The 69023-nt window shown below is 34.2% G+C and overlaps 1 protein-coding gene across 1 annotated transcript; it reads right to left on the minus strand.

Annotated features, from left to right (window-relative positions):
• Nucleotides 1-43137: 43137 nt before the first annotated feature.
• LOC113506458 lies at nt 43138-48076 on the minus strand. The gene is made up of 3 exons (XM_026889306.1): nt 47886-48076; nt 46457-46582; nt 43138-45858 (listed from the first exon to the last, which is right to left on the minus strand). Exons 2-3 carry the CDS (start codon nt 46502-46504, stop codon nt 44872-44874), a joined length of 1035 nt encoding a protein of 344 aa, XP_026745107.1. The 5' UTR covers nt 46505-46582; nt 47886-48076; the 3' UTR covers nt 43138-44871.
• Between the last annotated feature and the right edge of the window lie 20947 nt (nt 48077-69023).

The following is a 69023-nucleotide window of genomic DNA, read 5'->3' on the forward strand; positions in this document are numbered from 1 at the left end:
TAATTGTATTTTTTCATCTTAATCTATTTTACACTTAGTTATTCATACAGTAATATAACAATTTATATAAAATAAAGAAAAAAAATACTAAAACGTATTCACTATAACAATAAAGTAATTTGCAAGTAACACAAAACGAATCAGACTTCGGCTGTGATCGGCCGTCTTCGTCTCGGCGGAAACACCCGAAACGCATTCGGGAATCTTCGTGCGAAGCGCGTCAGACAAAATATATTATGATGGGAACACAATAGATTGAATAGTTTTCGAGTAATTTGCAACCAGACATCAGATATGAGGTCACGGCTAGACCTATTCTAGGAAGATTTTAAAACATTCTTTATTTTTTCCTTTTTAAATTTTGACACAGTTTTGTAGTTATAAATAGTTGCTGGTTTTGTCTGCCTCGTGTCTGTGTGCTAATAGTTTAGGCATATACGACCTTATTGAATGACAATACTGAAGTATGTTGTTGAACTGCGTTATATACTGAACCACGTCTTAATTTTCTCTCTTTTCGTCGGCTGTTACTAAACTAAACGATAAGCTGCTTAATACTTTGAAATAAAGACACTAACGCTCAAATAACTACAATTATTAAAAACTTCAATCAATTATTACTACAATCAATTATAGCAAAAATATGCCTTAAAAAGCTGTTAGGTATTTGAAAAAAGTCTTCAAAGACGTATCAATCTAAATCTAGATTATTTAAGTCTGTAAATCATCCTAAATTAGTAGCCGCGAATCTCAACAACCAACAAGTCGCTAAACAAACTTAAAAACCTTATATATAAAGCTATTATAATTGGAGCTATACGATCTTACATTCCCTATGGTAAGTGAGTTCAAACTAAATTGGCCTTTATAGCGTCGTTAACTTGATCATCTATAAAATAGTGAAGCACAGATTATACAACCAATTTATCCTGATATGTGTTGTCATACAGTAGATTTGAATCCACAGGTCACAGCATATAGGATTCTTAAGTGTCGAGACACTGTGTCATAGGTGGAAAACGGCGGTTGGAACAATGACCATAATACATTGAGATATGCTGTCTTGTTAAGTGTATGCTAAGAGAGATCATTGTAAATTGGTAATATACAACAAGTCTTTCGCTTCCTTTTATAAGTTTGCCTTTTGTTTCATCTTTTCCTTTTTATGTTCTTTACACAGAGGTATAGGTTGGAGAAAAATATACTTTTACTATTTTGTTACTAGACAACAGCATTTATTTAGTTTTTTTTTTTAATTTATTGGATGGTTTAAAACAACCATACTAATTGTTATACAAAAATGAAAACCAAATGTATTAATATATTCATTACGAGCCGGCAATAAGAGGTCAAAAAAGATTAAAACATGACTCTCGTATCTAGAGCGACGCTATTCAGACAAGTCGCGCGACTAATCGCCTGTGAATAGCCAGCCTTAAGGCTTTGTATGGACCTATTGAATGTTAGGACGAGGCCTTTATCCTCTATGGGATGCTTTATAAATTATTTATTTGGAATGTAGCGATTCGTTTGAAGAGCAAACTTGTTAAAGAAATAAGTAACTTCATTTTTCTTAATTAACCTTTTTTTTTAAGTATGAGCTTGGGTTTTAATTACGAATTAAAAAAATATACTTGATATCTTAGTGTTTATTGTATAAAAAAATCTCATGTAAAAAAGTGTCTCTACTATTCTGTCTTACTCCTGAAAAGTAGAGTCGTAATAATACTAATAAATTCTACCATTTATGTGTTTTGTATCTATGAGGTAATTGCTAAAAAGAAACACACCTACCTTAACATATCACATAAAAATAAACTTTATGCTATGAGGAATAGAGTTTCATTTCTAGTTAAGCATCTTTTGGCATGCACCACTGCATTTAAAACTATTATCGCTAGTTGCTAGCTCTAAGCTTTGATTAAATAGTGTAAACATTGGCTAAATGAGACAAACATCCTCTATTTTAACCGACTCAAAATGAAGGAAATTCTCAATTCGTTTGTATAACATTCTTATTTTATTTTAATCGTCTCAGAACTTCGGACTGACAATACCGATTTTGATGATAACCTTAACATAAGACGGAAAATAGCTATTATTTGGTCCTATGAATGTTAATCGAATTTGGCTTTGTAGTTTTTATCAAAGTAGTTATTTAGAATTATTTGTATCATTAGAGATCAGAGAATTTGGATGTACTACCATGCTGTAAATGAATTGTCTTAAGGACTCCTTTCATTTACCAAAAGAACATCGTGTGCAGTAAACCAACCACAATTCAATAGTGATTTTTGTTACCAAATTATATTTGACATAGCACACAAAACAAACAATTAACAAAACTGGTACTTTACGCATATTGTCAAGCAAAAGGTGTTCACGTCGTCTTGACTTTAATCTCATTTAATATTCATTGAAACAACTTTTGAAGATATCGACTTTTTGCCAAAGATGGCGCCACTCCTGATTTCGTATTGCAGCTGCCCATACGCATTGTGTCATACAATAATCACCAATATTTTCACCATGCGGTGATTATAACGATTTTAAATAACCATAACATGAAAATAAAACGTACAAACGCAGTAACACAACAAAGTCTTGCGTCTAGGATTAAATTTAGAATTTGTCTTTGACTTTGTCGATGGCATAGAGCAATAGATTGCGATACGCACACAGACGGACAAACGGACACACACAAGCGCGGCTGTAATGGCAACAGAATAGTTTTAGGCAAGCAAACAACTGAATGTCATTTGAAAATCAAAAGTTAATGACACGGCGCGTGCGCAGCTCTAACATCTTAACTAGTGTGGCCTTCGACCATTTAGTGATGGAGGGACGTAAGGACATAGGGGCAGGACATGAAGTACCCTAGCACTTGGAGTTTCTGAACTAGGTACTTTTACGGCTTATAAAACGTTTTTTTACTGACGATGTGTATCTGGTTACATTGATAGAACAAAAAAATATTAGTTTTAAAGACAGTCTAAACGGTTTTGACTTTTTTATTATATTAGAATAAAAAATAAGGGTTCAGGCAATTAACTAATTGTGTGTTAAAAATATATTAAAATATGTAGATTCTTGTAGTACAAACATACGATTTTATTTTATTATAGAACATAATCTACCAGCGTTGTTGTTAAATCTGTGCGAAAAAAAAGAAAATAGAAAGATGTGTAGAAAAATAAATCTGGATCCCTTTTCAAAAACATTCTATATTTTAAAATGCAAACAATAATATGTTTGTCGTATTCTTACGTTCTCCAGATAGTTGCTAAGTTCCGCGTTGAATAAATTACTGGCCCTTCGACTATATGGAGAGACTATTAAAAACATCATAAAAATAACAAAAAAAAAGTAATGAGTAACCCGTTTGAAATTATCTCCTTATGCTTTGGTTGCAAGACTAATTCATTCCGTTTTATTCAAGGTAAGTTAAATGTGAATATTTTTCTATATTTAATGTGAAAATTAGACTATTTTTTTTTTGTATTTTAAATATTAGAGGAAATTTTAGCGCTATGTGAACTAGGAATATTGTGGCGGTGTAAGGTTAGAAGAGTCCCCAGTTTATCAATGGGTAAAATTATATAAATGCAAAATACACAAAAATATAATATTAAAATTAAACATTTAAAAATGCCGAATTTCAAATCTTACCTGCACTTACATGGATTTATTTACAAATGTATTTTGATCGCATAATTTTGCAGCAAGAAAATAGGCCTAAAACGCACGGAATTGCACAATATTGGCCGTGTACATTCATACATAACATCTACATATTGCCTTAAATTATAAACTGTATTAAAAACTTGTATCTAATCTATTAAAATGGTTAAAATCTGCACACAATATTCGAAATTTGAACATAAAGCAACATGGCGGGCCTGCGCCCGCGCACTTCGTAGGCTTCAAAAAAAGAACACACAATCAAGATGGCGGACTTCTCGGCAGTGCCTAGCATTGCTGACGTCACAACACGACGTGTCCTTGTGACTTTGTCTAGGGATCATTCCCGGGACGTTAGAAAAATATACTATTAAAAAGTTGTATAGTGTTTTTGTAAATTTTAATGATCCAGTTTCGTTGTACGTGGTGACGAATTAAATTCTAATATTTCCTTTGTGCTTTTTTAAATTTAAAAATGTTGTTTAAAAAAGATTTTAATAGAATTATGCACCTGAACAGTATTTTAGATAACTGAAAATACAAAATAAAAAATGAGAATCAAAAACATAAAATGTAAATAAAAAAATAAAAGTGTAAAAAATAAAAAAGGTACTTACCGAAAAACAAAAATATGTGAAACACAAAAGTCCAATGAATATAAAATAAAAATTCTAAAATGTAAAAATAAACACAACACGACACTAGGCACTACAGTCTTTTTCAAATATTTTTAATCTTGATTTTTATTTAAAAATATTAAGCCATTATCGATGATGTCTGTAAAGTAAAATAGTTTATGAACACAGTGCCCGGCAGCCGCAGTATTTTAGTTCAAAACGCTCGCTAAATAACTAACAATAAATCTATTTATCTATTAAAAACGAACTATCAAATTCAAACAAGATTCCAAGTGGAGCGAAGTAACGCGTTTCGAGTTCTTTATTCAAAAAATCGCGACGTACTGGCGCGCTATAAAGTTGCAGGAAGAACTCCTTTTCCTAGTGATGTAGACACAAATATTCTTTTCAAAATTGCCAACGAGCGTTTTGAGCCAAAAAATCTAACCTAACCTAAGCCAGGCGGGCGGGCGACTGGCGGGCGCGTAGGGGCCGCATTGCCAAATATTTTTTTTTGCATCTCGGCCGAATTATGCACTTGTATGCGACTTACGTCGTCCCTTCATTGTAGTGGTGCGACATGTACCGATTGGGCATTTTTATGACGTGTCCGTGTGTGCGTCACACACACAAGCGTAACCGACGAAATTTTTGTCTGTGAGCGTTCCGAGCCCTTCGATGTGGAGTTTATTTTAAAAATTCGGAATGTTATGTAAACACGGGATTTTTTTTAGACACTAAAATACTTAGGTGTTGCCTGAGGGGTCGTTGGCCGCGTTTTTCGGGAACTCTGACTAATTTCGCTAAAAGGATCTCTTTCGTACACACTCCGGTAGCAGAGGCTGTCGAGGCGATCACACGACTTCGTTTTACGAACACCGCTCGTGTTTCATCGTTTCGGCGCGAACCAATTTCAAGCTACGAACGTTTGTTTTCGAAATTCGTTATTAGCGAGATACACAATTTTATTCATTACTCGTGGTGATTGGTGGCGAGTCGCGCCTGCTCTGGGTGTCGATCACCTAACAGTTCCGTTAAGAGCGACCAATCACGGAGCCGAGTCTTATCACCTTAAAACCGATTTACTTTCTTCAGAGAAACTTGTGCTTCTAATTTAAAATGTTGAAAAACTTTCACACTCGTATCATTACATATAAACAAGTAGGTCCCACTGGACGTTTGTGCCTGTACAGACGTTAGATTAGACTGCACCAGACGAGACGATTAGTTCGCTAGACAAAAAGCTGTGCTAAAAATAGCCGATAAATAAAACTCATAGAAATATTTATGAGTATGATATTTTCTTAGAAACTGATTCAGATATTATTATAAAGTATCGTTTGGTTTTAATTCTCTTATGTTCTATCCTTGTTTGTTTTATTTGTGTCCTTGATTGGTAATTGAAAAGGTTATGGTATATTTACTTACAGTTTATCCCTTATCGTGTTGAAAGACGAGCGAGGTGTGCACTTCGATTCCGTGTTACGCAGTGAAAGTAAAATTTCCTATTATGAAATGTTGTAGTATACTCGTACAACATCAGAAAAGTTGCTTATAAGGTCAAAAGTTGTAAACCAGTTATCTTTTAGCTTCTTTTCTTTGTTGTAGTAGTCAATTTAATTGAACAACACTTATTTCTTTTTGTCCCAGTAAAACAATGTTTAATAATTTAGTTTGGATATTTTAAAGAGATGTCGACTTGAAAAAAAAAGCAAAAAATTTAAGAAATCAACTTCAAGGACAAAACATCATTCAAAATATAAATAAAATCTCACACCACATAATAATCGGCCACAACCTACTAATCTAACCTAATAACTCTACCTTACAGCATCAACACCCTTTAAAAATCAATTTCTAATACTAAAAATAATCTACGAACAGAAAAAAGGCGCTCCAAAAAGCCTACATAAACTAAATCGGATATTTAAGGTGCCTACGTATAGTGTATAAAGGGCAGCGGAGCAAAAAAGGACGACAAAGGTCGAATGAACGATACAGGTGCTCAAAAATAGTAAAAATCCCTTTGAAACTATTCAGTGGGCTTGACGGCTTAGATATTTATATAGCCTTTATAATTTAGGCCTTGTTTTATACGTTTTTTAAGGATCTTTTGAAGCTAGGAACTAGTCAGTGTTGATGCTTCGCTGGGTTTTAAGTTGGTGTTATAAAGACTCTATTTTATTGCTCTAGGTTTCTATAGGAGACTTAAAATTAGACTTAAACTTTGTGTGGATTTTCTGTTATTTAAAAAAGAATTATATTATATTATATCTAGTAGATATTTTTTATATTAAAACAATTGATAATCACTGCTTATAAAGTTAGTACTTAGAAAAAATACCAATAATTCAAAAACAACGAAAAGAAAATAGTACAAACCAAAAAACATCTTCAAATTAAATTAACCGACACAAACATTCATATTCCTTTAGTACCCACATTAATATAAACAGCGAATACCACTATCAAAAGCACATAAACATTTAAAAAATATAATGTATAGGACAGCATAGCTTCCTGCAATATCAGCGATAAATGCACGGTGCGCAGGCGCATTAGATCGATAGCCCGGGTTGCCGGCCTGTCGCCCTTGTTAGACAAAGGACGAATCGACTAATACTGATACGGGACCCAGAGTATTACGCAGATATGACATTTTCTGTGTGAATTGGAATTGAGTTTCATGCCTTATGGTTTTGTACCCTCAAGAGACCGTTGTCTACAGTGTCAATCTTTTAAAAGCAAAAATAGGAGAGTACTCTACCATGATTTGAAATGGAAATCACGATGACTTAAAAGCCAACTCTCGTATAGTAAATTTGTTAAGGTTAGTAAATACAAATTTGCACCTAAAAAAGAAAGCTCTTTTCTTGTGAGAAAATTGTCTGATGACAAACGCATTTCAAACTAGAATGCTATTAGACTAACTTTATACATACATCTTTAAATAGCAAGAGCAGCATAAGACCTAAACGTGGTTTAACAATAAAAAAACGTTTCTTTGTTTTGCCATAAGAAAATCAAATTTAGATTTACACGTCGCACGTTTCCTATAAATATTGTTTCAAATTAATAAATATGTTTTTCTTCACGGCTGTTTTAACAGGTCAAGGACTCTCTCTAGCTAAAGATAGCTTGAGGAAAACACTCGAACGTAATCCGCTTAGGAAAGTTCTTATAAACTCCTAATAAAATTATTTCCCTGTGATTTACAAATGAAGTATACAGGATAACTTTTTTATATTATTGCTCTTTCAGTTACAATGTTTACCTAACTATTTACAGTAAAAAAGCCAATATCTAAAGGCTCTATAATTGATGGACTTATGTGAAAATAATACTTTCCTATCATAAGGAATTCGTTCAATAATGTGAACCCCATTGCAAATACCAGTTGTAAGGATTAGACGAAAAAAACACAAAAAAAAAAGTTTTTAACAATATCACTCTATTTTATCATATCTTATGGAGTAATAAGTACCATCTAGTAGGTATCAAAAAAATGTCGCATCTGCGAAAACTCTCAAAAATGTGTTCTCTGTGTGAGTGCCGCACACATACGCGGCTGCGTCTGCGCCGATCGTAGACCGCCTTTTGTTTTTGGAACGCACGGCCCAAAGGATTAAAGGTTTTTGTTACCATAAAATGTAAATTTTCGTCTCAACTTATTTCAAGTAGACATTTTTGTTTGTAATTCGTTTTTTAATGGTATGGTGTTGATATTGACTCATTTAAATAGTTTAAAATGTTTTTCTGATTACGTCCATTAGGTTTGTTTAGTTTGATTTTTAGATTACAAAGGACCCATTAGTGACAGCTTTTAAGGATTCAATTTATTTTTGATAGCATTAATCATGCTTGTTTATCTTCCAGCTATAAACAGATATTCTTAAATTCGTTTTAGATCCTGCGTGATCCCAAATAAGTTGTGCACCAAAATTCGTTTTATAAAGATAGACGTTTCGGGTATTTATGACTATTGAATTAAGAAGAATCGTATAAAAATACATTTTTGCTATGTTTAGCAGTCAAAAATATTCGCCAATATACGCCATCTGAATTCTTGTTTCAAGGACATCAAAACTTTTATTTAATCTTTCTGCAATATATCTTATCCTCTTATACAAGGAAAAAAATATTATTCCATGACACTACCACCACCCATGAAATAGTTTTCTAATAAAGAAAACTTCATATTGACCGACTCAAGGTTATATTTTTCATTATTAAATTGAAAAACTAACTGAAATTCACATAATTTACAGTGCCTATTATCCGCCACTTTTTTAGTTGTTTAACGCCGACATTTCCTGGCTAGGTACCCTAAGAAGAAATATCCAAAGAAGCAATACGAACTCTACATAATTAGCTCTATTAAACCTATCTCAATTCCACTAAGAAGACCTTGACTCTGCCGGCTGACGCCTACGAAATAGTCACGTCCTGACTCTATTGCATGACCTACACCAATGTCTATTAGTCTAGCTGTGACCTAGAAAGGTCTCTGACTCTACAACAAGCTGTGACCTAAAAAGGTCACTGACTCTATCAAACGTTAGGCATTACGTACTGTAACCGTCGTTAGAATTATAATTAATTTTCTGCTGGTCGTTGACTTCATAATTATAGGATTCTTTTTCTTATTTTTTGACAGCTTGTCTTGAAAATCTTGTTCTACAATTACACAAAAGAGTTATACTTGTAAAATCTTGGGAGTTTATACAGGAAAACGTTTTGTTGGTGATTTTTATGAAATCAAAACAAAATATTTTTTTAATTGGATAAACAAAAATTGACAATTATTTTAACAACGTTTCGTAACAAATATAGTCTGTTCAAGCTACACTCTATCACACATATAACAATCTAACCTTGAATTATTAAATGAACCTGGATTGTCCCCTACCTGCGTATTTTTGGTACTAAAAGTTTCATAATTTTGATCCTGATCATTTTCAAGGCTAAATATATTAATCAATCTATAAACTTACTCTATATATGAAATAGTACATTTTCAAGCATGACTTCATCTATTTCTATGACGTCATATAGGTATCTTCAGAAATTATAATAAATTTTCCTGTACGTAATGACCTGCTCCTAAATTGCAAAACATGATGAAAAAGTATCCAAATAATCATAGAATAAATTCTATAAAAAATGTAGAGTCAATAGAACGAATGTATCCGTTTATTTGACCTACACTAACATTGTTTCTATTTCGCTTCTAACCTTGGGCGGCGGTCGCTGACTCTGATGACGTCACAAACTAGTCACGTAGTTATGCATTCGCAGAATTAGCCGACGTATATTGCGGTAGGTAAGGACTCTATATTTAGTGGTTTATTTTTTAGATTTGGCAATGAGTTTTATTGAATATGTGTATTGCTAGAAAGATCTAAGCTATTCAGTTTTATATTTGAACAGCTATTGGTAGTGGTGTTGGTATAGATCAATGACCGGATTTGTATGCACGTGGTTGCAAATTCAATCCGAGAAGCAACGCTTTTTAAATTGTTTACCCGGGTTTTCATCATTCTTGATAGATAAGATGATTTTAATCGTGATTGTCAACTTTCACTTCTGTTTAAGATAGGAAGGGGTCTGTTGTTGCTGTCCTGCTATAATTTATCTTAAATTTACACTCTTACTTATATTACCTCCTATAATAAAGTACTTTTCTGATGTAATAGAGTTATCACTACATCCTTACTGGTGGTTTAGACGCTCCTTATGAGAAATTGTTATGACTGCTTATTATGCTTCTCGAAAAAATACTAAATTTATAATGCAATATTCGTCTCTATAACTTAAATAACCGATGTTTTAATACAAAAAAAAAACTCTCCGACTAGGTAAATAGGTTTTTAAATAAAAACTAGTCACGTTTTAGCTAAGAATCAAGAGTTACATCTTTAACGTTGATGCATTGTCTCTAACAACTAACCTTGATTGGACGATGAACTCTATGTGACCTTCACCGTGTCTCTGACTAATAATAACATGATTAAAATTAAACATGCATTATGTTTCTATAGTTCTGTGGCTAGTACTTGTAATGTGGGGTCATTATAACCACTTGATAAATATTGTTGATGTTGGTGGTATTTCAAAATACATATTAATTAATAGGTTTCGACAACTCTTCTAATTGAAAAAACTGGTTGAAACCTATTATTTATTCGCAATAAGAACGGTACCTAAAATTAAAAACATTTGCTATTTAAAGCATGCAAATCTTTTTAATGATAATATTGAGGGTCCATTTAGTGTACACTGTTAAGTGAATTAGTGTATTCACTATATCGGCAAATAGTAAAATTTTCTTAAATTTTAACAGACCTTTTGTCGCTTCAAAAGTTGTTTAAGGTTGCACCTTGTAGGTAAGACAGAATATCAGTTACACAACAATAAATAATACAGATACTCTTCATAATAAAAATTAGCAGTACATAAAATTAATTTCCCCACAGTACAAATGTCACGGTCATTCATTGTCAAGTAGAGTCGACTCTACTAACATAATGATCCGACACATTGATACAAAACGAATAAATTGGCTCTATGTAGAGCGAACAATAGTTGACCGGGTAGGCGTAGGAGCGACGTGAACGACTCTCTCCAAGGTCAGGGTCTCAGGGTCAAGGTCAGGAAGCCACCAGGTCGGAGCTGATACTATGGTATCTGGAAGGAAAATCCTTGCAATTCTAAAGGAGAGGAGCTCTACACAGTGCTTAGCGGCTTTTCACCAACCCTTTTTTAGAACTATTTCTATTAGAAATGTTTTCAATTGGTTATGAGCTTCGTCTAGAACTGATCAAATCGACGAAAAGTACTCTTCATTTTTACAAATATGGCATCGTTACTCTACTTAATTTATACTACACGTCTACAGTCGCAAATATAGATCATGTTTACGTCTGTAGACCACTCACTAAACAGCGGCAATGGCCGGACCAAGGCTAACATTATGTATGTTAAATTAGTCAACACTCAAACAAACAGACTACTTTATAACACTTTAGGTTACACACACAACAAGCGATGTATATAAACAAAAGTATATAGTAGTTATATGTCTAAGTTTATTGCCCCTATACGAAACAAAACTGATTGGAGTCATTGAAAAAAATGGCTGTCGGTAGAACAACTGCTAAGGAGATTTATCAGTTATTTGTAGCATGCTAGATTTAGTACCATGCTTGACGGCTTCAAGAAAAGTGGTTAGTTATATGGCCCAAGTAGAGTTGAGTACTAAAAGTGCCTATCCTTGCTAATAATGAAAAAAAATATTCAAATTATGATATATAATAGTTTAAAAAGAAAATACAAGATAAATTTATTTATGTAATTTAGATATTTGTATACTAGAGTAGTCTGATATTGGCATATCTCCCATGAATAATAAAAATCTAGGTGTTTAATAAATTTTCAGTTACATCTTTTCCGTACCGGTGGGATAGATTGTATGTTTTATCAAGTTGGCTATAAACATTGTCATATATTTTACCGCCAAAAGGCTAATAATAAAATTGTATCATCATTCTCACCTATGTCAAATCTTGTGTGATGACGTCACGCAAAGCGGATGGTTCGAATGTGGGAGCCCTTTTAAATGGCGCGGATGTGTCAATGGCCGTAATGGCCATGAAGGTTACAGTATTAGGACACTAGATCACTCACATTAGATGATGTTGCTTCTTTAGAATTATAATACGTTTCGATGAATTGAAAACCTCCTTCGTTTGTTGAGGCGGGTGTTTAGGCTACTGTTGTTAATGTTTAAGAAGACTTGCTGTAGTGGTTTAGAAGTAAATGAATTAGCATACAAATGGGAACCAGAACGCTTGCCTCTAATTTGGATTTTTGAAAATTATACGAGGCTCTTTTTATGCACTAGCACACTCTAGTATGGCTAGGAAATAACGGCTATCCTAGCGATTAATATCATCCCTACTTATTGCTACACAAAATTTCTGGGTGGCATTTAAAATTGAAGCAATTTTAAAGACTACCTTTTTTTCATTGCAAGTTGTAATATAGCCATGGTCATTGCAACTACAATATAATAGTAAAATAAAATGCAAATAAAGTGAGGTCTGGCGCGAGATTCATGGCTCGTCCACCCCCGACAGGTGCTCACAATACGAGTTTGGCACACGCCGACACACTTAACAACCTTTAACATAACTCAGGACGGTAAAACCTTGTGAGAATTAACACGATTATATATACACCCCTTTCAATAACTTAAATATGAAGTATTTTATTGTTAAGACGGAAAGATTCCAGAAAGATACCATGATTTGGACTCTCTTTCTCCCTCTTTTTGGAATGAAATGGATGAAGCGTAAAATGAGTAACCCCCAAAACATAAGATCAGAAAATATGCCAACGGAATTTTATTCAAAAATGTCACTACCAAGTGTCGTTTGAAGCTTGCAAGTTCCTTATATTTGAGCTATTCTATTAGCCCCAATGATTATAAATACATGTTATGTGTTGTTATATTACATTATATTTGAGATATCCGTTATTATATAAACCAGAAAGTATGAAATAAATTGAAGAAATGCACGATAGTATTATTTTTTGCTTTTAAAACTTTCGTGAGGCAAATTACTCACGTGTACTTATCGGGATAGCCTGACTAGTGTTGGACCTAACCAGGGTCTTTAATCATGGACTACCGCGCGGCGGGCTACGCGATATATAATTATGATAGTATTCTAGTTGTATTATATTAATGAGTATTAATTTATACACTAATTAATAATTATAACATAAACAACAATTGTAATACTACTTTGTTATCCTCATTGAAATAGTTATTATTTGCATATTAATGTATTAATCAATTCGTTTCGCTATTGATATTATTCTTCAGGCCGGTAGTGAAGTGCGGTGTCATCGTATTAGTATCAAGGTCAGACAATAGGTCGTAGGCCGGACGTTGCGATAGGTCGGGAATAGATCTGACTCATGAATAGACGGCTAGCTAGTGTTAGATACCGTCAGCAAATAAATACATTGTCATGATGCCTGCTCAGTTATTAAGAGTAATACTCGTAGATAAATGTGACGTATGATGTGCTGAAATAAGTCAATAATTTTTGCAAATGTTTTATAGAAACACTTTTTTTTAATCTTCTAAATACTGAGATATATATATATTTTTAAGTCATATTTGTCTGTCGTTGCTTGCCTACCCATCTAGCAGGATCTAGATCATTCCAAATAGTATCCGTCTAATCATTCACTCATAAAATGTGGATGTCGGCTATTGCGACAAATTGATTATAACCTAACCTTCTTTGGGGTTAACGCATTTCCATTCATGTTTATTAAAATGGACGTGAAAGCATAGGCAATTTAATTCAAATTTTTGATTTAATTTTCAATAACTATGAATTAGAATGATTTGAGTATTGAGCCTTTTAATTCATGCTTTTAATACTAATATAATATTCCATAATACCATCTAGTCTTAAACTAAGCTGAGCTTGTATTATGAGTACTAGAAAACTGAAAATACTTGTATATTTGTAAAAACATACATAAATAACAAATATTTCAAGACGCAAACCCATCTGGCATAACATAAACCTTTGTCTCGGATGGGAATCGAACCCTCAACCTCCGGTACATCAACATCATCAAAAACAAACCGTTATTGTCGTTCAAAACAACACGAAATTCATACCAGCCAATGTAGATTATAGTATAGCAATTTATAAACAATTTCCAACAATAGTAGAGTCAGTTCGAACCGCCCAGCGGCCACTGAATCGCCTATATTATCGGAGTGAATGAATTCTAGCTGTCAAGGTTACTACCAGCGGCCATTGTGGTGGAGTTGTGTATATTAGATACTATAGTTTCACGTAGTTATGCATGGGGAACGATTGAGTATAGATAGAGTAGGTAAGATTGTAACCAAAGACTAATGAAGTTTGCGTAAAGCCTTCGCGAAAAAGTGGGATCATTAAGTACATGTTTATTCCTATTAAACCACGCTAGAAAAGTTTGTGTTATTTACCAAGAAAATTGAAATTGTATAAAAAAAATATCGGATTTTTTTATTTGTTTTTGTTATTTATGTATAAGGACCACGTAGTATTTAAAATAGATTAGTACCAATTTAAAACTATAAATATTTCTCCTATGATAAAAGATAAACTACAAACTATTTACAAAAAACTAAAAACTATTTACAAAAACTATGTCCTCTCAATCATTTTACAAACACCAAACAAAAATACTCATTTTCATATCACCGTTTAAACTTTTACCTCAAAAAGCAAAAACACACCATTAAAAAATAAATAAATATATAACTTCTCATATTACTCAAAATAAAAAAAAACATGCCGAAAAGAAAATCGTTAAGAATGACGTCATCGCCAACGTCAACTTGATGGATTTTCCGATGCAACAAAAAGTCGGCAGGCACTAGACCAAAACAGTGCATGATGCAGGCATCTCGAGTAGGTACGAGTAGGTATTCAGACGCAACCTTGGCAGTGCTGTCGAACTCTCGCCTTGGTAATTGTCACTGTGAATATGTAAGACAGAAGGATTAGTGCTAACAAATGTGAAATGGCAAGGGTGTCTGGAAGGGTGAATAGGAGACTGGCGCACCAGGCAAAGCAAGTGGTTAGCTTAAAAATATTTGATTTATAAGAGGCAGCTTAGAAATGATTTTACTGAAATGTTATGTATTTAATATTGAAAGTAAATCATCGGCACAACTAAAAACTTTGAAAGTGTTTGATTATTTATTAAAGTATTTCATAAATTCTCATATTCAGCGACGGAAAACTAGCTATGCACTAAAGACCAAAGTCCAAATTACATCGTAATTTTACGTTGGTATTGTAAGACAACCGCAAGTAGAAATTTACATTTTAAGAAGTGCTAGGGCTGATAAAATATCTCAATTATACTCATTTTTTCAATAAATCAATCGAGCAAATTATCAATTATTTCTTGTATTGCGAAGGGTTTGACAAACACGAAGAAACCCAGACACAAGGCAAGCATTCGTGATCACACATTGTCCTACGCGGGGATTGAAACCGTGATACGGCTATTAGGTATTTTGATCTTTACCACTCGGCTATAAGTTTAGTCACTTGAAATATTTTTTTCGACAAGTCTCAAGACTTTAACGTGACTTAGAAGACAGGAGCCAAGCTCACATTCTAATTTTATTGTGCTATGCTGAAACTTCTGCATATTTACATTTTGCATAGCGCCGCACTAAATTTGCTCATATTAGTTGCAAACGTTGGGTTATTGCTTGTATTTATTTTAGCTTTAATGGTGGGTTGTTTATTTTGGTACGATTTGTAAATCAGGTAGACTTTGAGTGGTGTACAACGGTAGGGAACAGAAACTTTTTGGTTATTTACTTCGGGCTTATAAGAAGATTCTTGGAAAAGTCTATAGTATTTTTCTCTTCCAGACAATTGAAGCTTTAAAGCATGAGAAAAGTGTCAATATGAATACTGTCATTGACCATATCGTGATTTATGAATTTAAAATACTTCAACTCAGATTTAATCATCATATTGCATTAACATATTGAAAACTGAAACTACTTCTAAACCCAAATAAATATTGCCTTAGATATTTGTTCTCCTTTGAACTCTATCTATCCCTTACATACGCTTCGGCTACAATAAGAGGTACATAAATAGACCGCACGACACGGAAAAAGGATACCAAAACCTTCAATCAACTTTTTTAGTTCCCTTCATAATGCATCCAATCTAAAAAGTATACAAAAAATAGGTTTGAACCAAAACGTATCTTTGAATTAAGTAAGTAACGACTAAACGAAAATTAACATAAGTTGTCTCCTTGAACCTTAGACAGTGCATTGCTCCCTGGCTTCGCTTGTTTTGCGACAATATAACACTGCTTTGCAATTCTATTCCTTGTTAGGTTGTAGGTGAAAGATATTGTCAGTATTTTTGTTGGTTTTTCTACCTACAAAGGTTATTGCGCAGTTTCGAAATATCGTCAGAACACGTTTCAAATGAATTATTGTTTGTGTTTTAAAAGATCTTTAAGGCTATTCGAAGTTATGACGACATTTAAAGTCTAAGATGGTCTGTTCACAAAAATAAAAAACAGAAACAGAAGCTGATCCCCTTTTTAAATATAAGATACATTGAAATATGCAAATCTATCATATTGCCAACATAGACTCTTCAAACACACTAATATACTATAAATGAAAAAGTAGGTATCTAAGTGTGTGTATGTTTTTACCTTTTCACACTAAAATGGCTAGACCAATGCTATAAAAATCCTGGCGGCCGCAATCCGAGCAACAGCTAGCATAACATTTTTAAGAATTTTATTTAATACCAACCCTTTAAACACACTTGAGATAGCTTACTAGATACCTATAGATACAATAACATTCCTCATTGGTACAGTGGACATAAACCAAGAATCTTAGAATCCACAAAACCTTCTTGATTTTTTCCTCAAAGCGGTCCTGATACTGCAACTAACCCCATAGTTCCAAACACATAAACAACTGCATACCCAATCCTAAAACGCAACAAGTTTCATGATAAACACCGAGCTATTACAATTTCCACTCCGCCGCCCAGTCAGTCTATATCCCTGTATATAACCCTCGCGTCATACATACACACATACATAAAATTGCTTTAGTTCATTAAACTGCAGTAGATAATAAACACATAGGTACGTTGCTTGAACTCAACTCTACTGGCGTCACAGTTCATATACTAGAGGCCAAAATTATTCACCAAATAAATAAATAATTTTTAAATAGTATTTTTTAATACTATTCTATTTAGAAGGCATGGTTAGGCGAGTGGTTAAGGTGACAATGATAAATCCACGGTGCGCAACGTGTCTTGGGTTCGTTCCCCGCGTAGGTCAAGCGTTTGTGTGATCTACGAATGCTCGTTCTGAGTCTGGGTTTGTTTATGCATGTGATTTAAATACTTGTAAAACCCCCACGATATAAAGATTAAATTGCAAAAAAAGCAAAAAACAACTAAAAAGTCCCGTCGCTTCTTTCTAGAGTCAGATCATCAGGGTGAGTAAATTCAAACATTTTCTTTCTAAATGACATATTTGCCACCAAAAGAAGTTGATTACTTAGACAAAATGGTTAATATACTACATAGGTTTAATAACATTCATCTATTCACAATCAAACTAGGCTACTAAGTATCACGTTTTTAAGCTGAAATGAACGGGCAGCACTCAGATTCACCCACCCTTCACCGCTTCCTGCAGTAATCTTTCTGCAGGAGGGAAAGCAACGCAACGCACTCTTTGAGAACCCTCCTTTTTATATTATTTATCTTACCCTTCATCACAGTATTAACACCACTTAGTTTCAATAAAGAGCTATTAAACACCCATACTTACGAGTAAGACCGCAGTTTAGAACATAGGTTTTAACTAGACTAAGTGGAATTATTTCTAGCCCGCATGCATAGCCCTTGTACTAATTGTTGCCAATTTAAAACAGACAGGAAAGGCGACAATAAATTAATTAAGTATAGTTTTTATCACTATAGACCGAAGTTTAGTTATAAAGAAATTAGAAATAACCGGTCAACAGATAGCAAACAGTTAACTGTAATAAATACGCAATAACCTTTATAATGTGTCCTGCATGAAACCTGCACCTCTTGTTGATACACCATTTTCCAACCGCCTCTGAGGGTAATCGCCAAAATAAGTATATTCTAGTGTAACAGAACAGCCTTAAACGTGGCGTTTTTCAAAAAAACAACAGTGTAACAATTTCAATTTGCAAAAGAAGACATACTTGAAATGGTAAAATTCGTGAGCGGAGGTGCCAATTTTCGTGGCCAACATTGTAATCCTCGCCGCACTGAACATTTGCCAAATATTTTTTTCTAAATATGTAACCGAGAGTTCGTTAACCCCAGCCGCCATTATCGGGCTGGCCGGACGAGTGTTTTAGATCGGCGCAAACGCATCGCTGTGTGCATTTACGACTGCCATTATAAATTTGAATGTGTGCGATTTTTTATGGGCCAGCGAGTATTTTTTAGACTCAGATAGATGACGTCATTAGCGCGAGCTGTAGGACAACGTAGTTTTAGTTTGGAGGTCAGTTGGGAGGTATTCTGTGTTTACTATGAAACTAATAGATTTATTGCCGTTTTCTTGGAAAATTTCGAACTTTTTCATTACTATTTGTGGCGTAGATTTTCAATACGTAATTTTCCGGAAAAACGTAACATCGTCTTTGAAATTGTGTTTTTCATTATGTTGCATAACTTGTTATAATATATTTTTAATAAGTTGGAAACTGTCTTACCTATCTAGAGTAGTAGTCAGTATAATATAAAAATATTTTGCCTGTAATATAAAATTATTTTTTTCGATAAATGTTTTCAAGTATAACAACAAATAACCTACTTGAGTAATAAACAATTTCCGTGTTTTCGATGTTATAGTTATTTGAAGTTCCAAATATAGCGATGACTAACAAAGAAATCAAGCACAGCGGGTTCAGTCACCTATCTTAGTTTAAAAACGAACATTTTCCTACTGCGCCAACAGAATCGTATTTTTAAATGTGATGCAAGATGTATCAAAATATTTGTAGATTAATCTAAACCTTTTTGAACCTTAAATAATGCATAATAGGATATAGGATAATAGAAATCACTGTGCCTATTTTTATCTAAGAGTTGGCAAACGATTTGCTGACTTTTCATGATCACTCACTGATCATAATTTGAGATCGAATGTATTTAGACGTTGTGTTGGAATTTAAGTAAAGAGGTTTTTCTTCAAGAAGGCCTTGAATTACATTTTACAATATGTAACTATTAAAAACTGAATAGTTTCGCGTTTCTTCCTAAGTTACTCTTTTCAAAATAATGAAAAAATACAAAATTTCGTGTATGTTTTTATACTTTTATAGTGAGCAACAACAAAACGTTAGATTAAAGAATAAGAATTACCAAATAGAAGGAAAAACAGTACCATCAAATTATAAAAGACTTTTTTTACCATAATTCACGCTTTTGATATATCTTTGATTATAATATGTATCCACTTTACGAAGATCGAAGATAGAACTCTTTACAAGGCCTGTGCAATTTATTACAAGTAAAATATTTTCATACCAGCAATATTTACATCGTAAACATTTGCCTATTTAACACTCAATGACCAATCATATTCTCCAATACTAGTACATCTATTTAGGACTTAATAAGCATTTGTATTCGCCTGTAAAATTAGTATAACAATGTTACACAAACAATCAACCTTCATAAAACTCCAAACCAGTAACCATCAACAGAAATATTTACAGGGACTTTTAACAGAAATAAACAAATTGCCACCTTACACATCCCTAATAAACATTAAAACATTACCATCCAACCTTTGAACACAAACATCAACCCTCAACTAACAACATAATAACAATATAGTCACATCACTATTTGCAATAACGACGTAACATCACTATTTCCGGGCGCGTCTAGACACGACCCTTGAGGGGTCAAGTGCGGTCAATAGACAAACGGAACTATGGAACCAGTTTGTTTGATATTATTTAACTAGATAAAAGGGTGTTTTGACAACTAGGTTGTTTTGCAGGGTGATAGTAAACTAGTTTTTTAATCGGTTTGAGAATATTAATATTTAAGTTAAAATTAAATTTGTTTAGAAGGCCTTCATTAATGTTATTTAGATTTTTTAAAACTTTTGGACACTTTTTGTTGTATAGTTGTTATGTTTTGTTAATAGATAAATGCCTGAAACTTTTCATTCCTTGTATAAGAAAGTTCATCCAATCTAAGTTTATCTTGATCTACTACGTTTAAGTTATCTTAAAACTATTATTTTTTAACTAAAATTTAGACAACACCATCATAGTGTGAACAGCGCGATGAAACCTGGATTCCGAATGTCGATCAACGCTCAAACTTTCCCTTTACTATAGGAAGATAATTAGCTAATAAGTAGCTAGTAGCCCAGCTGTGGGACCACATCGTTGAAAGATAACGACATAGCAAGTATTCTATCGTTCTTAAAACAGAAAACTGCATATTAGGAATAATACCTAACTTTAATTATTTTATTTTTCACTTTTTAATTCTTACACACAAAATACCAACATTCCAATCTCAAAAACACAATCCAAATCAAATAACACATACCTACTATCAACACCTACACAAACTTTACGAATATCTTTACACAACCTCCCCTATTCCACCCCACGATCGACAAACTACAATCGATTCTCCCACTGACCCTCATAACGGTTCCCATAACGCTCGCCACTGCCCTTACAAGACATCTGACAAGTCACAAGCCCTTGCAACCCACTACCCTTGTCTCGTCTAGACGGCGAGGGTCAATGTACTGATGTACAAGGAAAGATAAGGGATGTTACTATTGTGTTATAACGTTTAATATGAATAGTTTTGGATTATTCAGGTTTTTCTGTATTTTTTTTTATGAAAGTGTAATTGTGGGACGTTTTTCTTAAACTATGATTGAAATTGCATTGTAATTAGAACGCAAAATTTATAGATTTTTGTCATAGTCAATGCTTTTTGTAAATCATTTAACCATATTAATAAAAGTTCCGATTTAAATTCGATTATAGTAACGTAACTTTATAATAAAACATCGATTACAACTCATACAACATGTGATAAGACCTTCACAAAAAAAATCTAAGCACATCAACTTTGTTAAAACCTATGTTGTTTATGACTCAATAAAAAAGCCAGTTAATACATTCACTACCTACATCATACCAACACACAACCTTACATTAACTTACAAATAACTACAACAACTACCTCAACAAGCCTCTTAACACAAACCTCAATACATAACAATGTTGGACACAAACCCACATGAAACTAACCGCGCCATATCCCATACCCTCCCCCTGAACCATTCCTGCACAATAACCCGATCCCGTCTCCAACCTTGAACACATCTTAACTATCAATAGACTCCACGCATGAGCAAGACGGCAACAGTCTCGGTACGCGAGCGAGGGGGACGGAATAATAACATAAGAAAAGCAAGGTCGCCGGGCAGTGGGTCACTTCGTCTAGGCTACGTCTAGCACACACACTAGTGTACTTGTAGCGTTAGTAAAGAAAGTTTAGATGGTTATTTATTTATTTATTATTTATCGATTTTTTGTTGAATAGTTTGTTTAGTTTTTTGTTGCATGGCCTTGCTAGTGTCTCTATCAATAAACACGTCTGAGTACCTTTTTTTTAATATTATGAGAGTGATGTCAATAATGACGAAATCAATAAATGCAATCGATAATTAATGTAAACCGCTCTTTTCCTATCTACAAGTCTAATAATCACAAAAAAAACACAGATTCTTAATTGGTTTCTGAAGTTATCTTCATAATACATAAAAAGTACAATAAAAACTATATTTGTGTGTTTGTAAGTCCGCCGACGCGTCGCCTTGTTAGTATACCTAGCACGTTTCATCTCTGCATCACACAAGGTCGACTGGGAAATGTCTAAAGCTGCACCGTCTTTGTTCTTTAGTATGTATTACAGACAAACGAACAAAAAACATTGTACCTCGTTTAACAGTAATAATGGTTAAACGAAAAAAACTTGATAAATAGACATAGTAGTGAGGTATTTTATTTCTGAATATAGATTATCAGAAACTGAAAGAAGAACCTTTTGATAAAAGCTACTATGCCTCAATCCACTATTATACTCGCTCATAGTATTTCCTCTCCCAGGAATAAGTCCAGCACTGAACTGAGACTTGCTGGAGATGATGATGATACTATTTCCATCGCTCTTCAGTTACATGTAACCTCAAAAAGTTCAAAGACTCTGACTTCCTTTGGAATATCTACATAACGTGTTCTGAAAACATCCAAATAGGTCGTAATAGAGTCGTGGAGTTCCTACAACGAATGCCAAGCGAAATAGTCTAGAAAAAAAACACAAAATCCGTACTAAAATTTCCCGAGGTTGATCTCTTTCATCCCAAAACTCATTCACGTCACTTCTCCATACTTAATGACATAATTGATACCTACAGCTACCCCGTGGTAATGTAGTTTAATCACCAAAACCCAAGAATTAGCAAGTCGCGTGTTCCAATCAGCCGCAACGAGTCGAATTGACCCCGGTCACACGCGGCTTGCATGTTTAGTGGTGTTACTGAACTTGGCTACAAATTGGGGACTTTAAACTTGGATCAAATATGAATTTTAGGTTTATTGTGTGATGATGGTTATGTGTCGTGTGTGCTTGTGAAAATGCGAGCTAGAGCATTGGAAGAAGAGATACATAAAGTGCAGTGAAACAGACAGACAAATAAATACCCGTACCCAGTGAATTCATTCAGACTAAGAAAAGTATTGCAGAAACCGTATCACTGCAAAATTGCGAGATAAGTGTTTATTAGTCAGTTTCTTACAACTAAAATAATGATTCTCTAGAAAGAAACGAATCCCACTGTAAGGAATTTTATCTATAATTTTACAAACAATTCAAGTCTGTAACATCCAATGAAATAACATCATTTGCACTTACATACAAATATACATATTCATTCACTACGAAAATCTTTAAACTTTTACTATTTAATAGTTCAATAAATTATTCTCCATTCTTCCTAAATTTCCTTGCTAACGCTCCTACACACTAGCACGCACACATGCTCAGGATAGTTGGCGCGAGGAAGCGTATTGTTCCCGATAACATATGGTTATAGGATTACACGCAAGATGGAGGGATTGTAGCGCTTGCTTCATTTGTCGCTATCGTGTTGTTTTCGCCGTCATCGTGTTGTGTAAGTGATTCGTATGGTGTATTGATGTATTACATTTTGTTAGTTATGACACAAAGTTACAGGTCACTGTGTAGACCCTAAGTACAATTCAAGTTCAAGTCAAAAAAGTAAAATATTATCATATATGTACGTAACGATATAGCAGCTAGTCGTCGTCTGGTTGTCTTCTCAGGAAAATACTTCCTCCTTTTAAAGGATAACCCGTAAAGCTTCTTAAAGTTGACTGAAACATAAAAAAACATTATTAAATAATGTAACGGTTTACTCACGCGTATTTATCGGGGTAGCCCGACTAGTTTCGGACCCAACCGGAGTCCTTAATGCATGAGCAGATGCGGCTCGATCCGTTACATCATTTAATAATAAATCAGTCTCACGATAGTTATTATAAAAATAAAAAAAAACAGATAAACATGTGTAATATTATAGCTAAATGGATGCTTGAATATATTCAACTTAAAACTATCTACTTCTTTATCTTCTCTATAGATGGGCTATGTAACACTAAAAGATTTTTTCAAATAGAACTAGTAGTTCCTGAGACTAACGTGTTACATCAAACAAAAAAAGAACAAACTCTCCAGCTTTGTAATATAAGTATAGATTACCAATCTACATGTTTACAAAATAATATCTATACTAGTATATAAAGCAAAATAGTTTGTTTGTTTGAACGCGCTAATCTCAGGAACTACTGGTTCGAATTGATTTTTTTTGTGTTGAATAGACCTTTTATCAAGGAAGGCTCTAGGCTACATAACATCACGCTGCGACTAATAGGAGCAAAGATACAATGGAAAATGTGGAAAAAACGGGGAAAATTCTAAGCACGTGGACGAAGTCGCGGGCAACAGGTAGTTATTAAATATATTCCCACGAGATAAAACATATCAAATCTTAAATTCTAATCTAATTACTTTTTGAAACCTTTCACATTAAAACACTAAGAAACAACTCTACATTGACTCTACAATCGTTCGTCTACCAATACATAGCCTGTCAGTTTACAATTTGTAGGGAAAACAAGCTCAATAGCATTCCCTACGGAAACATGTGGATTATAGGAGCTTACATGTATCACATTCATGAGTCAATTGAGGGATGCTGCGGTCGTCGGCGGTTAGAAATGTGTTGCTGTTTGTGATACATTCACTATTATTATACTATTTAGTGTAGTTCTAGTGTAATGCTTATAGATGGAATTTTAGGATGAGCAAGGATTGAGGACTCTTTTTTTTCGGGCTTATTTAAGTTAGAGATGACATGTACATTTGTAATAATGAAGAGCTATGCTGAAACGTGAAAACTATGTTAAAAAATATTCGCCATTGTTTCTAATTAAGTATTTTTTATCAAAATATATTTGTTAATAATAGTTTAAATGGTCTTTTATTTTATAACTTGTTTATCTTTGTGATTCTGTAGTATCTCATAAATTTAGTGCCTGAAAAACGGCCTAATTGAAATAAATCTATTTTTTTAATTTCTTAATTTCACAGAATTTCATATTTGGACATAACACTGGTTGAGTGGTGGTTACCTTTAAAAATACTATTAACAACTGATCTCGTTATACTGAAAAATATTACATTAAACCACTACATTATTCTTCACAAACATAAAACTCAAAGAAAATAAACCATCTTTCTGTTTGCCTACATTTACAATGCCTCAGAGTTCAGACATAACTACGCACTACGTAACAAAACCTTTTTGTTAAGTTCAATACAGTATTGTGATCACAGACTCCTCAGGTCTTAGAGTAAGGACCGCTGAGAGAAGGCCATCAGTTTGATAGATACACGTAGTGTTAGCTAACACTCACTTGTTTACTGCAAATTGAGGCTCAGAGATCGGATTGTTGTTTTCGTTTAAATGTGTGAGGTGGTGTGGATTTAGATAGATTTTTTGTAAGGTAGAGAAAATACGGAAACAGGAATGTTTATACCTTCGTATAAAAACGCAGTGCTGGAAAAGGTTTGATGGTCATTGGAGAGAAGAAAATTCTTCCTCTAAGGAGAGCCAAAAAACGGAAGTTTTCTAAAATATTAATAAATAATTTGTGCTTTTTTATTTTGATGGTATGATGATTATTTATCATTTCCCTTAAAAGCTCGTAATATTGATGTTATAGCTGCTGGGCGTAGACCATTTTCCGGAAAGAAAAAAAGGAAATGAGGTCGTTTAAAAATTGAAATAGAATAGAAAATGCTTATAGTATTTTAACAACTTCATATAACAAGCTGTCTTATTATTCGTAAAGTAATAAGGTACGTACGTAATCTTTGCCGGTGGCTAAATATAAATAAAAATATTACAAAACACACACCACAAAGCAACAAAAAATATATTTTTAGAAAAGAAAAACAAAAACGTATTTACAAAGGTAATATTTATAAACGAAGAGCACGCTTCATTAAATACACGTTCAGACTAAATTCCAGTCTTACTACAAGGTTACGCTGTGAACTATATTCGGTCTAGGCCGAACCCCGACCTAGGACAACGTCTGTCTAGCTCACTAATTCTTATTCCTTGAGCGAGGACGTTGACACGGCTGTCACAAGGGAAATTCTAATAAAACTAGACGGAAAAACTTCGTCAATGAAAAATGTTTTTTAAGTTGTCACGAAAAAAAAATGTTTTTTTAGTGTTAGTAACTTTTATATCTGATAATTAAATGTTATTCGCTGCTAGATTGAATTTGAAAAGAATTTTAATAGTTTAAAAATATCAATTGCTGTTTTTTATTTAATTGGACTGTAGCAGTCTACAAAACAAATTTATAATCAGGAGGTCTCCATTAGCTATCTTAGAGAAATAATAAAATAAAGATCTTGAGAATAAAAAAATATATATTTAATGTAATTGAACGGTATGAAACACGAATAGCAGCGTAAACATAGTCTATTTCACTCTGGGACACAATACTCCATTCGCTAAACTCTATCTAAGCTTTCGAAAGCAATTTCAAAGAAAATTGATCTAAAAATACACTTCTTTCATAGTAAGTTAGACGACCTCTGTTTCCACAACCATCTTACGCAATCGACAATGCCTTAATTTACACAAATCACTATATTACAAGTTATAATACAAAAGCATTCGGAAGAAAATCGTAACAAAACAAAAATAAAAAGCCGACGGATACAGTCGTCTAGGCCCTTTTCAGCCTGAAACTGAAAACTATTGCGCAGTTACAGTAAATCCTTATTTGAGGTTTAATTATACAAAAACAGTTTGAAAGTTAATGAGAATAATGAATTGGTAGATTGTTTTGCAAATAATGTGTGAATACACTTTTTTTTTAATGTGAATTGTAATTTTAAGTCGGCAAAAAAAAAACAGAAACATTGGATTTGGGTTTGAATATGGGTAATGAACATTTACAGCAAATTACAATCAATAAAAAAATTAGAATTCTAAAGCCTTAACACAAAAATAAACTATAATAGACGAAATAATATTTCAACATAACAACTATTTATATTCACCTCAATTCATATGTTTTTCAGTTTAATTATACTTAAGTACTGCCTCTTAACAATTCATAAGTATCAAAGTAATTAATTAAAGAAAAATTTTACATAATTAGTGCAGCTGATCTATAAGATTTGAAATGGCACTTATTTAAAAGCTCTGTTTAGTAACACCGTGCATGGTTTAGATCACAAACCCCGAAACAATTTACAAGCGTCATTAGAATTTAATCACATTTTCTTAACGAACTCTTAAATAATCTGGTCGTTGATGAAATATAGGAGGGAGTAATATTAATTTAGGGTTCCGCACACAAAGCATGAACACGAAACCCTATTAGTAAGGACCCACTGTCTGTCTGTCTGCCACCAGTCTGTACAGATAGTCAGTTGATTTTTTTACATATCATATTCATATACTTGTTTCCCCTATAAGAATAAATACTAGAAGTAAAGATCAAGATAACGGTTGATGAGGACATACATTTGTTGGATTATAAATAAATCCCAACCTACTGAATGTTCTATAACATTTAATTTGTACGGAATCTTCGGCGTAGCGAATCCGACTCGCACATTTGAATGATCTAATATAGTTTGACTTTATTAGTTTCCTGATGTTCCATTTATTTATCTTGAGGATATAACATCGTACCATAACACACAAAGTGGAGTAGCTTTAGTCATTACTACCACTAGAGGAACTAACACTATCTCTTAAGGTAAGACTTGCAAAAGAGAAAGAAAGAGAAAACGACTCTACACGACGGAAAGAAGTATTTTCTTTTACAAAAATAAATGTATTGTTATAAGAAACTGGTAGAAAAGTGACCGCATTGTTATATTATGTGCATTTTTTACTAATATAACAAAAGTATAGTATATTGGTACCAAAGAAACGGGAAAAGAAAAAGAGGTAGACAGTGTCACTGGTGGCAATATGAAGTTAAGCTCATAGGGAAGAAACATGGTCATGGATAGCACAAAACAGGATAGAATGGAGATGGAAGTAAGGAGGCCTTTGCCAATCTTGGGCAAATAGACCAAGTTGATGGTGTGACAGAATTACTAGAGACTTTAGATTAGGTTTGTATATTATGGTAAATATTTGTGTCTGACTAAGGCTTTCCTTATTATAATTAGGCAATTATGCAAGTTTTAATAATTTTTTTTTTTGTTTATTAGAGCGAACAGTAATTGCCTAGTAGACAATTTCAGTTACTTTTCTCTGTAACGCAGACGAATCCTAGAAATGTATTTTATTGGCTAGTTAAAGACACGTCACATGTTGAAGTGGAATCATTCCCATAGATTTGAAGTTTCATTAGATTTGAATATTCTAATGCCATTTGATATTATCTAGACCCCTTGTTATCCTTTAAAATAGTCTCATGACTGTTTTTCTTCCAACATTTTTCGGTGTACTTACTTAAAATTAATTTAGTCTAAAAAAAAATTGCCCAAGTTTTTAAATCATTTACAGGGATGTTAAACAGTGTCTTTTAAGTCTAAAAAAGTCCTGAGAAAAACCCTTTAAGAAATTTTAATGTTGATTTAAATACAAAAAATTGTTTCAGATGAAAACCGCGATACCAAGAAACGACATACAAACTCATCGCAAAGGGAAACGACAAACCATCTCAATCTGTTTTCTCTCTGAAATTCAGAATGATTCCATGATATGTAAACAGTTTTCTCCCGAACGCGGCTATCTTACATCTGGGCTACATTAGCGCCGAGCCGTCATGCGTCCGATACCAGCCAATAAATCACCCTCCTCACAAAAAAATATATCCAATCCACAAATTAAACAAACAATGTAAATTAAAAAGCGTATATATAAAAAGCCGCACATCGTAATTTAAAACGTAATGACGTTCCATTTCGCAGGACGAGTAAACGAAAATTAAACATGCTTTGCAGTGTGCCAGTTAAAATTATTTTTTCACTGCTTACACATCCACTGTGTCCGCTGCCGTACATACGAAAAAAAAACGAAAAAGACACTAATACAAACACGCGAATCCATCATGTGAACAGCAAAATAACACACACTTTTACATTTTTTTATTCAACACAGACACTCTTTAAACAGCACACAAAAGTATAAAGAATGCATTTATACACCCACACTTGTAGGAAGACGCACACTCCGAGAAAATTCGGTGTTCCTATAATCAAAAATTATGCTCATGTGTGAGTAGCGTCATTCCCACGCACGAGTAATGTGTTAACATGCTAGTTCTACAAACAACAGTCGACCATTTCAATTGCAACCTTAATCTCTGAGCGAAAATGTTCAAAATTGGAACGCGCAGTTTAATGATTGGGTTGCATTGCGCTTACATGTGTGCGGAGCGATTCGTTCGTTTTGTTCCTTTTTTAAATTTCACCGTTTAGTTCAATCTATTTATTGGTTGGCGGGCTAGTGTGCGTTGCGGTCACGTGTGTACACGCGGTCAGTGCGATGGTGTGCGTGCGCGAAAGTGCGTAGAAAAATGGTGGGATATAATTATGTATGATTTTTAACTAGCAAATTATTCGGCGCTGTCTGCGTCTGCTCTTTGTTATGAGTGCTGGATGCCTACTCTTTATTATTGATACTTTTGTATTAGCTGTGATGAGATTCTTAATGTTATCACGATGCTAGTAGAGGGCAATTTTCCACAATACATTTTTGAAGCGGGTTTCACTCTCCATGCAAGAAGCATTGTTTGACAGTATTTATCACGAACATAGTGAGTAGGTTTGACTATGTTTGATAACTTTGATTAACGAACTTTTCTTATGAAAATTATTGTCAAGAAGTTTTTTTTCATTGGGTTCGTAATAGGTATTATTTAACAACTTTTTATCGTTCTCCTGTCGTTTTAAAATACTCATTTTCTCTCTAAGTGAGAATGCGAAGGAAATATTAAATGTGTATGAAGAAGACGACGATGTTTGATGATGTGGCGCAATTAATAAACATTTTTTAATAAAGAAATATGTATTACATGTTAATGAATGTTTAGATTTTAAATGTATTTCATTTATATTGAATGCACAATATGTATAAAATACCGCAAAAGTTTGTTATATGTTTCTAACGCTAATAATAGCTCTGTAAATGATTTTTAATACTTGAAAATGTATATGTATTTAAAAAAAAACAAAGTACAGAATAACTACTATTTTTACACATTAAAATTTCATGAATAAACTTATTGTTAAAATACCCATTTTTGTCCACTTTTCTTTTTGCACATCGTCGTTAATTGTGCGTTTGGCTCCTTTTTTACGAATAAAGATAATTGATACGCAAGGGGTTTTTGTGTAGATGAAAAATAAACTTACTTAAAAGGTAACTTTGTAAACATGGTTTACTAAAAGAAAGCACAATTATCTGAAAAAAATAAATGGAATCATATTATTTTATTCACTTCCATGCAGGGTAAGTAGCAATTCTTTGAATATGCGATATTTTAAAGCACAGTTCCTTCAAAAACTCGTTCTTGTGCATTTTCTTGTAGCCTTCATTTTATCCAATACAAACTTTCCTCACATTACTTAAACAAGCTTCTTGAATTATTTTTTCCCGCGCAATTTATAAAACAATAGATAAAAGATACAACAAAATCACTCAGTATAAAAATATTACACAAGACTTTAAAAATAGACTATTTCTTTTACAATAGGGTGTAAAATATAAATAGAGTGTAGATTGTAGATTAATTTATTAAGCACCCACTCATTTCTATTGAAAACAAAAAATCCAAAATAAAAACACGTGTTTATATTGTCTTTAAATAATAATAAAAACAAGTATCCCTTGAGGGGTACAGAACAAAGTTATAATTACGACATTATTCTGACTATACTTACAAATATTACTAGTCTAAGAATCAAATTTCATAGTGCGAATACTAGCACTTTCGGAAATAAATAGTAAATAATTTATGATTAAAAACAATTAAGAGTTCTACAAACGCTCACTAAGATAAATGAAATGCACTTTGTGACTTATTCTTGTTTCACATACTCGTCTGAAAATGCTAAAGACTGCTAAAATGTATAGAGGGACATGAGTTAATGGAAGTGAAAAGAGTCCTTGTCATGTAGAAAAACGCATGTTTGGCTATGTATCGAGTAGGTGGGTACTTGAGATTTATCGTAAACTTAGAACTATACTGTGGAGTTGACTGGTATTCTCGTAAATCAATCGTTGTTTTCCATCTCTACCTACGTTTAACATTTGTCTGTCCTTCTGCACAATACGGTCCCCTTTGTTCATTTCCCTCTAAAAAGGAAGCGCTATACATCCTTGTATGTGGCACTACTACAGTGCGCCCATCTAACATCCAGCTACAGGCTCACCCCCGTTTCATCCCCGTAAATTTGAATCTCAAAGCAAAAGCGGACGTAATTAAAAACTCTCCTAAATTTAGGGTGTCGCCCTAACTAACAAAACTAGTGCGTTCTGCCGCGAGTCGGTTCAAAGCGGCTTCAACCGGTCTATTCCCGAATTCGTTCCTTGCCCCACAGGTGTGCATTAGCGGGGTGCGTGTGTGTGCGTGTCGTGTGCTTGTGTGCGCGCCGGGTGAAATGCAACTCGTTCTTAGGAGTAGAGACCGTCAGTGGGGCTCAAGCTGTGGTTATTTTTGGCGATGTTTTTCGGGTATCGTGTTTACAAAATAATTTATTCGTACGTTTGTAGTTGCATGTTTATTATTCGTGTCTTTGCACATGTGCAATAAAATGTAACCTGTTTCATTAATTATGGAGTCACGTCGGTTTTCTTTGTAGGCAGATGTCGGTTTTCCTTCCAGCGATTTTAAAGTATTTACTTCTGTGGAAGAACTAGTAGGAGGATTTCCTGAAAAAAATAAGAGTACGCATTCCATGCTAATATTCGTGAGTCAACAGAAAATCTCATACAAAAATACACTAATAAATCTAAACTAACAAAAGCATAATTTTCACCTTTATCTATGTAACTTTTTAAAACGGAAATGAAACACTAGAAGCCGCCTTTTCCACCATATTTTTCTCCTGAAAAGGAAATCAGAAAAACATAAAAAGAAACTTATATACCATAGCAAGAATGTTCAGTAGTCACTCTCATTCAATTCTACCACTATTATTATGTATATAGACGGGCTCACATTTAATTTTGATCAAGATTCCAGCAGCTGAAAGCCAACATTCATTCATTATACTAGCACTCACAAGAAGAAGAATCATCATCATAATCATTTCTCCATCACCGACTGCCGGACATATACCATTCTCTTTTGTTCTGCCAATTTTAATCTATAATTATCACAAATTCCTACTTACAAAGCTTTGTTTTTCATTCCCGGGAAAGCACATATCTGCAGTTTATTTTTATCGTTTAACATACTTTCAATTGGCGATCCAAATTATTTGTTACTTTTGAATATGTTCAATCTTTCTTCCTACAGGATAACGGCTACATTTTAAATAACGGCAGATGACGAAGACGACAATGCTGATATGCTGGCTGTATGCTGGGCATAGGGGAGGCCTATGCCAAGCGGTGAGAAGACAAAGGCCTTAGATGATGATGATGATGTAGACGACAATTGTAGGAGAGACACCGGTCTACGTCATGTATTCAGATGTTATTCTATTTGGAAGTACGATGGTAGATCCTAGATCCCCTTTTTTCGGTTGGAAAATCATCAAATATCTCCACCCGATTTGGATTGAGCGGAAGAGATGTCAGACTTTTACTGCCTAAAACCTACCTATGTTCATGATTTTGCTTTTTGTGAACGGCTGCGGAAATCCTTTTGGACAATTCTGGCAGAGAGTAGAGCCACTGAAGTCTCCAATCCCTCTAAACGGTTTACTTGCTGGTTCTTCGCCAGTCTTTTATTCATACAGTATTTCAGTACTACGATCGACTCTCTTCTTTCTTCGCTTTTTCACTTGTACGTACTATTCTTACTTAAATTCCTTTATGTTTCGATTATATCAACGTTTCCCGTTTTAGTTCAGACTCTGAAAACAAAAAGTCAAGGAAGTGTAGCTTACCAGCTTTTCTTGATATAAAAAAGATCTCTTCCGGAAACAAAATTTTGTCTGTCATAATGATCATTACGAAGGCTTCAAATTGCATGCTAACTTACGATTTAAACGTAGGGTATTTACTTTATAAATAATTCACTACTTACCATAATATACGATATGTAATCTTAACATGCTTTTCAATCCTTAATGTGTCAAGAAAACGATACATTAACATGTGAAGTTCTTTAACGTTTTTTGGGAATTCATGAGTTATCAACCCTTACTATCGAGTGTATCTTTAGCTAAAGATGTTTACGACATTACGTTTTCCATGTCTTATAGATGTAGTATCAAAATTTATTCAGGAATGTCAAACGACTGAAAGGTTTTGGAAAAAGGAGAGCAGTCTTTTTACATATAGTAGATCTATAATATAGCCTAAGGTATCTCTCAGGACATAATACACGCGGCACTTTAATCCATCGGTCCTTGTGTACAAAAGAGTGCACGTAAGCCTGTAATAACAGGTAGTCATGTCATAAAATTTCATGAGCCATCCAACCTTCATTTTGAGTCACAGAATTGATATGTTTGGAGGAAATTATATGCCTAGGAAATTATGGTTTTCCAAACTGGAGGATATTCGCTGTCAACAAAAATAAAATTATATACTTACCTGATCTGTTTGTGATAAAGGGAGAAAGTCGTGCCTGGTTACTTTAAAATTAATATTCATATAAGAAAACAATGATTTTCTTCCTATTCACAAACGAATACTGCCCCAACATAGAATTCAACAAATGTAGGCTCTCAAACTTAACTCATAACGCGAAAAAACCATTAACAGTAATAACTATCTAACAAAAAAATATTAGTTAAAGCAGAAACACTCCCAGAACAAACATTATTTGAGGAATATAATTGCAAAAAGTTTGCGGCACCTGGCATAGAGTAATGTTACGCGGTAACAGGTCTGCGCGGCCATGTTGAAACTTTTTTTTAATGCTTTCGAATTTCGGGTGCCTAGGACAATGACCTCCGCCGCCCTGTAGGACCGAACATAGGGTACTTCGTGAGTATATTTAAGTCATTTGAACCTTTTTGGGGCTCGGACATTTGAAGCTAAGCATTGAACCAGTTCTCGAATATTCTGTACTATAATACTAAGTATATTTTACTTGTGTCAGCTCTGGAAATGAATTAGGAACTCTACATTTAGAGGAAATGTGGTTTATTTGATTTCCGACTCGAAGGACCAAAAAGGAATAAAACTAAACTTGCCAAAGTGTTCGACGTTCTTAAGGTATTTAGCGCTTGTAAATTCTAAAGCTGTTAGTAAGAGGAAAAAAGTGGCCAAAAAGTAATGGAGTGCTTCGTAAAAAAAAAGATTTGTAATAGCATTTAAGACTTTGTAGTCTCAAAATTTTATACAGTTTTTCTGTAGAAATATGATGATAAAATAAATAGAAGTGATTTACAATATTGTACTAACATCGAATACATACTCGTATCTTCCATTGTTTGAAAAACAAAAGAAGATTCTTGTACATTATCATGTTGACTTCTAAAGCACTGGTTTTTATATCTAAGCTACTTAACCTACAATAAGTTTATTCTGTGTATACATAAACTAATAATCATATTATCATAAAACTTTGGCATCCTAACTAACACAATGAGATGGCTTTTAAACTAAAATACACTTTATGAACAACAAAAACATTTTAATTAACAAATTATTGTAAACAGAAATATATTAACATCTAAACTCTTAAATAAATACTCGTCTAATAAAACACCGAACTATTCATCTTGTAGCTTCAGTAAAAAGTTCCGAGACTAGAAATATAAAGTACCAAGGTACCGAAAATCTGGGATAGTGGGAAGTTGCTGGAAACTTCTGTAAATTTATGAAATAGCTCAGAATTAAGTAATACGAAGTACGCGAGCCGACGGACTTCAACTAGAACAAGTTATTTGTGGTATTCTTATCTGTAAAGAGGTGAGCAGTTATACAGGTTTTAATAACAAATATTTTTTGTTTTCTTTTTTTTTTGGTGTAAGACAATGTAGTCAAGTTGTATGAAGATGTTTAGACAGATTTCAAAGGATCATGAAGTGTGTTTAGAATTTTTCGTTAGTGACAAATAGCCCTTACTAATGTTTTTTTTAATATTGCCTGTGTGATGGAACGGTATTAAAGGTTTGACCGCAGGGAAGTGGTCGGTACACTATTGAAGCAGTTAATGCTAGCGCTAAAACAAAAAGATCTGAAATAGCTTATATTACCGACAATAGTTTAAACTTGCCTTCATTCAAATGTAAAATGATTTTTTTCAAGTGTCAATAGGAACTGCGACACTAGAGGTAACCCTTGAAAATTTAGGTTATTAGAAAAATATCACCCATCAAATGCGTGGTCAACCAGCCATTGCTTATTTTGATTTTGATGTTGGTACATTAGTTAGAGTTTGATGACAAACGAACGGATAGATGGAAAGATAGTTAAGCTTGAGCAATAAGGTTCCGGTTTTATCTTTTGGGCCCTAAACCAGTCAAAAGCGTAGAAAATTTATTCCAAGTAATATCATTAGAGCTTAAAGTATATAGGGACCATTATAAAACATTATATTCGACCACTCCACTCATTTGCCAACATACATACATACATATATTTAAAAAACTAAGCTAGGGGATACAATTTTAATTTACAGTCACGGGTCGAAAGCATTCCCAACTTAACAAATTTGAAGGGTTTTTTCCGACCCCGGGGTGGGTAGCGGCCGCTGAACAAATATACAAAAGTGGCCCGAGGTCACTAATTCGATTCCCGGGATATGTAGAACTATATATAGGCTGTGTGGCGAAGGGTTCTCGGAGATAACGATCATATTGTCTACAATATTGGAGGGAAATATTTTGTGTTATATGGATGTTTTCTTTTTTAAAAAAAGGTTATGTTGCCAAGCGATTGTGATCACCAGTACTTACAACACAAATATAGTTATTTTTATCTGTAGCAAGAAGAATAACAAAGTTACCTAATCCTTCTTTTTTTCTAAATTCCAAGTATTCCCCTGCTTTCTGCTTACTCGGAGTTTTCATAAAATTCTGTAACACAAAAATGTAACATCTTTTCCTAGAAAACGGGCAACGTTGTCGAAAATGGTTCTGGAGTTGTTAGTTAAACAATATAGAGTTTTTCTTATTAGGAATATCCAATTTCACTTTAAGAATTAGGAGACAGGACAAAAGTATAATACAGAATTTGCATGGTTCATGTTTATTTTAATGTGTTTCTGCTAAAACAACTTCTAAACTACTCCATCGATCTCATATCAAGTACTTTCGATACAAGCCTTAGGTCTATCCAAATATGTGAGGCTTGGTTAATTTTACAAAAAGCAATAGCAATAGCAATAGCTACAATGTCATAATTCAAACAATTTGCAGACCATTTATCATGTTTTTCATTTTGAAATTTAAAGTATAGGCTGGCCGAAAAGTAAGGTTGGAAACGAAATCCAGGCAACAACGCTATCTAAACTTCATAACAACACTTATAAAGGAACATCAGTCACCAAACATCCACAGTGACGCTAGTAAACCTCTCGCATATCATTCGTTCGAACTTATAATTCACTTTTACCGCTCGTTCGTAAAAGAATCGGAACAAAAAATATTTTATTGGCGTTTCAAACGACGCCTCAGGGCGACATCGATCGTGCACAACATGTACCACGTTCTAATGTGTACTGTGGGGTAAGAGAGGGAGCGGTGAGCGGAGCGGGAGCGTTTTTAGATTAATGATTTTTAACACATCAGAGAAGATCTCGCTTTGTTAAGAAAAACCGGCCAAGTGCGAGTCATTGTCGTGGCACTGAGGGTTTCGGACAAATAGGCTAAAAGGAAAATATGCCCAGCTCATCTAAGACTGTAAAGCCAGTGCTTGTAACAACAGATATACATCATCAGCAAACGGCATAGAAAGTGGGTATATTTTGGTAATTTGCTCAGCGATTCAAGAAATTGATGAACCATTATTTTGGAAGAAATCAGAACGTTTCAGAATGTTCTTGTCAGTAACATTGATGTCTTAAATAAACATGATGATCCTTAATCTTTCTCGTGTCTTAGTTTAACTGAATCTGATAATGGTATGGCATATGTATGTAATGGCGCTCAAGCTTAGCTGGGTCAGGTCTAGAAATTATTATAACATTAACTGAATACTACAAAAAAACTCCAATTCAACGGTCTAATTACCTACTTACGTAATTAGGATACATTACACAATTCGCTTTTCACTTTCCACTCAATCCACACCCCAGATATGTGAACAAACCCCTATCTAAAATCGTTTGGAAATAAAACGCGCATAGAGATCTCCTGTAGGAATTACCCGGGGTAAGCAGCGGCCGCAACTAATATATTACAATATAATAAAGGTACGGCCGTTCCCGGTATAAGGGTTTGCATCAAATAGACATATGTTCACAATTGTATGTTTATTGTCTTACGTAGAATTGTTGTACAGAAGTTACTGGCTAATGTTACAGATGTTTCAGGCTATGCGGTTTTGGATTTGGTCTTGAAGGTTTGGTAATTAGCGAGTATTTGGGCTGAATTATCTGAACATGTTACTTAATATCTGCCTGATTTTGTTCCACTGCTATGCTAGCTCATGTTAAAGCTTCGATCACCCTCCTGCTCCTTGTCCTCGCATCAATATCCTCATTACCATGGCTCCTCATTAGCATGGGTAGGAACTCTACTCCTTGGTCTTGTCCATATTTAACTGTGTTATGAAACTCGGACCTTTAAAAAAAGTATTACCAGCCTAACATCCCCAGCCTGGTAGCAATGTCTAGCTGTTGAGCAAGACACATGATTCGCAACCGAAAATTCATAACAATGCCTACGTCGTCGTGACTTTATCGATTGATATTGATTGCTTTCAAAATCAGACTCACGGTGTATACTTACCGTTTCTCATACTAAACTTTATAGTAGCTTTTCTCAGGACGATTCATAGTTACTTGTAAGGTATGTTTTTTGAAATTCTGGTAACATCGATCAAAAATCGTTGCTATTCATTTGAAATGATTGATATTTGGGTAAACTTTTTAAATCATTTGAGTACATGTACAGCAACTTTCTACCAATAAGAAACCCAGTAAGATACAACATCGTTTTCTTTAAACCCTCTCAGGTCAGAATACATAAAACTCCTTACAAAAGAGACATGATGACATAATTTAATCTGAGCCACAAATATTTTGACATCCACATGCCTAACGTAGGGATAACTTTTACAAAATGTGAAATATTTGTGGAGGATTATAATAAACAGATGCCAACCCTGAAACATAGGCGCGTCGCTCTACTGGCACATAACACTGGCATATAATGCTGGCATTATTTTTCTAAATTGATATTTTGTGTAAAATCATCTATTTATGTTACTTTTTGATTTTTCTGCCAGTGTGTATGTCGACGACTGGTCATGTGCGTTGATAAGTGTTTGTGGATCAGGTTACCTGTTTTAGGTTATCTGAGAGCTGAAAACCTATATTGTTATAAGCAGGTTGGAAATGTAGTTGCTACAAATATTGATTTAAATATTTGTTTAATTAAATAATTATGTTAGTGATATTTTATCTTACGATAAACTAGGGCCTAATAAATCTAGAAAGCAAAATATGTAATGAGAAGTTATCGAAAATATTTGATATTTTATTCTCTTTTTCTTTTTAATGTGCAACTTTTCTTATATGAATACTTTTTGAAAAAGTGTTTGTTTGTTGTATTGCAACGAATTTCATTTATTTAAATCCATTTTACTGTTGTTCCGTTACACATTTCAACATGTTGAGTCCGAAAAATGCGAAAAAACCCTTTCAATATCCCCAAATGCATAGAACTCTCCATCACCAACTGTTATCCTACTTTAAAAAGGTTTCCTTTCCCTAAAACAAGCATTAGAAAGAGAAAGGATATAAAATATGCGTAGTTTTAGCTAATCTGTGACGTCACGGCGACATTTTAAATTCGGGAGGGTCGGTACCAACGGCGCAGCGTTTTTAACCGGGGGTGGCTTAACCGTTGTTTAGAATTGAAAATAATTTATCACTGTACACAGCGCTAGGGAACCCGCTGCTAAATATATCAGTTTTAATTAGAAAACTAATATCCTATAGACTGTAAGGCCGTGCTTTGCCTGCGCTGAGAGGGTGATTACTCAATTATGCTATAAAATTCTGATGAATTTACGTTGAGTTTAGCTTGGCGTGCTAAATTAGTATTTAATTAATGTGTTACTCAACAGTTCCTGGAGAAACAAACGGCTCCTTTATAGATAAAAACGTTATGATCTTGATCAATCGAATGTATTTAGAATTTTCTTTTGCATTCTGTTTCCATTAAAAGAAATGTGAGGAAAATTACCCAAATTATTGGTGGTGAAATAATAATTCATATTGCCATTTAATGAATTTCGTTTCGTACCACAGTGTTCCCCTCAAATCAAGAGATTAATCTTAAGAGACATCCTCTTAATGCCGGTTAAATACAAATATTTACACAACTATTGTGGGTAACCAGCTAAAAGTCGGCTTTTCAACGCCACGCAACGGTATTTGAAAACGTCTAGAAGTTATTTGTATGGAAACAATAACTGGATCTTTTCGCTTAAGAAATTATTATTATTATATATATTTGGAAATGAGCTTAGATTTTGCCTGATTAAATAAAACAAAACTAGTCATACGTGTTTAATCGTCGATCAAAATTAAAAGAAGAAGAAAAATAAATGGAATACGTGTATAAAGTTTTCACATTGAAGTATGTCCTTTTAACCCTTCAAATTAAAACGTTTTAAGTCAAATTACTGGCATAATTCACTGCAAATTACAAACAAACAAAATGTTAAGTGTTTAAACAACTAGAAAGTGTCAAAATCATCATCGTAATAGCTAAAACAGAAAAGTTATAATCAACCTAATTCCACGCTCGCTAATTCGCGCAGCGTCCACAAAAATGTAACTCGAAACAAAAATATAGAACGAAAGGGTACGAACAACACACTAATGATTCGTATTTCGCAAACGGTTTTAATGCGTGCCTTCGGACATATTTAAAACACAAAGTTTTCCGTACCCTCGGCCTCCCGGCCCCCACATTTCGGTAGTTAGCAAACAGCCAAAAGAGAAAACAGATCCCTCTCGGGTGGGGTAAAAAATACGTAGTTTTAGCTAATCTACGTCGAGGCCCGCGCGGCATTTTTAAACTCGGGCGGGGTGGTTTTAGGCATTTTAACACTGTACAAAAATGTGGGGGGAGGCGGCCCGCGTGTGTGGAATCGGACTTATGTGGGAATCTATTTATGTGATGTACCCCCCTCGCGTTAATATCGGTTGCTATGGCAACGGGCAGATTACTGCATCGCATCTACTCGATTTTTCGCCGCTTTTTCTGTTGTAATCAAATGAGGTGCGACGCGTGTGTGTGGGGGGATGATGAGGGGGTGTGTGGTGGGGGGGGCTCCCGAGAGGGGGTGACACGCGTGTACTCAATTATCCGCAGTGAATCAATAGCGGCGAGATGAGGGTAGTTGTGATGTTTGTGACGCGACTAATGTCTTTTTATCAGTTTAAATTTTTTCCGTGGCTCAGCGGTGCGGCGGTTGTTTGACCTATTTTCGTTTACTGCGGTCCAGGGGAATAAAAATGTAGGTAGTTAAACGAGGGGTGTTGCCAACATACGCTCGCGTATAAATATAGCGGCATGACGTTTTTAACATTAATTTTGGGAGCTTTTGATTTTCAGTTGAAAATTTTTAAATAGCCGTCATATTTTGTGATACCGTTGTTTAAAAATATAGTTGCATTGAGGTTTTTTAATATCTTGATGCTAAAGAATGTGTTAAAATGAGAAAATATGAAGATGATTCATGATTTAAAAAAAAGTACCGTCAAATATGACAGTCATTTGACTTAAGATTTAGTAGCAGACTGGACATTGTTAGTAGATACCTATGTATATTAAACGATGCAGTGTTCATCAATATTTGATGGGTCGCAGTGGCTCAGCGGTTTTACGTTTAGGTCGCGGTTCTAAACCTAGACTAGTCCTGAAAATACTTTCAGAATAACAAAATTTATTTTTTCAGTTAGTTTGTCTTATAAGATATGTTTTAGAGACACTGAATTTATAATAAAAACCCAGGTATTAAAGACAATGAGAAACAAAGAGCTCTTGAGTATTTAAAACCTCCTTTTCACATAATTATATTTTTGATTCCGTTCTGGTGATATTAAATCAGTAAATACTTTTTGTTTATATACATATGTATATCGAATTAATGTTGAAATAAAAATTACGCTTGTTTTTACATTTTATCAAAAAAATAATTTATTCCTGGTTATTTTATCTCTAGTATTTTTCAGCCACATTAATAGAGCAGAAGCACAGTCATAAATTAAAATAGAAAAAGCAGTAAATAACGATGTAAAATGGCTTATTCATAATCATAGATAAAATACATAATATTGCAAATAAATTTCGCAATGATGTAAAGCTGCCAATACAAAAAAGTGAATAAAAAATTAAAGAAACTCCTTTATTTTATAACGAAATTAGCTTCATTATCGAAACAGTGTAAGAAACAAGTATGACAGTGTTGTTTATACACCAAACTCTCAGCAAGGTTTGTACCTGTATACCTACCTAGCTGGTTAATACCGACTTGATTTTGTAAAACACCGTTACTTAGCTGTATCGTCTTAAACAACAAAAATAGGACACAAACAATCATAAATTTCTATAACAAACATATCACAGAATATTGTAGTCGACAAAAAGTATCGTAACAGTTTAAAATCACGCCATCTTCCTAAATTGCCTGGAACTTTTCTCATTCTGAATTCGTTGGTAGCAACAAATAAAACTAAATTATAACCACTAGGACATGGCTTTACCCTTCTCTCCCTTATTTCATAGTTACTTTACCACCCAATAGATGTCGCTGTCTCAAAGCCCCATCTACTACATAATACACAACTGCAACTACCAACGCCATCTGTTAGCATTTTCATGAACTAACCTTTATGTGGAACGCTTACCGTTGATGGGTTTAGTATTGTTGATTCGTTTTCTTTGTTATTTGCTACCTTTGACATAGTAAAATAAATATTTTCAAACAGAATACAGAAAAGTATTTCAGTCAAATAGATTATGGCGATGACTTATCAAGAATTTACCGAAATAGGTAGCAGTTCTTGTTTTATTTCACATCAATCATGGATTCTTGTTTCTGGTATTTGATTTCGATATGGTATATTTCTATGGTTTTGAAAATCATACTTTTGGCATCACTTTACTTAGTATGGGATGAGTTGAGATAATTCAAATATGAAATTAACAGGGACAAACTACACGACTAAGGATAAGAATAGGACTTTATTCTAGGGCTGACATCAGCCCATGTCTTAAACTAATTACTAATTTATTTCATTTGTCATGAATGTTAATTTCAATAAAGGTGACACAAATAAAACAATACCCCTCCCGCAAATCACTTTAAATTTATTTTATAAAAGTAACTTCAAATAAAATATTAAAATCATTGCAAAACAAACACATACATTATCACTTACATCTATTTATTTATCAAACCATTAATTTTCAAACTAGCCTACTTTAAATTATATTTTTAATATTTTTTTACGTGAATACTCCACATAGTTATAATTTGTTTAAGGATAATTACGCAGTTTTTTTTTCAGTTATATTCGGGTGTTGCAAGCAGTTGCAGTGTTGGCAGTTGTAGAAATAAAAGTTGAATATCGCCCTTTGTTTTGTACGATCTAACTCACAATATATTATTTGAATGAAAGTAAGAAAAATATGGTAATAATATTTAATACTTCTGAAATAAGATGAAGCTCTATTTTCTGATACTGATGTAGGTATAGCGAACAATCGTAGTTGAAGTAATAATCGTTTCTAGTAATTATTCAGTTACTGCATAGCAATCCCTAAAACAAATTACATTAAATCTCTGATCGGCTCATAAAGGATACTATTTGGCACGTAATGTTTTCGTTTGTCGCGCGGACGGCACTAACATTCAAACTAAATACACTTTAAAGCCACCTGTCAACTAAAGCGTTACACTTTGTATAATGTTATCAGTAACGTGTGGAGAAAGAATAAGATACGAGAACGAAGAACACTTCGATTCATTACTCGACAAAGCTTATAAACATTCTCTATAAATAGGTATGTTTTATGTGCTGTCCTCCAGTGACTCTTTCGGAAAACTGTTTCTTTGATTTTATGTCATCTTGTTTGTTCATTCGGCGTGTCACCCTAGTCGACAAGTACCTTAAGAATTATACATTTTTAATATCTATAAATTCTATCACAACTTCAAAAACAATTGAATGCTGAGCAAAATTAACATTACCTATTAGCTAATAAATAATAATATATTCATTGATTTATAAACTATAAGAATAAAATGAAAGAGCATTGAATATTAGATTTCAATTCCTTATTTTATAAATATTTTTTTTAACAATTAGTTTCTTAATCTATTTAGTAGCGAAAATTGGTGTACACGCAGAAACAAAAAGTTAATAGGGTCATCACTTTGAATAATAAAAAATATTTTAATAACAAATTTTTCGTGTCGTCCTTTTGTAAATATTCTGAGAAAAACTGCTTATATAGTAACATGTGAATAAGTGCAAATATCAAAGTGCAAAGTATTCTGTTTTCAAAAAACTGATAAGTGACAACCCTGTCAACATTTTCTCCACTATCCCTTAAACTATACGTAACTCTATATTGGCCACAACGATCAATAACGGAAATGCCATAAAAACAACACCCTATGCATGTTACGGTTAACGCTGAAATCTAGACTCGAGGGCTAAGCGCTAGGGCTCACAATATTATCCCTACGCACATCGAATATTTGTTCAAATTGATGGCTACAAACTTTGATCCAAGATTAGGTACTGTATTTGTTTCACCAAAAACGTCTATAAAGTTATTATTTTAGTTGCTATCGAAACTATTAATAACACAGTTGATTATTTTACAGATTTTTTTTATTAATTCGTTAATATTTAACCGACAGATTTCTTTCATTTTAGAGTTCTTGCATATTTTCTATTCACCGGAATATTTAGATCCCACTTTGACATTTTTAATTAGTAGCATTCTTTTACTTCCTATCATTATTGATCTTTATTCATAATTATCCACATTATCCACCAAAAATCTTATCATAATCCAAAATACTATTTTAATAAACTTCCATTTTACATTCCAATGCGCTTACTATGAACTCCAAACGCAGGACTATTGTCGTTATGGAAGCGAGCCACCGCTACGTCTTATGTAGCGCCATCTCGCTTCCTCACTGGCAGCATTTTGGCTTTAAGAGTTCCTAGTCTAGGCACTTACACAAAGGTAGCCTTCATAATAAATTCCCTTCCTCACAAAACAGTTTTACTTTCTCGAACCTAACCTTATACATAACTTCCAATCCTAATAATACTTTAATTCTTATTTCTAAGATAAAATTTCCTTACTCCATTGCATTTATGCTTCTACAATCTTTAGTTAGCACATGTACCGTATCTTGAAGTAAAGACTTCGGATTAAAAAGTTCTATAATTCACGTTGAAAGCGCATTAAATACACTCACGGTTAAATTGGCATCGACTTTCATCTAAATATCCCGGCAGTTGCTATTTTATACAAATTCAGCTACGGAGCGACACACACGAGGTCAATACATCTAGTTGCTGAAAATAACTCAAATGAGGTGACTCCAAGCTTACGACTACTTTAATAGATTTTACAAAATGATTTATGTCCGGAGCAGTGAGAACAATGTAGACCAAGAGATCAAATTGATCGAAGGAAAGATGAAGACAGAGATGAAGAGGATCAAGAAAGTGGATGTACAAAAGTAGTCATAGATGATTTTGAGTTGTGGTATTTTGAGGTAGTACTTAAAATATTTGTCAAAAAGCTTTCAGTCATGGTTTGTTGTGTAATATTTTTGAATTCAATATCACAATGTGATTAAACTTCATTTTCCTTTTCTCAGCTGCATCTTTACCTCCATTATTCTCGCTGACAACTCAATAGAAAATCAAAAACAACCTGAAATATACTATATACATAAAATGAGCGCAGAATTAACTTGTGCCGTCAGACTTGCTGGACTCACTCTCTTCTGTTATGGTGATCATTGGCGGCGAGTCAAACGCACTATCCCCTGGCGACGTGTCATTCATCAGCTTCTCAAACTTAGGGGACCCTGATGGTAGGATCGCGTCCTTTACTGATTCGTACACATCTGTCCTGATGATTGGCAAAGAGGCCCTCTTACCTTTTAGGCTATCTTTCGTCGGCGCCTCATCTTCCTTTATAGTTGCCATCGGTACTATCTCCGGTTCATCCTCCTCTAACCGTACTGGGAGACTGTCAGCTCGATTTAACGACTTCGAACCCTCGACTTTCTCTAATACAGGTATAGCGACGCCATTTTCCATTTTTTTCTGATCGTGAAGATGCTGTAAGCTATATTCCCTGGCTTGAACATCAGACAGTAAGGGACCATCAGTTGAACCCTCGATGCAGTATCCCGGGCCTTGTAAAGCATCGCTACCTATAATGGAGTCCTGCTTGAATATCGCCGCTGTTACTACCGGCTTATCGGGGTCAGTTGGGGTCTTACTAATCAAAGGCTCTTGAGAATTATCGTAGACAATACCTTCGGGGACATCGTCTTTTGACGTGTCATATCCAGCGTAAACCGGATACCCAAACGGACCTTGTTCATATCCCATCTGACTACTGTACGAGTAGCTAACGTTATGTGATCCAATAGACGACATGCTGAGATCTGAGATGGATAATCCTGTGCTAGAAAGGGCAAGTGCTTTATCTCTTTCAAACTTTGTGCTACTCCTTTCACTGTCCTCCTCAATTTTCTTCTCCACGTCTTCAGGTACGCGGTGGATGAGAGCCTGGTTCGTCGAGATCTGAGACTCGTGTGGCGGCGAGTTGTGAATGTTTTTGCTAGGTCTATAGGTGGTCGACTGCTGCACTTCCACAACAAAGATACCGTCGTTGTCTGGTGAATACTTCATTTTCGTTTCACGACCATTCTTGGTGATATCCTGAAAAACCAACATAAGATTGACATAAGATACTATTTTAAACATTAGGCCATGTCTGTCATCACAAAAAATTGGAATTGCTCTTGTCTAAGGAGTTCATTTCATCACTTTTCATTGCGACAATATTTGTCAAATACCGCGCATTTTTACGACAGCCTTAGATAGAAGTAAGTATATAGCCTCAAAAAACAGTCCATACAAACAAAGTTCGCTGTGAGATACATCAGTCCGATGAAGTGCGATATGCCTGGCGGACTTAGTCTGCAGTTGGTGTCGAAAGCACGCCGGAAGCCGCCGAACTTTACTGCAAGGATCTTTGCGAGAGCGCGACCACTTTAAGTTTATAACTAAAGTTTAGCATACGAATTTGACAACTTAGAATTCAACCTAGCATTACGTATTTATGCATTGTAGAATTGAGCTCTGTGAATTATAGCTGTGCTAGTAAACAAACTATCCTCTCTAATTGAATTTATTAGGTTACCCCTTTTGATACTTTTCTCATATGCAGGCTCCAATGGAACCTTTAACTTGGGGTTTCTCCAAGGTTATGTTTTAGGACCGTTACTATGTATTCTTTAAAAGTGTATGTACTAACATTCCTTTCTTCTGTTTCGACAATGAGGTGGTTATTCTTCAGGGTCATGGTGAAGATGGAGCCATTGGGAGCTGGAGTCTCTCCATCCACCCCGGTCCCAGTGCTGTCATCCGTTGGAGATTTCAACTGAAAATGAAAGAAAATGACTGAATTACGAAAGGTATGAAACTTATACTTGGTTCAGCTTTAAAAGAAAAGATTTCACATACAAAATTAGCTTTGATTGGTCTTTTCACTACCAAAACAGTTCCATCTTAAACCTTTCCAATTATTGTGGTCAACGCTCGATTCTTTACTTAAGACGCTCACATTACAGTGAATCATAATACTAAAAAATACAATAAATAAGCCAAAGTAATCCAACCGTCATAACGCATGTTTTACCTCAAATAACCGCGGCTATTACCCAAATTGTGATGGCATTCGTAATGACTAACGCCAGCCAACAAAGAGCTATCCTCTCGCTTGGACCCGCTAATGACCTGCATTGACAAATCGTTCACCTTCACCCACGTGATAGCTAAAGGGTGAGAGGAGGCGGGAATAAATTGGCCATATTTATGAATGAAATATTTTCTTGATGATAATTTGGATGGCTGCTAAAATAGGTTTTGATTGAAATTTAAAGAGGAGCACCGGTATAAAACAACCATATATATTGTTTACTTTAAATACTGTAATGTATAACAAGTAACATAAAATAAGAAACGATGCAATGATTGACAATTTGAAGATAAAAGATATCGCTGTCGCTTCCACTCATGCCTCAGAACACAATAACCAAAATAAAAAGAACTCTAACAAAACAAAAAAAAATCTTATTTATTTCAAAATTTCAACGCGAAGGAAGTATGGGAGGTCTTTTTAAAATGGACGCCTGTCATTTCACGCTGCTAGAAGTTCTACCTTAAACGAAGATTGGAAATCATTGTAATGTATTCGTTTTAAACTTAACTACGTTGAGATAGAGTTGAAAATATGTTTGGTAAAAGAAAAATGATTGGAACTGATGTAAAAATAAATTTTGTATTGGAATTCAAACGTTTGATATGTAATGAAGCGTAGCCAGGTGCTACCAACCTTTTGGCAGTAATTGGTTTTGCTTTAATTATAACTTTGAGACCACAATCAAAGGAAATTCTTTAAATTGGCAAGCAGGACAAAAATTCGGCTCCTGTAAAACTGCAAAAAATGCAATATGAAACTAATAATTATAACAAGTCTCTTTCACAGGTACTCATTTCTTAATCGTACTTTATTGCCCATAGGCATATATGGGATATATAGATATAAGGACAGACAAAAGAACAACAACATTAAAAAATACACAAAACATCATTAACCAAATAACCTAACACATAATCTCGTACGCAAACACTCGAACCTAACTATTAAACCCTATTAGCACTCACAAAAACACACTACCCACCAGTCATTATCCCAAAAATACCGAAGTCAACAAAAGTAATAAAACACGAAATATTTACAACAAAAAATCACACCCACAGTCACATTTGAGACCTAGGTCTTTAGGTCTAACTTAGTCAGGTCATTGGCCGGTCGTCGCCCGTACATTTCGGCACACTCTTATTTTTTTTGCCCCCCCCCCTCCCTCCGAACCTCGCGCACCCCGCAGCCTCCCAATCGAGTTGCAGTTTTTAGATGCACCTACTCAGTCGTATGACTATCTAACGACCTCAATAAGGAAATCTATGGAGAAGCTGTTGTTTGGACAAATATTTCTGGGCATCGAGTTATATTCAGTTAGGTTATTTCTTAAATTATAAATATGGTATTTATTTTAAAGCAGAGGAAGATAGTAGGTAGAGATTCTTTTGAAATTTATACGCAGTCATATCGGAAACATCTAAACAATGGGTACCAGGGAAAGTCTTAATCCAAAAAAACTAGTTTTGCAATGTCATTGATCTTTCCAAAAAGCATTAAATACATTTTTATCGAAATCATCGAAAATCCTCATGGCCCTGAAATACTAATCTAACAAATCCAAAAAATATAGTCCTAAGGCGGCTCCATTGCCTCGATATGCGCACACGCATTCATCGAGAAGTGCGTTGCACTATAGCGAGCCAGTTTGACTAGATTTTTGGCAACGAGCGGCGCATGCGCAGCCCCCCCCCCCTCCGCCCTCTGCAACCCGCCTCCCCCCGCTATGCTCCGCACAACGCGATTATTACTTTCTGATGGGTTTTGGAAAGAGATGAAAGATAATAATTCGGTAATTAGCTTTTCAAAGTTTGGCTTGATGGATATTTTAAGGTTTTTAAAGAAAGAAGACATGTGCCTACTGAGTAAGTTAGTTAAGAGAGTTTTGTAAAGCGTTCTTGTTGAATATAATAAATTAAATTTCTGTTTTATGAAAACAAAAATACGGTTATACTAAAAAAGTCCTTTCCTACAAGCCGACTTATTTCAATCTAATACAAAAGTACTTCGCGAGGACGCATTTCATGTTCCTGAAGCTACATTTATCATCAACATTCTTACTCTATGTATTAAAAAAAACCTGAAGTTTCAAAATATATTATGTTTAACCAATATTATTATATAAATCATGTTCAATCCCTAATCAAGGGCCGGTTTTAATTACTAACGAGGTTTAATTACTTGAGATATTATCAATTTTCCTCGGTCAGGCGAGCAATACAGGAACATATCTTATTACAGACATGGCGCACGGTTATTAATCGCCTTTGGAGTAGGAATTATATTAAGGTATAGACTGTACTTATCTATGTATATGTATACTTCTATATACTTATACTACTTACTACTTAATATATAAAGCTGAAGAGTTTGTTTGTTTGAACGCGCTAATCTCAGGAACTACTGATCCAAATCGAAAAATTATTTTTGTGTTGAATAAACCATTCATCGAGGAAGGCTTTAGGCTATAAACCATCACGCTGCGACTAATAGGAGCGAAGATACAATGGAGAATGTGAAAAAAAACAGGGCAGGTATAAATCATAACTTATATATTCTACCCACGGGGACGAAGTCGCGGGCAACAACTAGTATAGTTATATAGACGTACTAAGATAAAATTAGCAGAGCTTGTCTAACATTAACGATATCTTCCTTCCTTCATCATACGATTTCAGACCACATATACAAAAAATATACATTTATTGGTGATTTCTCATAATATTACTTTACTGAAAACGGAATAACTATTTTAAAAGCAATAGCAGCTTTTGGTCTTTGGTCTCGCTATGCTCGCATACGTAATAACCAAATTGCTTTAACAAAACACGTAATACCTCAGCCGATTGTTCAAGAAAATAAACTAAGACCTATACATATCCTAAATAGTATATGTGGCCAGTTCGGTCTGATTGTATCGAAGAGCCAGGGGCGGCGAAAGTTATGGGGCTAACGGTCAACTCGGGCCCGAAATACCTAAGTACGGTCCACAGATTAAATAACTAAAGACTTTCCTTATGGCTCGTTTTAGGATGTTTATGAGCTTTAGAAGTTAGGTTCGCTGTTTTAATAGTGTTTTCATGTTGTTTTTTATCTTAATGGAAGGTGATTTTGTCGCCTATATTGGGTGTCGGAAAACCAGTCACAAACAACAAGATAATTTACGAATTATTAAACTTAATTAAACTTGACTAAAAATCTTTACCTAAAGTTTCAAGTAACAACAGAGGGAAATAAGTAACAATCTAAAAACTTTTAATTGTTTTTTCTTCCTTCAATAACTCCATAAAAATATCCTTCATTTTGTCCCTGCCATTGATTTCCTGTCGCTACATTCTTAAACCCCGACTATCTCAATCTGAAACCCGGAAGGCTTATTGCTTTCTTCGCTTTATTTGTATTCTGTACAAAACTGTTCCTACAATGGCATCCCATCTGTTATCCCGGCATCTTCCAAACATCCTCCTCTCTGAATAGCGAACCTTTTTATGTAACAATACGTGATAAATGCAAGCCTACTAATGCCGCCCTGCCCTGCCCGCGGGTGTCGCCCAAAAATATGCGATGAAACTAGAGAGGGTTGAGTCCTTCCGTGGTGAAGGTTGAAATATATTTTTGAATATTTTCACGTGTTGTCTAAGAGTTACACTTCTTTTATCGTAATGTGATAAAAATGCCTATAATATTGCATGTTTTCGATGCTGTTCTTAAATATAATTGGTTTATTCACTCACTAGCAAATAAAAATCAATACATATTTCAGAACCAGTATTAGCATGCAGGATAAGAAACACAAACAGTTTTCCACCGTCCATTATTTTACTATATATATTCGACAATTATAAATACTAAGACCAAATCACGTGACCGCACAATTTTTTTACAATCCAATTCTTTCAGTATGCCTTCTTTCACAGCCCATACTTACTCCATATACTTACCTACCTACCTCTCTACAATCATGCAAACTCAGTTAAATAAACTCCCTATACCCAATAGCTACGGAGTGAGAGGCATCAGTAACCCAATAAGTCATAGCTCTGCCTCCGCGGTCCCAGGGCGCTTGTCCGATCTATTATTCAATTGTAGGGAACCCAACCCCTCTCGGGTTTAGTTTACCTTAACTTGACAGTACACATGTAGCTAAATGATACTCGAAGGTTTAGGTGGAATAGAGAGGTTCAATTTTGCAGTCAATGTTTGATCAATTGACGTCAAAGTTTTTGATGTTTTATGTCCGGGTTGTATTTTTCATCCGGCAGGATTTTTTTTACGTTGCTTAGAATTTTCGCCAACGCTAACGCCAACACACACGTTTATTTTTCAAACAAGAGCCTTGCAAAATTAAGAATCTTCTGCCTAAATCAAGCAAAAGCAGCATTCGTTGATCAATTGTACACTATTAAGATTGGAGCCGACCCTTAGCACTATCTATTTCAGTCTCGACAGTCATTCTGAAGGGTACACCACCCCTTCTTTGTTCCAATTACCACAAATTTTGGTTATTGTATTCTACAATTTTGAAGTAGAAACACACTCATCCCGACATCTCAATTTCAAGACATATACAATACATTATTGTTCATCTTTTCGAAACTTGGAACATTTTCGATAAGCAACTCTTTTATACGTTTTATACGTGACTGAGCCTCCGTCCGCTGTATGGCACATTATCTTGATTTCTATACTTGGACAGAAATTCTTATTTGCATCAATTCATGTGTAAATTATAAGAATAAAAGGTTTTGATTATTTCTTCTGTTATATCACGTCTTACGAATGAGGAGTTTCATATCTCGCTTTTGAAAGACAAGTACACCACAAAGGTACTGTACATAAATCTTTCATAATGTGTTGTTTCCGCGACTTCCCACAAGCACCAACAAGAGCCAAAGTTTTCCGCACTCGAGAACAAAAACAACAGATTTTTACATTCCCCGCGTAGTTGACTCCGCGAACATTCGGCCATAATGAAAAAAAAGGAACTCGTAAACTCATTTAATACTGTTTTTATGAGCGATATTATCTCTATGCATATCGTAAAATATGAAATCTTGGCACACTGGCTCGTAATTCTAATTTGTTACTACTTTAGAATGTAAAAACTTAAAAGTTCGGGTTTAAATTGTTTTATGCGTAACATCGGGGCTTTTGAAGTGAGTACTTCATTTGGGGTTTAAGTACAACATAAATATTGGCCGCTGAGTGCACAACCCGTTTTGCGAGCGTTCGGTAAGGAGCGGACATAAAAACAATCGGTAATCGAATTTATAAAGCTCACTGCGCCTGCGCCGGCGTGCACTACTTGTGAAACTGTTCACTTTACTGAGGATGACATAACTGATGTAAGGATGCGATGCGCCAGTAGCTTAATGTTTTCTTTTATTTCGAACTGTTTAACGGTGGTTTCCAATGGCTTTGTAGCTGCATTTTTGCGTATTACTTTTTTATATTGCAGAATTAACCTTGTGCATTTTAGATACATATCTTTAAGACACCGAAAATCAACACACCCTTTCCAGTTACATTATCAGTATCAACTTATCGCGGGCAGCAATTCAGTACATTCCTTTCCTTAGAAAACTATACCCTTATTCCATTCCCTACACAATAGTAAAATTCTAATTTAATTATTACAAAGCAACACAAGGTGATCGCGTAAAACAAACGCGCCCCGGACAAAATGACGCGTCGTAATGGCGCGGGACACGACTAATGGGGCACTAGATATGCTACTTCCTTCTTATATGGCGGTGTTCCTGGTCTGTCCCAGTGAATATATTGGTCTACTTTAACCATCTCCATTTTGGGAGAGTGAGTTTTATACTTTGTTGGTGAACTAGCTTTCGCCCGCGGCTTTGCTCGCGTTGAATTCTGGGTAACATGGTTTCCCTTTCCTGATTTACTACACAGAAACGAATTCGGAACTATATTTCCATTTAGAAACATCCCTATTTTACGGCGCAGGAAAAATATTAAAGAAAGCATTACGTAGGCATTGTTTTTTGGTAATCAAGACTTTTTATATCGACTTTTGTTTATTAACATATTGATGCATTTACATATGCATCGACTTGAGTAGCTAATTGGAAGTTAGTAATTACTTACAGTTTACTGTGATTTTTCTCTAGCATTATAACTTTCGTGAGGCGGATTCATAAGTAGATATTTAAGAACGGTTTACTAAAGCGTATATTTCGGGATTTTCCGACTAGTTTCGGACGTAGGGCCATGAGTTAAACCCGGTAAATACGCATAGGTAAACTTTTATTAAATAAATTCATTTTTCTATTATCATTTTTCATCTATACAAGTTTTCTAATATGTTGAGATCAGGCAAGTGCAATCCCACTAGATCCGATATCCCTGTATAATCAAATCAGATAAAAACACAAACAATTACTGTCAAATTCTTAGTAAAATACAAATATAATGTCACAGACAATTTACTTGCTCCAAAAAAATGGGCTATTCCGCGAATTTACCGTCTAATTATGTAAAAACTCAGAATGCAAGTAATTGCGGGTGATTCCGAAGTCAAATTACAATGGATTCAAGTCAGAAGTTTTATCAGTAGCTTTCATTATTTGAGATAATTTTTACTTCAATTGCAAATTATCGGGGAAATGAAACTTTTTTAATATATATGCAGTGTTTTGCAGATTCCTGCAAATTAAAATTAGCTCCTGCCGACATTTTTTTCAAATAACGAAGGCAAAAATTTTGAGCCATTCAATTTGATATGAATAATTACTTTGAATGACTTTCCATGTATTGAAAATGTTGGAAATTATTACACCTAAAAGTTATACCTAAAAGTTTAAATAACTACACTTCTTTTCTAAATAAATTCTCCATTCCTAAAAAAAATTGTTTTTTAATTACAGTAGAACTTCTGTTAATAACTCAACATTATAACGTCAAGAAATTCGTCGTAACTCATTCAAATCGTGCGCAAGTAGGTCGCATTAGCGGAGAAAGCATCGCAGGCGCAGCTTTGATGTTATTGATCACGGTAGAGGCACCATTATTAACTGTCCAACAAATATATAGCGATACTATAAAAATCTGTTAACATGCAACCCTTGACGATTGGTTATTTTAACTTATCGAACATTTGTAGGGTGACTGTCAGTTGTGTTTTATTCTGTAACATTTTCCAATAACCTGATTAATGTTGGACTTGTTTAAAGTTGAATAATTGCAAGTTTGTCTGCAAACATAGATGTACGCTTTGTTAATTTCATAGCTAATGTGTCGACAGAAAAGTCACAGATTTTGAGCACACGATTATTTTTAGATGCATTCCAAATCACGAGGTTATCAACATCAACCAAGTTACTGACTCTGTGTATTTCTAAACAGAAAATCACAGTATATAGGAAGATGAAGCTAAAATATTGCTATGAAACTACTTTTACGGATTTTATAGCAGTTTAATTTTCGAGTTTAGTTCCCGTATCATGGTCACGAACAGACTGCGCGATAAAATCCGTAAAAGTAGTTTCATTTCGCTGTCTAACATTCGCGTACCTAAAAAACAATTAAAATATTGCTTTTAAGAAGCTCATCGGTCTCATCTGCCATCAAGACGTTTCAGGCTAGTTTTTCATCTAGCCTACTGTGTCCTATTACGAGGCAAAAACCACCCCCAAATCCTTCAAGGATTCTTTGGCTTCACATGGAACCAGTTCGATTTCTCAAGCCCTATATTTATTCCTCAGCATATTTCTGTTTTTAGCATATGTTTCAATATCATGGTCACCGTACTCGGCTCTCACCGAAGGGCGAAGTATTCGCTAACACCGCGGTGAAAGTCGGAGTAGTCTGAAGCATGCTTCAGTGCTGTGTACATAAAGTAAACATTACATGAGTACCCCGACAGTCCTTACCAACTAACGAAATTTGGTTAAGATTATGTTAAAGACATGATAGTTAAAAATTGGTCAGCCACTGGAGAGCACACCAGCGAAGCTCTCAAAATTAGTCGCAGATCCAAGTCGCTGTGGCCGAAATCGGTCAGGATATGTATGTATGTATGTAGTTAAAAATTGTATACAATTTTAACAATTGTATTCTACAACATCCTCATCTTGGTTAGATTATGCGACAAAAGATTTCTGAGATGAGCAAACAATTTAACTCAACACGTGTATTTATTTGTCAGTATGTGTTCAAAAGCAATTTGTTGCATTTGTTGAACTCTAACATAAGAGAACGACAAAGAAAAACTAGAATGCTAAAAACACGTAGCACGTACACGTTTTTGATTACGAAATGACAAAAATCCAAGTTACAAACGGTTTCATTTTGTCAGAAATCATTTAGACTTGGCACATGGCAGCGATTAGATTAGCACTATCACTTATAGAAATTAGACTTATCGAGAAAATATTATTTTTCAACATGTCAGAAATGAAATCTACAATTTGAATCAGAATATAACTCGACCACATCTCCGGTTAAGTTGAACTGTACGATATATTCGTGGAAGCCGCCTTTCTCTCATTAGCTCGATCGCACTAACTAACGATTAATCTCGCTACGTATAACCGAATTGTAAATCTGAGTTTATGATCATTTTCATTGTGTAGGCTATTTTGCTAGGTTTTCATCATCATGAAATTTGAAGGAAATGAAGTTATCTTTTGGGTTCATTTTAAATGTTATAAATTAAATTTCTTAGAGAGAGAACAGAGGCTGAGAAAATACCAGTATATGACCGATTTCAACTACTAGGAGAATTTGGACACCAATTGGATTACTTACTTTGGTAAATTTCTTTGGTAAAGTGATTCTAAAACTGGTGTTAGATATCATTAAACAGCGGTTCACCTTGTACTTAAATCCAACCCCTTATTAAATAATTTACCTTCTTTGAACAACTATAAATTATTATAATTATTTATGCAACAGTGCTTCTTTCTATATAGATTTTTTTATAACCGAAATCGCTTATTGAACTGTGTTTAATATTAAGGTTTTCGGTAATAAAGCGACGCACACCTGCTAATTAGACGCCGGCAGATGTGTTAACGTTTGAAAGTTGACATGTAGCGCAAAAACTGTAGGGTGAAGGGGCCTGTTGTTGGATATACGGCAATATTCATATTTAATGAAAATTTTGGGTTTGGTCGCCGTTTAAAATAGGTTTGAATTTTTACTAGTCAAATCTCGCAGGTAAAGATAGATCTAAAGTGCGTTGGGGATTACATATACATATATTTACATATTCATCTACAGCTGAACATAAGCCGTTCAGCTGTAGACGAATATGAGCTGACGATGACGATGAATCTGGCTGTTTATCTCGAATAATTTTCGTCCATATTAAAAAAGCACCCGTCCAGATCCTCTCTAACATTTTGCCGCGATTTAATGAACTCAACGTAAATTTTCACATTTATGTTTTAGTAGTTTCTAACAGATTATAAAATTGTGTAATAGATATTAAAAAACCTTTAAGACTAATTGGAATATAATCACCAAGGGTAAAATAATAGGGTTGTTAAAATAATGATTGCCGATAATTGTTCGAGCGGCTGTAATTAACGTGATTAAATATTCAATTTTTACCTCATTTTAAAAGGTATTTTTTTCCCAACATCTTATAAATCTTTTCGTAAATTTTGAAACTCTATCTGATTTTTAGGTACAAAGTCGTAAATATTATAATCTAATTATTTTATACTAAAAACTTCTTACAGTTAATTTTTTGAGTATCCATCCATTACTTTAACTGTAGGTAATTTTAGTTTGATTAGCTTTAAAAAGGACGTATTTTACGTAGTTCACGTATTTTTTTTTCTTTTACGTAACAAAAAAGTTTGCAAGTGATTAAAGTTGGTTTAATGTCGGCAACCCCGGGCTTAGTGGGTTATTATTTCGGCTTGCTCTCGTAATCATGGGTGCAATGCCTTACCGGAGGCTCCATCGAATTACGGTTCATGACCCTAAGTGGCCTGTAGCCCGTACTGCACGACGCGAGCATCCTCCGCAGGCAATTACAGAACTGGAGGGAAACTGCTGGTTAAAAGTACCGAGTTTTCGTCTTAATAATAATTTTCGAACGAAAAAGTTACGGAGATAATATATGTCTTTTTAAACGACTCTCCCAAAAGGAATTTAATCCTTGTATCCCGGAAACATAATTTTATATAAATTTTTATTAAGTATAATATTTTTTTATTAATAAGTTGTGCAAAGGTTCCAACAAAAAAAAACTTATTTTTAATAGGTGCAGGATAATTGTTGAAACATGATAGTCTTCATTAACACGAAAACTAAATATTTTACTAAACCTCATTTCTGTTTTTCTCTTATAACTAAAATACTCATTTTAGTTACACCACATCTGCAATGCGCAAAACAACACATCAAAATTACGATTACCACAAAAATGATTCATTTAAGCTCGGCTGACAATAGTTCCCTTTACCCTACAAGCGTCCTTTAGTATCGAGTTTGTCTTTATTATTAGCAGAGAAAGTTTTGTAGGTTTCGGTTGACCTTTAAATATTACACATCACACTCGTTTGCCCTGCAAATGATATTTACAATAGGCATATTGAAGATTGGTATTTAATATAAATATTTTTATCCAATAGTTTAGCAATCCCGATCAATACGTGAACCGTTATATCAAATACGTAATTAATAAAAAGGTCGATTACAAATCGCACTTGCTGTGGTTGCCGTTAATTAAATTACGGCTGGTATAGTTTAATATAATTATTATTGTCATAGAATGCGTTTAAGGATATTGAAAAAGAAAATTGAATTTAATATTTTTGTTTGTATGCTGTAGCCTCTAGTATTAATTCAACGGTCATCGAAATAAAGTATGGAAACAAAGTTTTCATGTCATTTATATGGTTATTATTTTTTATTTTTTTCTATAAATATCGAAACTGCCAAAGACAAATACTATTTAATAATTTAATGTTAACATTTGCTAACATACCTAGCTATCTACTGGAATATGCTATTTTAATTTCAATGTTATGATTGTTTAACATACTTTCTTAAGTAAAGTTATAATACAATTAACAATGTTCATACTCAAACATTTACATCCAACACATTGTTTAAAAATACAAAGAGTATCAGAAAATCAAATCAATAAAAAACACAATCATTTCAAATTCAAGTCACGGCGTATCATAAGAAAAACTCGTAAGTTTCCAAAAATTTTCCAAACATTTCAACTTTCCGGTCAAGTAACGGGAAAAGGGAAAATGTGTTAATATCTCTTGTCCTCGGCACTGTTTACAAAACTCTTCAAATGTTAATATTGGACAGTCAATAACAAAAGTCACGGAACATTGCCTTACTTAAAAGCAGTACTTTTTCTGAGATATGTAAAAACTGGTCATAGGTACATTTAACCAAACTTTATGTGTCAATGTAATTTTGCCAAGTCTCATTTCTAAAATAAAAATAAATTAATCCAAATAAATTAATTTCGTTTGGAAAAGTCACGTGACTTTGATCTAACATCTCCATGCAATCAAGCAATGCATTGCTTTAACCAAAAACAATTGTGAAAATGTCACTTGGCTAGAGAGACAGATATGACAACAACAAATCATTGAATTTAATTTTGTGTAGGTGCTTTTAACATCTAATTGTATTTACCCACTTCTGTTTCTGATTATCCATATTTTTAAATGTTTTTCCTTGTAACACAAATGAGGTGTAATTTCTGTAGGTCTGTTTCGGTTTTCTCTTTCATAGAAGCTATGAATCATAGCTGGTTGGAACTCGTTAGCCTTAACTGTATTATATTATGTAGCATTTTTTAATGTCTTTGTGGTCAGATTTGCTCTGAACTAAATCTTTTTTAGAAATCTTTCAAATTTTTACAACAATTATAACATACATGAAATTAGGTACTATTAATTTGTTATTTAAACCTTATTGCGCGGCTTTGTTTCTATACAGAGTGTATTACCAACTGTTAATTTTTACATTATGGAAGCAATAAATATTGAGTTTTATCTGTTATAGTGCATAGTAGCTTTTTAGTAGTTTTTTTTTAACATGATCATCATTTTAATAATATTATGTTCATAAAACGTGAACCTATAACTCGGAGCTCGCGCCGCCATCCAAACTCATCAATATTCGTTGATCCTTTGTTTGGGACTTAAGGTCCTTGCCCTACAGACAATTAACTCCACTATATACTTCTACAACCTAACAAACTAAGTACAATACCATCTGACACAATAATTGATCGTTTATAAAGCAATAAATAATTCTCAATTTTAATCATAATGGGAATGTATAACAAAATCCGAACTTACTTAGGTACAAACCTGAATTACCGTTAGCTCCAAAAACAGCAAGTAACAAAGATGCTGGAAGTATTCCCAGACATCGAAAACTGTATCGCTAGAGGAAAATAACCCTTATGGGTCTAGAAATAGAGTTTATTGGTGGTTTTGGAGTAAGGTAAAGGTAATGTGGTACAATTTATTCGGGTTGCCGATTGTACGCTGCTCGACTGAACAATGGTGTCCAATCGTTTTTGTTTAGTGCTGGTGTGAGGAATGTGCTGATAATAAATTGTCTTTATTATTGCCTGTCAAAATTCCTTAGATTGATAGGAGGAACTATTTGAGGAAAATACTAAGATATGAAGTACTGTTTTATTGAATATCCTGAAACTGTATCACGCTTGCTTCCGTAGACAAACATGGGGGAAATGTTATTTCTCTTAATTTCTTTTACGATTTCCTCAAGAACCTCTTTCCTTATCGAATTGGCCATAGACAAGTGCCAGTGTCACATGCATTTACGTTTAAATAGATGAAGATAGGAATCGCTTATCTATATGGAAATTACCGGAGACCAGCGAATCTTTTTACAAGATTTCTATGCGATAATTTAATATTTTGTTACTAAGACTTGTTCATACATTTATTCTGTAAAATATAGTAGTACTACACTGTAATAATTATATCATGCCTTCATCAATGCCTTCTCGCCCCAAATGGCAAAGTTATCTTTACAAAGTTCCCTAATATTTAAAGATATTAAAACATGTAAGTATATAGGTATATCTTTGCATTAAGCAATCCTATCTGCGGGCTATGCTATAAGCTATCAATATTCGTGTCAATCTCGAAGTTTCCACAGACGACATACAAACAGGTTTGCAGTCCTGATGGCAGGTTTATAAGTGAACATATATGATATAATAAGTTATAGTGACCTGCTTGTTACCGGTAGCCGCGTGCAAGCTGTAATTCATAGGTTGGTATCGAATGATTATATTATATAAAGTGAGGTGTCTACAGGAAATGCCTAAAAAAAGAAAAGGCATTAAATAATATCATCCTACCCTATTCCCAAATACGCTGGGATCGGTTTTCTAATGTAAAAGGATGCAACTAAGTATCAGAGTTTTACAAGGAGCGGCTGCCTATCTGACCTCCTCATCACAGTTATCTGGGCAACAGGATTGATGTCCATAGTGAGACTAGTTGATGATACTATACTAAATGACTGAGCGAAAAGTGTCAAATTTCAATACAAAAGACGATTTTTCATAAAGCACAAAAATATTACTTTTCTTATAAATCATGATGAGAGCCAGTGTCCCTAAGTTCAAAACTTAAAATGTGTACTTACTTATCTTTGCAACGGCCAGCATAATCCTTACATTTCCTCATTAAATTGTATAAATTTACCTTTTGTACCTACTGCAATAACATGCCCATGCTCTCTTCGATACTGACATATTATTAAAAATTCAAACATTACAAAGATTACTTCATCCAATAGTAAAGTTAGTCTAGACTGCAGACAGACTCTCACGTGCATTAGAACTAAGTAATGTGTTGTCGACGCGACAGGGAACTTCCTAACTGCTGATACCTGCACTGACACGGCTGCTAATTAAAACTAACGCGAATTTCGCGCTTTAGTGGCAAAAGACTAATTTTGACTCCGCAAGAGATTATTATACACTTACCGCGCAAGTGTGAGTTTGAGAGTGTATCTTTAGCTTATAAACTATAGTCTTTAGATTCTACGAGAGCAGCTTTGTAGATACTATTTTTGGAAGACTTGAGATGTGCCCATTTATGGGCATCATTGGCATAAGTACAAATGAAAAATTAAGACGCATTTACAAAAGCATTTTTTTGTAAAAACATTTATAGCCTGAAGCTCCCAAAACCACAATAATCTCATTTCCTCCTTACCATTCTAAGTGAAAAATATACGTAACATTACACCCCTGCTAATTACCCGAGGAAAAACAAGCGAAAATAAAAATAACACCCACACCCTATAGCCATTAAAATTATGAACGTTTTCTCAACAAAATGGAAACAACATTAAGAAAAATATTTTCCCGATAACTTTTTTTCAAGTCGAAACTTCAGAAACCTCATTATGACGTAAACAACTTGTAAAAACCTGATGAGGCAGTAAAAGTTAGGCAAATTAAAGTCGTACTGCGAAAACATTACGAGTGCTTACAGCGAAACCTAATAAAATGAGAAAACACACTTTATAACGGTTTTTTTTTATTACTTGTAAACTATAAAACATAAATCTTTTCTAAGAACGTAGACGCCAATCATGTTTGTATGATTTACTGTGTTAATAAATAAGGAAAAATATATTATTTTTTTATCTTTTTAGTTACCAACCCCTTGACGCTAGGTTTACTTGTCTTGCTTTATCATCTATCCCAGCCCTATCTACAGTATTAATTCTTTAATTCGAAATTAGACTATTACATTCAAAGAAACCTTTAGTGTTATTGGTCAAAAACGTTTGAAGCGGAAACTAATTGTAAGAAAAAGACACATATTTTTATATGCCGGATTCAACTTATGTTTATATTGTATTGTTTCCCTATGCCTTCGGGAGGCGCCCTGGGTGGTCACATAAGATACACAAATTAGACAAAACAAACGCAGCTCAGCTGGTAAGATAATATGAACAACCGCTACAAATACAATAACACCAACATTCAAATTATAATTCTTAAATTGTTTTAAATATTCATCGAAGTAAAAAAGGCATTCGGTTCCTGCCGACCCCCTGTCTGAGGCGTTAAGCCTTACAAAACCCCTTTCAAAGTCAGTCAGTCAGAAAACCCTTTGTTTCTTAAGAGATTAAAAACATGACGAAAACGTGACGTAATAGACTGACAAATGGCTGACACTGCAGGCGAGAACTTATTATCTTCGTTTTGTTACGACAACAATAAAAATATGCCAAAAAGAAAAGAGCCACTTATGTTATTTAAATATTTATAACCATATTCTTGAGAGACCAAACCATTCTGCAATCAAAACCTAATTGTTTTCCTAGTTTTACGAAAGTGCACGATGTTATACGTATATTTAATTGCTAGAACCTATACGTTTTGCTGTCAATCTTTTTCTAATTCATACTAGATTTATAATAGATAATTCATATCCTTTGTTTATTCATAAATTCCATCAAATAATTATGAGTCCTTGAACAGCGCATTAAGTCACGACGGTAAATACGAATAACATATAGTAATGAGACAGACACCGCGTCACCCCAGTCACACCACTCAATCAGATTCGTCATTCACCTCAAAACCGACTTCCGTCGACTTTGAACTTAAGAGGCGACTCAAAATACATAGACTCAAATTACTATCCAAAAAAGGACAAAGCCTTACAACACCTTTAACGACTGCGTAAGGCCATCGCCGAAATACTTCACTAAAAAACCAACCAGATGTCTATACATTGGCGAAGATATTCCCAAAAAATTCTTGTGGCTCTCATTAAACTATTTATAGTGTGTGTGTACCCTAAAAATGTACTTTGGTAAACCGGCTTGTACGCACACAGGCACAGGTATTGTGCTCGTGTGTGTGTCTCCGCTTGCATTTCACACAGACGAAGGAAGGGCAAAGGGAAATTTTGGCAATAATTTCGTGTTGTAAAGTCTGTGCGCTAAGCCTTGCTGAGTCCTTTTGTTGAGCAAAATGGCGACATTGTTTCCGGTAATACAAAATAAACTTTAACTACGAAATAGAAAGACGCTACAACGGCGCGTAGCAACTAGTTTAAGCTACGAATAGATTCGTAGCTCGTTTGGCTACGAGATCAATGTAGGCAATTCGGATCTCGTTCTTGATCTAAAAAAAAAAATGATTCGGGATTAAATTTCCAAAGACCTAGTGTCTATTAACCTGGTTTTTTTGTAAAAGTATACCAATATTTGCAATGTTTTCTCTTTAGAATAACGAAGATTGATATGCAATGCTTTTTATTTATTTATATTTTATTGCACCCAGAGAAATTTACTCAAATTGTTTTTGTTTTTAAATCGTATAATTTCTAATCTAAGATGTGGCCATAAGAAAATAAAAATTGTTCGAAAAAGTATATGGTATTTTCCATATATATCTTCAAAAGAAAAATCTAACCATAATTATTATTATTCCACACCAAAGGCCGCACATCATCGCAGCGAGCGCCCTCTATTGCACCGCGCCTACACCGCCTGTGCGCACGCGCATGTGTGCGTGCGATCATTATTCGTAAGTACTAGAGTCCTAGCTATGTATGGGTAGACTTCGGCTGCGTCCAAAGATGAAGTTTTAAACATTTATAACTTTATTCAGTTTTATAACTTTTGAATTGTCTAATGAAGACATACAATTCATTTGTTTTTTTTTCGGTTTATTATTGATCTGTTGAATTGAGGTTATATTTTATTGTTTATATTTCATATTTGTAGGTTATTCGACATTATGAGTGTTCGTGTCCTTTGTAAAGGTCATAGTATTGTTTGTGTTATAAAAGGACGTAAGAGACATGTTGTGAGAATCGAAGGATTTGGAATCATTTCCTGTATCATTATTTCTTGTATAAGTTATTTCTTTGATATTTCATTTAGTCGTTTGATTTGCGTCCACCTACACCGATATTTATCACGAGACGGTTTTCTTAAGTGAAAATATAGTTTACTCAATCGTATTTCTGTTTAAAATAGAATCAATGTTGTTTTTGTGTTAAAATACTGACGTTGTTATTTTGTAAACCCTTAAATGATTCATCTACAGCCTAGATATAAAAAAAAACAGAATCCGAACTTGCTACAGGTCACTATTTTTTCTTTCAAGTCAATCTTTCATACAAAAAAAGGTGGAAGCTTTTTTGTCATCCTTGGGCTTTCCCATCATCAACAGTTTATTAATTGTTGGTTACATTAAAGACGTTGTAGGTATTTATAAAAAAAAATAAACAAGACTGTAAGTTTAAATTAATAAATTTAAACAAATCATCATTTCAAAAAAAATGTAATTAACGAACCAATTGCTCCACGTTCCAAATTCTAAAACCGAAATCTTTAAAAACAAGTCGGAGTTAACAAATCATAAATATTAATAAAGCAATCGGGAACTTCTCAACAACTCATTACGCAACTTACTCTGTAGGGTACAACGCACAGCGTTAATTAAATAATTCAAATAAGAAAACAAACTTTGACTACAAATGGTAATACTGAGAGTAGCAGACTTTCCCCGCGGTTATCCGAATGAATTTCAAACAGATGTACGTCTCGTACAATCAATAACTGTCAAGCACTAATTAATTGAATCGCGAGAGTGTACAGGGATCGACTCGGCGCTCCGGCAGGATGTGCGGCCACCGGTGAGTACTGAGAGACCTAGGTGAGGTAAGTCGGGGACTTTACTTATACAATGCCTGTGAAGAATAGATCAAAAAAGTTGTAAACATCTTGAGAATATAAGTCTTGTTTTATTGCTGCTGTTTTTATATTAGTAGGTAACTGCTTAACTGTTAATATGTTTTATGTATGTACTTGAATCATTAGTTTTTTTTCTAATATTTTGAAACAAACAAGATCATAAAGAACGTATATTTTTGAAATCAGTTAACTAATAAATTTATTGAAGTTCTACTCTTTTCGAAGTGGTTTAGATTCTGTTATGAAATAGTTTAATAAATAACTTATAATCCGCCTCTGCAACGCAGTCGTTCTCGTTTTGCGATCGCGCGACTGCTTGCCAAACAATCAGTTAATTAATACTATTGTTCGTAATAAACGATTTACCTTATCCTGCATAGACGGGACGCTTTCAAATGTTATATTTGTAACTGTTGAATGTAGGGAACCGTTTCCATATTTCGTTCATATATCATTTATTTTGTGTATTCAAATATTTGTCTTTTTTTGTGACTCTCGAAAATGGTCGGTCAATGTGAGTTAAAAGTCAAAAAGTCTTGAGTTTTTGAAAAATTGAGTTTTGTAAAGTTACCATTCTTTTTTGACTCTTTAAGTACAAAAATATAGAAATTAAAGAAGAAGACATATAGAGATACATTAATAAGGTCTATTAACCCATGACATTTGAATGCAATAACCCTGCACTATAAAATTGAACACCTTCAATGTCTCTTAGAACCTAAACCTCAATTCGAAACTTATTTCCATCCCACGTCCGCGATTAGTTCCACCAAAAAGGCCAATAAAAAAGTCCAGAGCACAAAATATCTCATTACTTCGATTGCGAGCTTGCCCAAACTGCATTTTTGGATTCTAGAGAGTGCTATACCCGTCTCGCTCCGACTCGTGCATTAGACAGAGAGGTGTGTTACTTGACCTATGCGCTTGCGACCGATTTCGGGCGTCCGTTGCGCGGGAGTGCGTCCGTGCAATGATTTCTTTTTATTTGTTTTAAAGAGTGTAGGAATATTTCTGGAGTGTTGTTTTTTGGTGTATATTTAGCTCCATACATAGTACATATATTATACTTTCTATATAAAATGTATGAAAAAGTGCGTTTTACATGTTTTTTTTTACTATACCGTGCTCACAAACGATTTTGGAAAATGGATTCAAGGTTATATTTTCCGCGGGTATGATAATGTTCAGGAAAATGTAACTTTTTTAAACGTTATAAGTTCCATTACATAAATATGAATAGAAGTACGAATCGCCGGTTACCAGCTGCAATGAATACTTATTCAAAAAAATAAACGAACTACGTTCACCACGTGGTAAGCCTTACCGCGCTTACCTCAATAAATTCTACCTTTAACATTCAAGTTGTAATCTTTTTACCGATCCCATTACACGTTCCCCGTAAATAAGAGCAAGCAGTTACAATAATATCTAAGGAATATTCGGCGAATACCGAGGGCTGCACTAAATCATCGCAAACGTGTGATCCCTCCCAGAGGGGAGGTAAATCCTCGGGACTTCTCTGTGACGTCACGGGGAGGGCAAACAGTGTGTTGTAATACTCTTGAGAGGCTACCAGGAAATCGAGAGGCAAGCTCATGTTTATTGTGAATGGAGTTATTGGGTTGTTTTCATTAGCTGATTTAGCACGGATTGAATCACAAATAAAAATATTATGTGAGAATTATTTTTGCCAAAACTCGCTTTATTTCTGCCTGTGAGTTACATTGAATTGTCAAACGCAATTGTAGAGAAGTAGTTTTAATTAAAATATCAGTGGAGAAACGTATCGGAGTTATTCCTCTGATAATAACAGAAGAGGTCTTCATATACTTCATATATTACTCCTTTACGGAGCGGTATAATTTGAACTATTAAAGCCTAGAACGAAAATGTTAAAACTGATAATGAAAGAAAAGGATTGTTGTTGAGGTCTTTTCGTGGACCATTCATCAATATAACGACAGATGTGTTGCCTCGTGTTCCATAACACTTAAGTATTTCAAGCTCTCGTAAAGATAGTGAACCATAATAGTTTAATTTAATGAACGCTATACAAATATATCACATTTTAAGCCAGTCTAATGACACCCAGCACTGATTAACTTCTACATAGTACCTATAATTAACTACAAACACAGATAGAACTAATTACGAGATAAATTAACTGGTGCAAGCGCCTGCAGTATTTGCTATAGCAAACAGTTTCCGTTCATTGATCACATGCGGGTTGCTAAGTCTTGTTTACTAGGAGTTTGGTTATATTTATGTTCAAGTTTTAGTCACAAATTTAGTGTAAACACTGAAGAATATACCTACACAAACAACTATTAAGACGTCTAAATTAGAAGACAAATGTTATAATGATAAGAATGCAAGAATTGTCTTTGAATTGCAGTTTTAATGCTATAGATACGTGTAGGTGTTTTTAGAAATGCCATTGTTTCTTTACTTTACTTCAAAAATTCAACCGTAATTTTGCTTATCGAAACTCAAGAAATAATCAGAAACTTGTGTATCGTTAAGTTCTAAGATAAATACCTTATTATATTAGAGCTATTTTTTCTGAAGAGAACGAAGAGCTTAACAAATTATAAACGTAAGAATCACCCAAAATGAAAAAAAATATAATTCGCCTTTGACGTAAACATACTTACATCCACTTCACTGGCTCTAAGTACCTTTGTAGATCTAATGAAATGAGTTGAACTATCGAAACGTAAAATTGAATTGTTATAATAAACTCTGGCAAATGTTTAATATTAGCTTAGGCAGGCCAGACTGGGCTGAAGGGCGGTCAAGGGTAAAAATTGTTACCTAGTTCAACAAATTTTAGTTCAATAACGAAAGCGAAATGTAAAGAAGATTTCGGCTTCAGTGTTTTGAAATAAAATTATGATCTCTGATCAGGGCCGGATTAACCATGTCGGGGCCCCTAGGCACAGTTCTTTTCGGGCCCCCCTTTTTCATACCACAGCAACGCAATTTTGGAATTTTTACGAACCCCGTTTTTTTTTCTTTTTTTAATCGGGAGTGCTGGGCCCCCGGTCATAGTGGGCCCCTAGGCACTGGCCTAAAGTACCTTATGGATAAAACGGCACTGTCTCTGATGTTTTATTTGTACATGACCATTGTAGAATTTTGATAATGTGAATTATTAATTAAAGAGTAGGTTTACACTACTATTACCAATAACTTCACTGTTATTGGTAATAGCAGAAAAATTAAAGATATAGTTTTTGATAATTCTGGGCAAAATCCTATCCCCCACATTGGTAACATCTACCATCTCAAACTATGTATGTATTTACTTTTTTTATAAATAACACTCCTACCAAAAAACCTATAGACTCGAGCTATTACTCTTTCTTGTAACACAATGCTCAAATAATTTCTCCAGGCGTTTTAACATCTTTCTCTTAAGTTTGAAAATTAGCTCTTATGTTGCAATTAATACATAAACTTCGACAAACCTACCTTTGAGAAACTCATTAACACGTAAGTAGTTTTAGAACTTTAATAGACTTATTTAATTAACGCATAGTACCTACCTACCATTGTGTTGTGAAGTCAATGTTGTTCGCAGTAAATTAAATCTATGCAATAGAGTAAATTTCTCAAAGCACAAGTTGTTGCTTGCTCATCTAGAACTAGTCCATTAAATCTAGTTTGCCAAACTCTGGGATAACTAGACAGGTAATGGCTAACGTTCTGCGGTCACTAACTTCGATATTTGTTGCTAAAGGTATGCTAAGCAAGATTATGTGCTAGTAGAGTTAATAAATAATAATGTAGAGTCGAAACTACAAGATGTTGTTTGTCTCCCTGTCATTACTTTATTAACTAGTGATAATTATGAACGCTAAAGCTAGGTTATTTTTCATATTTTCTGGTTTCCAAAAAAAAATATACTCTGAACTTTTGACCTTTTTGTATGTATACTTCATATTATTATATCCAAAAAGAATATTGATATTATTATAATACAGTAAGTAAATAAATTATTTAAATTGTCTTAACTCTTTTACACATTAAGCCTACCTTTAAATTCAAATAACTAAAACGATTCTAACTTATCAAATATTGCTCTCAGAACGCTTTTATGCAAGAAAAGCCTCCCTGTTTCCAGCCAGTTCATACAGTAAATCAAATTACATAAAATAAAACGCACTAAATAAATTTAGTAAGTAGGTATATAAAATAAAATTCAAATACATTAAAAAAATCCCCGCTACATCGGAAGACCGTTCACCGTCATTTCTTCAAGCGTGCTACCTAGATAAAGTTGACTTTGTACGTAGTAATCTGTTTATGTGGCCAGATTGAGTTAAGTCCGGCCCCCGTCCGACCCCGTCCGGCTCTCGTCCGGCTCCTGTCCGCTCCGGACAGTAATTGCAGG

The sequence above is a fragment of the Trichoplusia ni genome (genome assembly GCF_003590095.1).
Source record: "Trichoplusia ni isolate ovarian cell line Hi5 chromosome 16 unlocalized genomic scaffold, tn1 tig00001823_group15, whole genome shotgun sequence".
NCBI classification, from domain to species: Eukaryota; Metazoa; Arthropoda; class Insecta; order Lepidoptera; family Noctuidae; genus Trichoplusia; species Trichoplusia ni.

What these genes read in the sequence shown, in the direction of transcription:
- LOC113506458 (XM_026889306.1), bottom strand. Translation starts at nt 46,504, where the DNA reads ATGACCCTGAAGAATAACCACCTCATTGTCGAAACAGAAGAAAGGAAT. An exon ending in TCGAAACAGAAGAAAGGAAT is followed by an intron (nt 45,859 to 46,456) that starts GTTAGTACATAC and finishes TTGGTTTTTCAG; the next exon opens with GATATCACCAAGAATGGTCG.